Source organism: Lampetra fluviatilis, chromosome 30 (assembly GCF_964198595.1).
Source record: "Lampetra fluviatilis chromosome 30, kcLamFluv1.1, whole genome shotgun sequence".
Classification (NCBI taxonomy): domain Eukaryota; kingdom Metazoa; phylum Chordata; class Hyperoartia; order Petromyzontiformes; family Petromyzontidae; genus Lampetra; species Lampetra fluviatilis.
The window spans coordinates 2,122,624-2,193,928 of record NC_136304.1 but is presented as its reverse complement, the minus strand read 5'-3'; the positions used below and the strand labels follow the sequence as shown (position 1 = coordinate 2,193,928).

The 71,305-nt window shown below is 45.4% G+C and overlaps 1 protein-coding gene across 2 annotated transcripts; it reads right to left on the bottom strand.

Moving 5' to 3' along the window:
• Positions 1-10,970: 10,970 nt before the first annotated feature.
• FRMD6 (FERM domain containing 6) lies at positions 10,971-45,476 on the bottom strand. 2 transcript variants are annotated; one of them, XM_078870324.1, is made up of 15 exons: positions 45,297-45,476; positions 39,481-39,879; positions 32,870-32,960; positions 31,812-31,891; positions 30,581-30,657; positions 28,977-29,163; positions 27,770-27,925; positions 26,107-26,172; positions 20,968-21,039; positions 18,148-18,322; positions 16,805-17,070; positions 14,874-15,027; positions 13,908-14,045; positions 13,205-13,296; positions 10,971-12,535 (listed from the first exon to the last, which is right to left on the bottom strand). In XM_078870324.1, exons 2-15 carry the CDS (start codon positions 39,580-39,582, stop codon positions 12,356-12,358), a joined length of 1,836 nt encoding a protein of 611 aa, XP_078726450.1. In that variant the 5' UTR covers positions 39,583-39,879; positions 45,297-45,476; the 3' UTR covers positions 10,971-12,355. The 2 variants fall into 2 exon arrangements, with proteins under 2 accessions (XP_078726450.1, XP_078726449.1); XM_078870323.1 differs by lacking the exon at positions 45,297-45,476 and adding an exon at positions 45,064-45,290.
• Between the last annotated feature and the right edge of the window lie 25,829 nt (positions 45,477-71,305).

Here is a 71,305-nt window from a genome sequence, read left to right as displayed (position 1 = left end):
AAATCTGCGGGTTTCGTCTTCTCTTTATTATTTTATTCCCCCACCCAATTATATTTCAATTGTGCTCTCAGCACCGCGTCAAGAGACAAAGAACTTTCCATTCGCAACTCCTGCAATGAGCACCCAGTGACCCTTTGCCGGAGAACGGAACGTCCGCGGAAGATGACATCACATAATTTACTTGTGAAGGTCACGCCGTTTGATATCTCGCAAAGATTGTAAAACCAAAACAATACAAAAATGAGTGGACACTGCCGGATGTGGCGTATGGTTCAGAAACGAAGTCAATAGCGGAATTTTTTTAAACAAAAGCTGAACAGTCCACAGAAAAGCATTTACAGACGCATGCTTGGAAATACATTGAGGAAAAGAGGAACGCGTGGATTAGAGAGCGTACACCGGGTAACGGAATAATTTAAACTCTTAACAACAATAATTGTGCTTGGGCAGGAAACGTCATGAGAAATAACGATGGTCAAGAATAATGACTGAGGTACAGCAAAGCAAGAGGATGTCCATCTGAGAGACGGAGTGATGAATTCAGCTAGTGCGCAGGTGCCTGGTGTTTGATTGCATTATAGGATCATGAGAGATGGCGGTGGCTTGGAGAGGCCTTCATCCAGCAGTGGATTGACCATGGCTAATGACAATAATGGAAGATTATTTTTTATAGTATGTCAATAAAGGCAAAATATTTACCAGACCTAGAACAAGCCAAATTATGTTTAAAAAATGCGAATATAATTTTACGAGGGTTTTTGAGCATTGGTGACTAGAATCAGACCATCAACTCACTGCACTTGCAAATCCACTTTACTGACTGGTCATAATCGTTTTCAGCGACTTCATATCAAATTTTAACTAATACTATTGCTTTACAAAACAATGACCTACACAAATTCAGGACCGCTATACTTATTAAACAAATTAAATTAAACGTCAAATTAAACCGTTTCATATAAATTAATATGACCGGGTCATAGGAAAATAATGCCACATCTAAGTTTTCTTCTCGTTCATGAATTGTAATGTTAATAAAGGCAGTAGTACACCATTGTCATCACAAAAGGAACCATGTTTCACAGGCAGTCTGCGGTATGTTCACAGCAGGGGGCGATGTTGCAACGTGTAATCCTAAATGATTCGTAGCAGGAGAATTTTTCAATTTTGCCAAAATTTGGACCCAGTGGCCAACTCGTGTTGAATTATCTCAGGGGGCTCTCTAACGTTCAAATTCAAGCCGCGAACCTCTGCAAAAAAAAAGAAACGGCAAACACGCTCCCGCTGGGCAGTGTCAGCAATAATGTACTAATTGATTTATCCAGAAAAGTCTCACTAATGTTTTGCAAGGAGGGACCTACATTTGGACGTTTGACCAATTCAATTAAACGCGTATTTTGGCCAATCGTGAGAGAACCATAGCACCTGGATGATTCTCATCCATACGACGGGACAACACTCAATCCTCTACGCAAAAGCATCGCTGTATTTCCAACTCCTGACCAATTCGCAGCCATGTTTCACACATTCGAGCACATGCTCTAAATAGGATTGCTTCATCAAATCCTGCATGAAAAAAAACCGATGCAGTTCAGTTTGTTTTAACGCACGTGCGTGTGGTGGTTGTGCATCCTGGCATTGACAGCACAATCGCGTTGCATTTCGGATTTGCCCCCTTGCGAAGCTACGCGCGGGAGAGGTAGTTTTTACTTTTCATAGACGGAAGATATATTGCATGCGTGCATGCATTCATCCATGGCGAGCCCTGACCCTTCTCGTGGGCCCATGCATCGTTTGGAAGTGGATGATGGTGGTGTCGATGGAAGGGAACGAGGGAAGTCAGAACCTTGGGAGGGGGGAGGGTAGAATAAGCGGTTAAGAATTAAGTTGCTGTTACGATGGCTTTTGCCAAAAAAAATAATCATAATCGCTACCATGTGCAAAGTTCCTGTGCATTGTACTTTTTGTGTTTACAATGAGGCTCACACGTTGATAGATAGAAACACGTACACAAACCGGCCTCATTGCTGCATGGATTAAGATCTCCCCATGCTGTGCAAATCGTGGATGTTATTTTACCATACTTTGTGCCATGCTGGTCACTGTGGAGTGATGGTGTAGATCATATCAATTACGGTACAACAAAGGATGCTTCCGCACTGTGCGTTGCTGGCCACCAAGTACCTATGACAACCAGGTGTGCCGGGGAAGGTGCCCCCTTTTAAGCAATATCAAGGTTCGAGCCGGCTTGGCTTCCAGGATCTAATGAGATCACAGACGCATTCTGGGTAATGTAGTCATTGGAAGAAGAAACTCTCAGCCCTATAAGCAGGCAGTGCACAATAGAATAGCGTCCAAAGACATTCGACTCTATTTCCCGATACAGTTGGTGAATGGGGAACACTGACATGTGTGGAAAGCTAGATTGTGCGAGTGACGGCTGTGAAAGCAAAGCCTTGGAGCATTGGTGGCAAGAGCGATAATGATGCTTGCCGACGTACTTGACAAAGGTGATGAGATTGAGAATCTACATCCTATGTCATTGCGATCACTAATTAATGCCACCATCAACGGAGCTTGACCAGTTCACCTGAGAATTGAACTGGGAGGTTTCTCTTTATTTGCGACCGCCTGGAACGCTCTTCCTTCTGATATTAGGAAGCCACTGGAGCTATGCACTTTTAAATAATCTAGAATGAAAACTCATTTATTTAGAACTGATTTTTGTGTTCAATTTGTTGTTCTTACCCCGCACCTCCGATTAGCACGGTTGGCTAGGTACGGTGCGAAAGAAGTTCAACGTACATATATGTTGAACGAGAGACCTCCGTAGCAGTTTGGATGCCACGAAAATACTGGACGTCAACTGCGTAGGATTTCAACGGTTGTGCTGGATGGCTTTTCCCGATATATTTTTGGGCTGCGCGATGCTTCCTGGCACGTGCCGGGTGCTTTTTAATGAACTCAGAAATTGGGCCAATTCATTTCCTGACGATGTCTTCGAGCGTGTAGAGCGATTTGTCGGACACAGGCCGAACACCACGTGGTCCAACCCCAAATATTTTTAAAAAACATCCTAGAGATTTTGGATGTCAAAAATTTTACACCGCGACCAACAGGGGAGAGTGTGATTCTCAAGCCTGTAGCCAGCGGCATGGGTTCAACTCCCAGTTAGTGTCGTCATCCAGCAATTGTTGCCCTCGTCGACCTAAAGCGAAGAGTGACGACACGGTGACTGGGTGGGCCAAGGGTGAGAGCACTCAGCCAGCACCGCCTGGATCCTGGAATTAAAATCCGGGCAGCCATTCGCGATTACAGTAACCTGGTTTCTTAAGTGCGGCGAGTTTATGGTGTCAGCCCAGTCACCAATAGCTGCACAAAACAAACATTGCACTCGATTTGTTTTGTGCACCAATAGCTGCACACTTATATTCGATGCCAGCTCCGAGAATTCAACATCAAATGGTTGATTGACGTGTGAGAAACGCATGTTGACCGTGTCCCTGGGGTGGATAAAGACTTCAGACGTAGATCTGTGATGCCGCTAATCAGGGCACACTACTCGCATCCAGAGCTCCAAATGGAAATGTCTTTTATCTCTAAAATGTCACGCAGGTAGAACACTCTGGATATAGTTGTGGTGTCGGGGGTGGCGGGTTATGGCCAAACCATAGGTGAATCCCATTAATCGTTTTCAGGAGTCCTGCATTGAGATATTTGGCAAATTCCATCATGAATGAGCATGTTGCATGCTTGGAGGACACTATAGTGCCTACAGAAAGCAGAATGTAACAAAGCTCCGTACAGATAAGATTCAGTAAATCATCAATGTACTGCCATCTCGTGGTCGTGTCACGGCCACAGCAAAAGTGTGGCCCCTTTCACTGTTCGACACAACCGCCTGAGCGAATTGAGGGAATTAGTGAATAAGAGGAGACGCACAAATGGTTGAACCGTGAGAATGTTCCCCTTGACTGACCCGGTCTCACCGTGACCCAGAGGTAGGCTCAGACTGCCACCAAGCGTCTAGTTAGGGCAGGAGCAGCAGTGGGAAATATAGAGGGCAATTTTGTCCACCAGAGGGCAATGAGTGCACAGAGCAAGATAGATTTATACTTACCACCATGCGACTAAGATCCAGGTCCAGCAAGCAGGTGATGAAATAATTTCCGCAACAATGACAAACGTTGCACTGTTACACAATTACCCAGTGGCTTAATCAAAACTACGATCATTAAGCAGATACACAGGATTGCAAATGCATCAATAAAACTGGACGAGTGGTTCTTAACCTTAACTGCAGCCGTGCACCCCCCCCTCACCCCGTTGGTTCTGAATCGTAAAATAAAATGTGTTGATAAATACAGAGTAGATGTACTGCTTAATTTGTCTTTTTGGTTTTTTCGGTAAAGTCACGTAGAAGGGAAGTAATAAAATAATAAAAATAAAACATAATAATATTTTTATTATTTTATTACTTCCCTTCTACGTGACTTTACCGAAAAAACCAAGAAGATGAATCCCTGCAGTCACGAAAGCTTTAAATCGAAATTTAAATCGAAAATGCTTAGTTTGTGTTTTAGATTATTTACCTTCTAAAACATCTGGCATGTAACGCACCCCCAGAAAGGGCATCTCGCACTCGCAGGGGGTGCGTGCAGCCCGGGTTAAGAACTACTGCACTGAACTATGAAAAAACATGTTACACAAACTTACGACAATAACACGAGTGTAGAGCATTGGCCATGATCGATAACACTAAAATATTGGAATTGTGTAGTGGATGAATGGCGTCGTGGTTAATTAACTGCGCTATGAACCTGAAAAACCCGAGTCAGATTCCCGGACAAGGCTAATATTCGTGGCGAGTGATATCTGAACCAGTCCTGGGCCCCACTCTCACAAGCCTGCACTGATCAGTGTGGTGTAGTATGGTTAAACAAGCTCGATAACCGGCAGGATATTGGGAGATTTTCGTTCCACAGTGGATTGACAAAGCGATGTCGATTGTGTTTAGTAAATTATTTATATACTGTTGAACCAATAAGTTTCACAATGTTTTACAAACTTTTAATGAATTAATATAACGCTTACTGGATGAATTAGTCGTCATCATTACTAGTATATCATGCACGCTCCCATGATCTGCATTGGAAGCTTACGGAATTCACCACATGTCCATTCAACACGAGTCCATGCTATAAAAAATCACACGTTTTCACTTTGAAATAAAAGACCCATTGAACAAAAACTGACTCGTATTGAAACAATGTGTCAGGTGCTGATAAAAAGGGGGTTAATGTCAAAGAAGGGGCATTGGAAAGATGGGGGGGGGCTATGCATGTTTTCGAATATTCTCGCAGACTCTGAAATCTGTTTTTCACACGAGAAATCTGAATTTCACTAAAAGTCACATGGCCCGCCAGCTGACAGACACCGCAAACCTTTGTTGTCTTCTAGGAACACAGATTCCATTCAATACAAGGATTATATCCCCCACACCCCCAAACCAGCTCCCTTGGCTGCACATTTGTGTAGATTTGTGCAACACAAAGCCTGCCCGCTCATCCTTATCTCTGGCGACAAGAAAAAAACAAGCAACAGGAATTATCTATGCACTGCTGAATGAATGTCTGCATTAGAAGGGGGTACTCGCATTCATGTGAACGTTAACAGCCCTTACGTCAACGCCAACAAGTTCCTCCCGGCCAATTGGGTGCCATAAAAATGACACAGACCCCATCTCTGCGAACCGCGTCCAGGATCTTCCACTGCTGGATGAGGGCCGACTCACACAGTGCAGGTCTTGTGGGTTATTTGACCATAAATCACCACGCTGGTCAGTGAAGTTGAGAGAGCATTGATGTTGAACAATAGAAGTGTAGTACTGTACAACAATGGATTTTACTGCACTGCCCTCTGCTGCGAAAAAAAAAACCAAGTGTAGTCGGTGAATGTTTTACTCCCATTTTCTGCACCCTCTCTTGGAGAGCCTTAAAGCCGGGTTTAAAAACAGCATTTTATTATAGCAATGTGCAACACTCAGAGGTCAAAACACGTTCGGCATTTTAAACTCGGCCTGTGACCAATGAAGAAGGTTTATCATCAAATAACTTCACGAGTGGTTTTATATCATAGGTTTAAATTTTATTCAAAAATCTGTAATTGCAGATATATACAGTACTCTGCAGGCTGGGAAATTAATATACTGCACTGTAAATACACTTACAAATCAAAGCACTTAATTGGAGATGCACTGCATTGAATACTCAAACGAAGTTTCGCATATAAACGCGTAGAAAAATATACATTTCAGATATGACAAACAAAATGTATAAAAAAAATACTTAACATGTATATTAAAAAGGTGCTATTGTAATACTGAAAACATCGGACATACTTGCAGACAACCCCACGGCGCTCGGGAGACATTTCGTCGTTGGGAGACGTGGCACGAAAGCGGTGAATTCCCACCGTCGTGAACACGGCACACAACGCTCCCTCCAATGTCCAGCTTAGCAAGCAGGGCGGTCCGCCGCGTCTGGCATACAACAGCTGTCCCACCACACTTCAGGGCATGAATTAATAAATCAGCCAAAGGGTGATCACGAAACTATACTTTAGTTTTTGCCGACGTGGCCAACCCGAGTGTGGCTGTTACATCGGATAGCACCGTCTCTCACAGGCCGGACACAAAACCTTGCCACCTCGGGCATTGGCACCACAATAAGTGGACAAATAACCGTGGGCAGAATCTATGTGAGAATGGTGCCGTCATCTTGGAGTGCAGAGCATGCCGGGGATTTCCTCTCGTGATTTAGCCGTCAAAAAACATGTCTCTCGTGTTTATCATCATTAACTGGATATTTTTTGTGAGTTTACTAAATTGCCTGCTTCCCCTTCTCGTCCATTAGCCACTGATATTGCCCAATGACTCACGGGGCAATGATGAAGTGACACTGTTTTAAAGCAGTGTTATAGTGACCTCCCGTGAACAATACTACTCCCCCCCCAGCGGCCCAGGGTCTATACAATAGAGTTGTGATTACTGTTAGACATGTAATCGTTAACTTCTCAGAAATTTCATAAATTGTCATGGTTTAGTGTCACAACTCGATTCAAAAATCGCTTATTTATTGTATTGGTTTGACGCATGCCGTTGGCAATATTGGCTCGCTTGCATTGTGTTGTTGCATTGTTTGTGGTATACTGAGACTTATTGTAGCATTATCAGCATTTGATTTGCATGTTTCACGTAACTTAAGTGTAAGAATGTATGTTAATCGATGCGTTGTTACATGCCTACGTTTCTATGGTATTACTGCACTTAACATAATGTTTTAACTGTTGTGCTGGTAAGCAAGGAGACAATGACATCTGATACTTTGACCATGATGTAAGTATTCCAATTGCCTCTCTCCATAGTAAAGAATGTCATCGATCCTTGCAACAAACTCAGGGCATGACCATTCAACAAACTCTGCAGTGATCGTGTACAAACCAATTGCCAAATCTGGTCACAAACATTCATTGCACACTGCCAGTGCTCCGCTGTTAACTCGCTTTGTCGTCGAAATAATGCGAGTGGATATATACCGCGTCACCACAATCTAACGGGCCTATTGGGAATCAACTGAAACTCGTTCTCCCGGAGGTGAAAGCGATCAGCGTGTGACGCAATGCTGGCGTGTTGTCAGCTCCATCTCCACGCCGAGTGTGAACTTCGCACAGCGGCCAGTCCCGGGTTATCTCTGTACAGCAGTGACCGCGTGGCATCGTATGGTATACCCATTCAGACGCTGTATTTCCGACAGATCTGTTCTTCACCTGAGGACGGCTACTTGCGTTGTGGCCGGAACGTCGTGAGAATTATTTTATTGTTTTATTTCTTATTATTTTATTATTTCCCTTCTACGTGACTTTACCGAAAGAACCAAGAAGATCGTATGGTGCGTTCAAGAGATGACTTGTGACTTTCAGTATTTTCAGTGGTGTGTCATTTTTTTGTTACCGTTCCTTTTTTTTGCTCTTAAATACTTGCTACAAAATAAAGAGCAACAGCAATAATACAATTACAGCCCCTAAATGGGCATCGTGGAAATAATTGGGTTTTGTTAAGGTAAACAGATTCACCAGGGTAGCCCACCCCCTGAATGAGCCCGCTATTTCGAGGACACCCTATTGCTCAGAAACAATCGCTGCACCAGCGTCACTTCGCCCTGTACGATGAGCACCAAGTTTGACGAACACCATTTGCGACTCCCTGCTTGTTATTTATCAAAGTGACAAGAACAACAAGTAAAAATGCCAAGTTCATCATGTAAGTCACATTGTGCATAAAAATTATGGACCGCTGCGCCATGCGTCACACAAATCAAGCGAAACCAACCTTGCAAGAAGTGCAAACCGCGGTCAGGCCTGTTCGAAGTGCACCGTCTATCAGGGACGAAGCCACACTTTCCAAGTAGGGGGGTGTCCTCCAACTGGCACATTTTTTCCCTGGTGGTTATCGGTGAGATCACAGATAGGATCCACCAAGTTCATCCCCACCTCTGCGGCACAGATGAGTTCCTACTGCACAATTACTAGTTCCCGTCATCAGCATTATCAGCATGTATCACCTTGTGGACGGGAGAAATACACAGACCCCAAAAATGATCGGGTTTTCGTCGAAAACTTTGTGGGGTCTCTTTAGCTGCATCTAAAATATTTGAGGACAGCTTCCAGTTGCTCCCCCCCAGCTACCTGCAGCAGAGATCTGTTCAATGTGAAAGTTGAGCTAAAAGGGATGGTCTTTCTACCATGTGTCCAAAGTGCTCTCCCACACTCCGAACATCGCTCACTAAATCACCGCTGTTCAATTACCGTTTCACTATCCTTGTACCACATTAGAGGCCATGCGATGCACGGCTGACAGGGTGCACAAATTGGTACTGTACAAGCACTGCACGCACAAGGCAAAACCGTCCATGGGACTTGTCTAAGAATTCTGCGTCACGGTGCGCTCCGGTGCGCTGCGCTACTATAATACTGATTTAAGCCTTTTACTGAAAGAAATTCACCTCCCTCCTTTCCAGTCTTCATACAAGCAGCCGGGGCTGACTGTGCGACTGATCCATCAGCCTCAAGTCGCTCATAAACGGGGCTGCTGTGAAGATTTAAATTCCACGCGGGACCTCCCAGAGTTCATCGCCTTCCATTCCCACCGCATTTGGAATTCTACCACTCCTCCACGAGAAATCTTTGAAGCGGAGCGCACGCGCTCATCACCGCGTCACGGGCGGCAATCTGTCTCTCGTCTTCCTTCATATGCACATTGAGAGCCCTTTAAAAAAAGAAAAAGCAGCCTTTTTAAAGCTTGCACCCATGAGCAAGTATGAATAACACATCTTTACAATTTTATATATACATGACACGTACGTTACGTGTATATATATTTTTTTACAACTTTTCTGTCAACCTTCTGCTGGATGAAGGTCCCCCCATGCCTCTCTGCCATGAGTTGCTTGACCATACTTCGCCACGTTGGTCAGTGCTGGTCGGTGAACGGCGAGCCCACGACCAGTGCGGTGACCAATGCCGCTGGTGTCGACTGTGGGAATCGAACTCGGGTCACCTGGTTCATAGCGCAGTGCACCGACTGCCTACCCTTCCCTCCCACCTACATGCAATTGCACTCCATAATCTAGTACTGCGGGATATTCAATGTGTTGTTTTTTACCCCTTTCGTAAAGTTCCTTGGCGTAATGTATTTGCCGACAATATTCTTCACAAACAGCATTACGCCAAGCTTTGGGGAGATCACTACTTAATCGGGGAAAAAGAAAATCGGTCAACTTACGAAAAACCGCCGATGAAATTTACAACATAAGACTGCACTCAAGTCTCTGCTGCAGCACTGCTAAAGTTGGGAAGCCAAACCAAATAGCAAAAAGGTGCAGCCTTGCAATACATGCCACTGCTGGCGGAAGGGTCTCCCCCACTAGAGTGAGCTACAGAAAGAGCCACTCCTAACGGTATTTGGCCTACTCTTCCATGCTAGCCAGATGCTTTGGAAGAGGTAGGAGTACCCACACAACCTGCCCATCTATGAAACTGGTGTGCTGATTTACACCGCTGGCTGCACAGGGGTGAAGGAATTCAAGAACGCAAATTGAACTGGCGACTTTCGGATTGCAAATCCAGCGTGCTTACCATCATCGCACAACGGCATCGTCAAACCGAATAGCACGCAGAGGAAAAATAAGAAACACACTCACACACTTTTGCAATGATGAGACATCACAGAAACATTAATAAAAGGGGTCGATAGCAATATCCCAAAGAACAATCGTTCACTGCCACTGCCGCCCCTTGCATGACCCCTGTTGACCCCCCATGAGCCCCACTTAAAAGATTCGATGCTCCGGTGGTGCCTTCGTGCTGCCGCTGCTGCTGCCGCCCTCTGGTTAATAATTGGAGCAGTTTTTCAAAAACCGATTCGGTTTCACGCCCGCTGATGTAATTACTGAAGCCGTGGCGCAATATATAATAATAATATAGAATACGAAGAGGGCTCGCTCATGGCTATCGGTGGCATTTTCAAGTAAAAAAACATAAAAACGAATGGGACACTGTCGGGGATGCGTTGGTGCATATGTTACATCTACACAGGTTAAGTCTACACATGTTACGTCTACACATGTTACGTCTACACATGTTACGTCTACACATGTTACGTCTACACATGTTACGTCTACACATGTTACGTCTACACACGTTACGTCTACACATGTTACGTCTACACACGTTACGTCTACACATGGTACGTCTACACATGTTACGTCTACACACGTTACATCTACACATGTTACGTCTACACATGTTACGTCTACACACGTTACGTCTACACATGTTACGTCTACACACGTTACGTCTACACATGGTACGTCTACACATGTTACGTCTACACACGTTACATCTACACATGGTACGTCTACACACGTTACATCTACACATGTTACATCTACACATGTTACGTCTACACATGTTACGTCTACACATGTTACATCTACACATGGTACGTCTACACATGTTACGTCTACACATGTTACATCTACACATGTTACGTCTACACATGTTACATCTACACATATTACGTCTACGCTGCCATTAATTTTACAAATTGAGCAAGCCTCCACACAGTGGAGTGGCACATTTTAAAGGGCTGTTTTCTCTGTAGATTTTTGCAAACTATGGATGAAATAACATTTTTTTTTCATTATTAGTTTAGAGAGCTTCCTCGAAGAGCAATTATTTCCCCTTCCCTACAATCTGTCATGATTTTCTCAACAGAATACACACTTGGCATTGTTTTAGAATGGAAGCATAATTGATTGCATATGCCCTGTTATGACGCTGCCATGGAAATATGCGCGGGAGGAGGTAAATTATGCACATGGCGCGCAACATTTGACGTTTCGCCAACGCTCGGCTTGAGCACGGAAGCAGCACCGGACGTGCACGGGTTAGTCAACGGGCGCAAGATAATTTCAGAGACTCGGTCGGTCAAGCGCACAAGCATCCAAATCGTTTCCATGTACACCTCAATGCCTCTTCGCCACGTGTACGCTTTTGCGTTTGTTTGCTTTAGAAAATAATTCCCTGCCATTGCTACTGGATACACTTCACACCTGCCCAATGCCTTCGCCGCACCATAATGGATTGGTGTCCCGCCCTGTGGTTCCTGGATTAGGCGGCTCTCTTAACCCCGGTGAACTCTGCAAGAGGGACGCCCCATTGGGGGAATACCAGACAAGCGGCCGTATTTGTCGGATTACATTGCAGAACAAAGAGAGGTAAGAGCGTCAAAACAAGGGCCATGCTGACCACAAACGACTTTGACGATGAATGCTAGGCTTGACTTTCAAATGGCCTGCACTGAAGCCAACGCTGCCCACATTTGGTCTTCCTCTCATCTATGTATACCACTTTCTCATGAACCCCTTCCAACTACAACCATTGCGGGCATATTATAATACAAGTTATGTAAAAATAAGCGCCATCTGCTAACTCACATATATATATGCAAAAAGAACAACTCCTAAGGCACCCATCATATAGAAGCAGGCCATGCGGCGGTGGTGTTGGCAATCTTTTGTGGCGAAGATTTTATGGCGATTCACCGGCAATCGCAGCGATGCCGCGGTTGTCCCTTTGCGCGAGCTTGCCGGTCGCCCACCTTCGTTCTTTGACGAGGTTCGAAAAAAGTCAAGGCATTGCTTGGCGCGAGGACGACGTAATATATGTATGTATAGACGTGGAAGCCACGGTTCGAAGCCAAGGGGGCTGGGGGGAGGGGATGTAGCTCCACGGGTCAAACCACAAACTCGGGCAGAGACTCGTCGTCCAGCAAGGCCATGGCGGCAGACGACGCGGAGACTGCGGGCCAGGGTCGCCCCACTGGGAAGGAAGTCTCCGGCAGTTTTGACGTCTTCGCTCCGAACGCCGGGCGAGGGCACCGTCCCGTCTTTGGACTCTGGGCCTTCAGCGCAGCCTGGCCCGAGATCACCCCCGCCAGCCCCCCCCACGCCCGCCCGTCACGGACAGTCGAGAGAAGATTGGGTGCACAGTCAATGGGCGCACAGCAATTGTAAGGACTCGATCAAGCGCACAAACAGGTGACGTGTCGCCAAAATACAATCCGTGTCCGTCAAACCATGTAAATCTCACCTAAAATGCAAGTCTTGTGCTCCTTCGGTTTGAAAACTAAAGTTTGGTGAATATGCTTCTGGATATGCTGGCAAACTGCCCAATGCCTTCACCAGGCAACAACTGATTGGTGTGGCCACCCTGTGTTCCTTCCCATTTCAATCCCGGAGTGGTAGCAGTGTGGTCCCGGGCTTGAAAAGGCTGTCGTGACGAAGTTGGGGTGTGCGTAAGGCTCGCTGGAATGCTTGCGGCTCAGCAAGAAATGTGCAAGATTGCTTCTCAAAAAAAAAAAACCCCGTTAAGTGCAGCTCTTTTCAAACCAATAAGAAATGAGGCATGCAGAAATGTCATGCAGAAAATAATCGAATGACAAGCGAAGATGTATGGCAGGAAATGGAATTGCCGTGAAAATATACATGCGTGCACGCTCCATGCCACTGAAAAATGAGGCCACACTCGGTGTTCACGTTGCTCATTTCCGTGAGGTCTCGGTGCAGTGGAGGAGAGAACGTACCTGCCCTTTGTGCGAGGACGTTATGCCTGGGCTGCCTTGCAGTAAATCCGGAGACTCTGATAAGCCACAACTCAACATCTTTACCACCAGCCCTACAATAAAACATGATATATTAGTAATAATAAATTCTGATGTATTTTACGGTCACCAACCATGTAAAAAATAAAAACCCTATACCTACCTGACATTTCACTAGAATTCATGCTTTGCACTGGTGGAGCAGATAAAGCGGCGATGCTGAAGAGTAATAGCAAGCGCTCTGAGCCGGCCACTGCTGAGAACTGGGTTCAAATTCAGTTCTTTTCAGGGGCGCCGTGATTAAACCAAGGTTTTCGAGTGAAGTGAGTGGATGGTCTCAGCCCGGTTACAATTGTGTACAAAAAATCATTATAAAAGAAAAAACATTTTCTCAACAAGGCTAATGTTCAGTTGTGAGAAGTTAAAATAATTAAGAGAGTCATTCAGCAAACATGTCTGCGCAGCAAATGTGAAAGTGCAGCACCCCCTAAGTGTGTGCCGAACAGAGGCCACTTGAATAGATCTCAGAAGCAGTTCTATACCATCTGCTTCCACTGGCTGTTTCTCCAACGGTGGCTGATGCACAGCTGTGAGCGATTTACAAACTGATTCTTTGTCTCATGGCATGATTGGCCAATAGCGCAGTAGGAATAAACTGTGGGCGTGCATGTACATTCGTCTTTACCGGCGTGCGTGTTAACACAGGGAGTCTCCAGGTCCTCCTGGGTCACGTAGATGTAGGTGGAGGAGATGGAGTCATCCGTGCTGTCCGCTCGCTGGAGGAACACCAAGTCGCTGGGATCGTCCACCAGCATCTCCACTTCTGGACGAGCGGGAGGACAAAGGGGCAGGTCAGGGGGTCACGACAGGTCAGGGGGTCACGACAGATCAGGTGGGCCACAAAAACTCCTCGTGGAATGCCCACTCAAGAGTCGGCGAAGCAGGGGCAGACCGAGACGCACTCAAAGACGATGTCGCGTGGTGCATTGAGTAACGTCGTGAAATGACGTCACAAATAATGAAGTCACTGCGAGATGCGCCCATGGTGTGTGATGTCATCGCTTAGGCCGAAAAGACATATTTGTTGTACACAGGTGATGTCATTGTGAGGTTTGTTCCTCTTTTTCCTCACCGAGCCCTCACTCTGTATGCAAAAGTCCAAAACAGTCACTAATACTCAGCATCGCAACACCATTCTAATGATTTAGCACCTTGTCTCCTATTGAAACACATTCCCAATTTGAAAACTACCTCAAATTTGAGTGAATGCTTTCCCCACGATAACTGCCAAGCCAAAGGATCTCCAAACTTCAATGAGCATTGGACAGTGGTCAGCCCAACCGGCGGTACCCCGAGCCAGTGATAGACAATTACACATTCAGCGCCAGCGCCAGTCCCTCCACATGACACCAACCAACCGTTCACTTCCCACAAAGTGGGTGCCATTTCATAAGCCACAGAGCTGCGCAAATCGCACCGAACTGGGATTCGAAACCTACAACCCCATGTGAGACTAAATCGACCGTCGGTGCAGAGATTGAACCTTTCGGACTTTCCGTTCACGAGTCGAGTGCTCCACCACAGTTTAAGAAGAACACGTTGGGCGGGCGGGCGGGCGGGTGGGTGGCGGGGACGAAACGGAGGCCCTCACCGTGGAGAGGAGAGTCGCCCTCGGGGTGCTCTTGCCCGGCACTCCCGACGCCGGACGTGTGCGAGCTGCTGTGGCTGTCCACCGAGCTGCACGCCTGCAGGGGCCCCTTGCGCCCGGCGGAGACGCATGACATCCTCTCCGAGCCGGGACTCCGCTGAGGCGGGGCGGGGCGGGGTGGGGTGGATGGGGGGGGGAGTCAAGATCGCCAGGGCAAACAAAGTGGAAAAGGCAACAGTTAGCAGCCGCAAATGAGCTTCGATCGCGGGCAGTGGTCGCGAGGCAGGCCAAAGGCAACGGACGTGCAGCAGCCACGTCGATTTAAATATCGCTGCAGGTAATTATATAAGCACAGTTCTGATATAAGCAACAACACCTTCTATTATACTGGTGGTGGGGGAGAAGGCATAAGGCAACTTATGACGTCAGCGCACTTTGGTTATAAGCACACACGACCTTGCTCCTAAGGGGAGTGTGCCTTTATGCAGCTTCAAATGTAGTTAAAACTAATCGCCCAGTTGTGTGTTTGGTAGCATCTCGCGACGACTGTGGCCGTGCCTGCAGTTGTCGCCACAATGGATGGACGATGTCTTGTCTCACCCATGTACCTTTTGTACACCCTGAGAGTTGCTCAATGTCTCCTGCTGTGTGACTCACAGATAGCAGTGAGGCGCTGCTCGTCAATTAATCCTCAAGTCTGCCCATTTCTCTGCCTGCTCTCTCCACTATCTCTGTGACAAAACTGTGTTCACGACGATGGCACCTATGTTTTTTTTTTTAAATCGTGCTTGTAAAACAAGGCCAAAAGCAGTCCCAGGTGCGCTATTTACAACGTCAATGCAATTTGGATTACAGGCATGCCCACGTGACTGGAGATTAAGGTGTTCCCCAGTACTTAAGTATAATTCTACTGCCTCTTCACTGCTCAGCAATGGTTACAATTGCAATACAGCAATACCCCGGAATTCTAGGATGTCAAAGTTACTTGATATTGACAGCATAGGTGAAGTAGCCAGTGGCTCAGTAGACTAATACCACGTGACAGAGCCACTGCTAAGACCCTGGGTTCAAACCCGGGTTTCAGCCACCTGTGATGAAACTGCAGTTTCAAGTGTAGCGAGTTATTTGTTTTTGGAGTCAATAATTCCACGATAAAACATAGTGAAGTTGGGTTTCACTTACTTAAACATATTCCATCTCACACAGCGTTGATTTTGGTTCAATTGCCAAATGATGAACTTTGTTTTCAAGGCATACAAACGGTGTACCTACAGTATGGATGCAGTGGCGATTTAAAGTGACTTCAGAACAAGTTGTGTGAAAATAAATATTTTTATTCTCAAGAAAGAATTAAGTTGAGGGCCCAAAATTGGAGTTTCACTGGTAAAATTAATGCAGTACAGATATTTCAACAAAGCATAAGGAACAGAAGTTAAAAAGTGCGCAAATGGGCGTGGAGAGACGTATGATTACATTGAGGGACAGAAAGATGAATACAAGGATTTGAAAACGTACATAGGTTAGTGACATAATTCAAACTCCAGTCTTAAGTGGGCCTGGGCAGGATACATCTCCAGAAGGGATGATGGCCGATGAGCGGGCAAAACAATTGACTGGCAGCCAAAGGAAGGAACGCACCCAAGGGGGCGTTCACCACCAAGAGTTGAGCGACAAGATCAGGTCGTTTGCAGGTGCCGAGTGGATTGTTGAGTCACAGCACCATGATGGATGTCGCCGCTTGAAAAGGCCTTCATCCAACAGGAGACGGATCGTGCCCGACGATGACGACGACAACGCACGTAGCCTTCCATGCCAATCGGAGGCGCTCTAGAAAGCCTCGTGTCGCCTCGCGGTAATGACGACGACTTCGCGCAAAAAGTTTAGAAACGGCGAAGGAAGGTTCGCTTTCAACGAGAGATCGAAACGTCGCTCACCGGGAAACGCGAGCAGGGCTCCTTCCCCGGCTGCGTTTTGGCGTCCGACTCGATGCCCGACGTGTTGGTGCTGCCCACGCTGCTGAAGGAGCCAGCGCCGGCCCGTCCGGCCGCGATGCCGCCCGCGACGACGCTGCCGCCGCCGCTGATGGTGCCGCCGCTGCTCTCGCCGCTGCTCTCGCCGCTGCTCCTGGCCCTCGATCCCAGCCGCTCCAGCTCCATCTCCAGGGCGTCGCTGATGTAGGATTCGCGGTATCGCTTTTGCGCTGAGCGGTGAGCGCGGGCGGGGGGAGATTGAATGGGGGACAAACGAAACGTCGTTGATGCGCCCACCAGCGGTGCACGGCTGGTGTGTATATATCGGTGTTTGCATGTGTACGTATGTGTGTATAGATATAAATGTATCGTTAAGGTGCGGAAGCCCGTGTAGGTGGGGGAGGGAAGGAGGGTGAAAAAAGGTAAAAGGTGCAGCCCTGCAGTTATTCGTTCATGTCACTGCTGGCGGAAGGTCCTCCATAAGAGAGAGCCAGGCACCTATGATTAGTCACCACTGGCACCCAAAATTAATGCATTTTATATGAACTAAAGATTATTACTTTCAGACGGCGTACGAATAGCTTAAAATGTAGTGGACAAACAAGGGAGCAGAATCAAGCACATTTTAGCCTTTAAATTTTGTTTATTCGAATTCGTGGTGAATATCGGCTGAAACATATTCAACCAATATACTCCCACACCTCCGATTAGCACGGTTGGCTACGTGTGGTGCGAAATATTCATTTGAATTTTGAAAAATGTGTTACTGGTGCCAAGGTGGGGTCCAATTAAAATATTTGGAGAGTTAACAATGGTTGACAGGTTCCATCTTTGTTGCCAACCAATGGTCTACTCTTGGGCTCCATATCATAAACAGATGGTCATTGCCCGTGAGATCGGCAGTCCACGAGCATTGATTTCAAGCCAGCCTGACTCTGCTGATGAGACACTGTTGTCAAAACTGGTCCAGAGTTTGGACGTCTCAATACGATGCTGGTGAAACTATGCACTCCCAGAAGGCTGTGCGTCTGACGGATTGAGTAAGACTTTGATTTATGTAGAGAGACAGAAATATGAAGGAGACAAATTGTCTGCTTATTACTTTGTTATTTATACTCTTCACAACGATGCGAACGATTATTTTGAGTTGTAAAGTGCGTATTAATGTATGGTCATCAGCTTTCGCACCGCACGTAGCCAAACGTGCTAACTGGGGGTGCTAAGTAAGTCTATAGGCAGACCGGCCTGCCAAACATCTACGCGACGACTGGAAGCGTTCGTTTAGGGCGCGCAAACTCTGGACTCACCCTCGGAGTCCTCGAGGCGCCGCAGATGTCTGAGCAGCGGCTGCACGGTCATGAAGAGGCGGTGGCTGGTGCTGAGAAGCAGCAGGAGGTGACGCGAGCGCAGCGGCGACCCCGTGTAGAACACGAGCTTCCGGGCCGAGGGCAGTCCGTCCGGCTCCATCTCAAACTTCTTCCCCTGTGCACCAGCACGAGCACGATCGTCATTATCATCATCAATGTCAGCCATGATCCATCCACTGCTGTTGAAGGCTTCCCCCCCCCCTCCTCCAAGTTGTCGCAATCCCCATTGTACATCCTGAAATGGCACTGCCAGTAAAAAGAAACCGCTATCACCAAGCGGAGGGCCACGTCGTGTAAGGGGATGGTCATGTGATTATAAAACCACACGCTTGTTTCCGCAGTCACTTAAAAACAACTTACCCAAGTAGGAGAGAGATCACTTTTGCGTTTTTCAGAAATGATTTCTCGATGAAATTAAAATAATTTCCGGTCACTCTCAAGCGACCAAATGGATGAAGGCCTCCTGATCCCCATGTCGGTTATGGGAATTTTACTAACCATACTTAACCACGCTGATCAATGTGGGTTGGTGTAAGAAGGGAGCGAGGAGAACAGGACCGATTCGGATGTAACTTGCCACTGATGTTAGAGCCGTGGTCAGGAATTGAACTCAGGGTTGGCGACGGACTCCACCCGCGGGTTCCTCAATACCAAACATAAAACAATTAATTGATTTGGATGTAGCCCTTAGCAGTGGAGAATTGCTTATGCAAGGAAGTCAAGTGAGGCTTTAGATCTCGGACCGTAAGCCATGGCAGTAAAACTGGTTAGGACAACCGTTGTACCTTGCGGTGCCATCCAGAGATAGCATTGCTTAACCCGTTTGATCTGCGCCCACTCAAGCCAAAGCCTGTTTGTAACCTCATTGTCTCGAAGGGAAATTAAAATGACAAGGACTTCTGCTCTGATAAATTTGTTATGCATGCACAAGCAAATGCAGCGTACACAGTAATTTCAGAGTGTCATGAAAATAATAAATGGTAAGATGAACAGCCCAACTTATTTAAGGTGAAAATGTAAGTCAAAATCATTTAAGGAAAGGTGCTCACAATGGAGAGGGTATTGTTTTCATAATAAAGGTTTTTGGGTTAGATCGCGTAAGTATAAATGTGTCGAGACCCTCCACCACACGGCCAATCAGTGAGGGATTTGTCACGTAAACAAAACGCCAATTAGTTACTACTTCAGCCCACCGGTGTGTTTGAAGAGTGAATCCACAACATTCACATTTACGCTGGTAATTACATCCAGCATCATCGGGCGATTTGCCAGAATAGTGTTAAACTGAGGGTATTGTTTTGTCTGGCTTGTTATGTTTTCATTATTAAACTGGATTTATGATTTATTAATTTAAAATACATTTCAGCCAACATGTGTGCATATTTTATATATATACTGTATATGCTGCAGAAATTAACACAGGTCGAGTTATACAATTTGTGGGTATTTAGTTACCAAACGCGGTTACCCAATTCATCCACTTGGCTCCACAATATTTTATCTAAGCACAGGTCTCTCTTGAAAAGGAGACTATTTTGCGCAGTTGTTGTGTGCGCACAGCGGTGCAGGTTATTGCTTTCGGGAAGTGCGCAGTATTTCTTCGCGCGATGGTGATTGATGCCTTGGATTCAGGGGGGAGGTGGGGGGGGACTGCTCCAGTCGTACAAGGCAGCGGTGGCTGCAATTGAACGAGCACAAGGCACAATGAAAATTAGCGTGGGTATGTGGAGACCTGAGACTACTTTCAGAAAAGGGAGCCTTGAATTTGAGACAGGCCCAACTCGGGCAGGCATTAAGCGACGGGAAAGTGAAACCACTGGGTTGAATGGGGGGGGGATGGTGGGGGAACAACCCTCAATTAATATATACGGCACAAGCAATCACTCTCGAGGTCACTAATAGTTTTAAAGGAAGCACTTTTAACTACGCCGGAGAAAATATCTGCATCGTTGCCGTGGAATTATATATTGTAGTTTGGTTAAAAAAAAACACCGCTTGGCACTTTGTGGCAGAAGCCATGAGTCAGTGGAAGCACCGATCAAGATGGAAACTACTTTGCCTGGTATACACAGGAGGTCGTGGGTTCGATCCCGACCCTGACGCCTGTTGTGTATTTGGAATTTGCATGTTCTCCCCGTGGTGGCGTTCAATTTTCTCCGGGTCCTCCGGTTTTCCCCTCCACATTTAGAAACGTGCATTTAAGAGTATTCGTTCGGCTGCTATAAATTTCCACGTGATAAGCCACTTCGTTGAGCTATCATTTGTGGCCAGGTCGCTTCTGAAAAAGAGCTATATAGCTCAGTGAGCCTTACCTGGTAAAATAAAAACTGTTTTAGTTTTAGTTAACGCTGAAGGCTCCCAAGCAGCTCAAGGGCCAAATAGATATTAGACGACCTCCACCAAGGCCATGTATGTCCATGTTCTCTTACCATCTTCTATCACTCCATCTCGTAACAATCTCTCCTATCTATGCGGTCTGTTTCACTCTTCAGTCATCTATGTCCAAATTTAAGACTACATTTAGATATTTTACACCTTTCATCTACACATATCTCGTCTACATATCTTCTCTCGTTTCACTACATCACTGTTATCTACATCTCTTGTCATAACAATGTATTTTTCTTGGCTACCAACTGTCTCTCATCTCACTCGTGTTTCAAACATAAAATCTCCTTCGGGCTTCCAAGAGACCAGCACCACCACTGCTGCTATAAACGAATTAATGAATCACGCTGGCATCGACCGGTCACTCCTTACCATGAATATGAGTTTTCCAACATTTGACCACGGGAAGTCGTACAAAAGCTGCTGGCTCTCGGCACTCAGTCCCTGTGCAGACACACACACACACACGCGCGAATTACAATCCCGCACACACAGCATTATGGCATTTTGACATGTAAAAGTAAAAAAAAGTATCTCATAGGCAAAGTAAAAAGGCTGCACACAGGCACTGCCTTATCTACGATCGTTCAGGGGGAAAATTTGCAATGCAAATTTAACCAGCCATAATGCATTTTTTTTCTTAAATCGAATTCAAAACAAATGAGCTCCAGATTGTATCTGTTGTCTCATCGTATCTACTGCCGAAAGAACAAATATTTTAAAAAATCCGATGCATCATTAACGCTCCCTTATATCCAGGGATTAATTTCAGCCGGGTCTGCCCGTGGCAGCGGCCCCCTGACACACCCCATCCAGTATACAGTACCTCTGACTATGGCTGCGGCTACTAATCACGTGCCTAAAATATAAAATCAACTCAACGATTTTTATTTTACCAGGTAAGGCCCACTGAGCCATATAGCTCTTTTTCAGAAGCGAACTGGCCACAAATGATATCCCAATGGAGTGGCTGATCACGTGGACCTGGAGAAAAATCCACGCGACCATGGGGGGAGTATGCATACTCCAAATATAGAGGCTTCAGAGTTGGGATTGAACTCACGGCCTTCTGTATACAATGCAAGGTAGTTAACATGTTGACACCGTGGTGCCCCTAATATATACTGCATTAGGCTGACATTTCTGACAATGGCCTTACTTCAGAGCTAAGATAGGGAATTGAGTTGCACTGACCTTTTAGTTGGAGTTTGCATTTTACACTGAGGCCCTCAGAAAACTGGGGATTGTTGGGAAAGTTGACCAATGAGCAGCTTTGAATTCACATATGAACAGTTTACCATTTAGTAGACATTGCTTATCAAGCAAACCTGAGGAAAGTATAAATGGTAAGATTTTAATAATTAAAAACTGATTTTCCATATTGCAGTTCTTCAGTCGCATGAAATATATATTTTTTCTGATTTTCATATGTTCATATAGACCAATGTTCATGCCATTTCAAAATAGTGAATCCATCAATTCTATTATAAGTGTCCCAGTTTTTCCCAGCGTCCCACAGTATAAAGTGCAATTCTCGATTCTAAGTAGGTCAGTCTACGCCCTGGCTTTGCTGTTTTAAAGAAAGGCCATTGCCTGAAACATCGTCATCATCTATCGTTTCGATGCGAGGCAGCAACAGGGTGGTCGTGGTGGAGAATTTGTCTTATTCACGTTGGTGCACAGCTGCCCATTCTGTTCCTTAATTCACGTTTCTGTTTATTGTATGCGCATCGTTTAGCAATCCTGCCTTTCATAAGCAAGCCACAGGTTTCATATGTTGTTTTTAATAACAAAAAATGTCAAGGCATGGTTTTTGTGTACAAGCGTATTAATTAGTTCATTCATTCATTGCTGTACCCTTTTGTTCCACTTATTATTGTGCAATCTCTAGCCAGAAGGTATGATGAAAAGGGACTGTATATTTTACACCATCATTTCGAGCAACAGCAGCACCTGGTGACACGTGACTAACAGCAACAGCCAACAGCAGCCACCATTCACCACTAATGATGGTGACATCATCCCACAGCACGTCTGCCAGGCGAGGTGCACGTTGAGACCATGTGCTGTACCAAAGGCTCGCTGGCAAATAATCCCGGATGTTATGGGTTAACTGACTGAGATGACCGAGTGATGCACCACCACTCCCCAAACATGCACACACGGACAAAACAAGTACAAATGTGCCCCGTGTAGCCTTTAACAGACTGCTGGGGGAAGTTGTCAGCGAGCACCCATAATGGCCAGGATGGTGCACGAAGGGGTGGTATGGCCAACACCATGCACATAGATTGACCTGTGCCAAGCTAGGTGCATTTACAAACGAGCACTGCGAGACTCGCATGAAGGCGACAGCAGATGCGTACCCGGGGGGGGGAGAGGGAGTGGGGTCATTTGACTCCACAACTCAATTTTTTTGACAGCCATCGTAAAGCCATTGACCATTTTAGAAATCTGCAATGTTATAAATTGTAAATAAGTAATGCATCACTCTTGATGTATACGCCTTATTAGAAACATTTAACAAAATAAAAATGAAAACTTAATTGACAGGCAATCAATATCGTTTCCTGAAATTAATGACTCTGCACTGCCGTTGAAACAATTCCCCCCCTCCAAATTGTTTCGCTGGGTGCGCCAGGGGTGACACCGCCGCACAAGCGATGGGCATTTGGCAAAATAACTCATGACCAGAGCTGATGTATTTCAGGCTGCCAGGACATCATAATTGCACATGGGGGACCAATAACGTGCAGATATGGGGAAAGGTAAGATGTAACTTGCCAAGAGCGGGGAGTTTGGCCTGCAGGAATCCAATTAAATCTCTCAATTAAATCTCACTGAATTAGATTAATTCAGAATCTTTAGTTATCTTGGAGAACGTCGTACTCAGATTGTAAATGTTGTGGCTTGGCTCTGCAACACACCAGTGTGCTGTACTAGTGACGAATTGGCATGTTCTGTTTACGTGATAACCCTTACTAGTTTGCTGTGTCGGGTGGTGGCGGGTTTTATCGACACATTTATATATTTACGCGATCTAACCCAAAACAAACAAAAAACCTCTATTATGAATGATATTGGTCACGAAAGCCTCCTACCTGTTAAACAGATATCCGATTAGCTATCGAGCTCTATTAATCAAAAATATACAGAATGAAGCTGATACTTAAAATCAAATTATAAAGCAATCGTAAAAATAAGCTATAACTCTTAATGAACCAAATAGTGGATGGAGGGTTACCCATGCTGTGTAGGTGACGGGGGGTTGTCACCACGCTGGCCAGTGAAGACTGGACCAGAGGGAAAGCACTGCTCTAGTTGACCGTGGCATTTTTTGTACGCAGCATGGACGGGTTGTGCTTTTTCTGTAGGATTTTATTGTTTACGTATGTGATGTTTAGATTTGTGTACAATGAATTTTAGGTGTTTCTTGTAATGTTATTGTTTGTTGCGGTTGAACCCAAATCAAGAGCCGAATGGCTCACAGTCTAAATCCTAATAAATGAAACTAAAACTGAACGCAGGTGATCGGGTTCATTGCCTAATCGTCCTTAACCGACTGAATTACAATTAGTAAGCCTAATCCTATGGTAAGTAAAGTGTGATAAATGGGGATAATAATTTGTAGACATAACTGACAAATCCTCGAATCAGTTCGCCTGGCATTTGTTTTTCGGGTGACAGGTGCCGCTCCATAGAGATCTTCGTGATTGACTCTGCAGAGTCCAGGAACATATGGCCACGTCTCATAGCGAGGTGGCATTTCAGAAATGGATTATAGCTTCAATCTGTGCAGATCTTTTGAGCGATACCCCCTTGTGTGCGATATTTCTCTGGGTGCTCAACTGTCCTCCCACGTGCCAAACAGGCAAACATTCATGAACAGCATTGGACAAATATCCACAATGCGCAGGGCTCCTCAGAAAAATGAAAAAATACACTTTCATTGAGATTCAGTGAGATTCTCCTGGGTAAATAACAGACATTTTAATCATTATTCTTATTATGCTGCCATGGTTGCAATGGTGAGCACTGGACTAGCAATCCAGAGGTTGCCAGTTCGATCCCATCATCCGGCGCGTCAGTTGAAACAATGGGGGGGGGGGGGGGGGCGAGTTTCTCCAATCGCGCCCCGATGCCTTTGTCCATCCAGCAGTAAAAATGGGTCCTCCACAGTTGGTTGGACCGGCAGATATCTAGCCAGTGTGGAGGAGTAGGCCAAATACTCTCTAGAGGGGTTCTCTAAAGTTCCATCTATTGGAGGCCCTCCCTGTCAGCAGTGTCTTGAGAAAGCAATTGCAGGGCTGCATCTTTACTTTTTGACCTTTTATTATTGTTATAACTGAAGACTCCCGTGAAAACGCTGCTGTGATAGAAGTTGGACCAATGAACAGCAGCACGAGGTCACAATGAGCATTTCCCAAAAGGTTCGGGAGAAACGGACGAAATCCAATCCATTCGTCAAGTCGGCATTGGTTAATCTGGCATCAATCTGAACGGACTGCACTTGGCTGAGACAGCATCCTTTATAACGTGGCACACGTTGCGTTGTCAATTGGAGAGACCCAAGGTATTTCATCCCTTAAGATGAAAATAGAGCTGTTTACACCGATGCCAAGCATTATTGATGAATATCATGTTGCTCCACAAGGCAGGCGAGGAATGCCTGGCCCGAAAGAAATTCCATCGGCTCATGCCGTCGTGGCTACACGCACGCGACTCGCGTCCCAAAAATATATTCACCGACAAATTCATATTTATAGACTCGTTAATGTGGGCGCAACAAAGCAACCTTTGGTCTAAAAGAACTCTCCAGAAAGACTAAACAAAGGCCTCTGAGAACGCAGTCAGCTGTCCGTGGGGGTCCAGACATGAAAGAGTCAAACTGTAAACATAAGAATGCTGACATGCCCCAACGAAACTCTAGACTGGTGAGAACACCAGAGACGGTTTAAAACTCACAACCGTTTTGCCAAAGTGGTCGTAAACAACAGGATGTGACCAACATGTGAACGCACTGTATGTGCTGTATATATATATTTTTATGACTAACATTTCTTTTGAAATGTTATCCGGGGTTTATATAAACCGACCTTACCGCTCCAAATCTAAACCAGAAACAGCCACGAAAAATATAAATTCCACATTTTCCACGCCGCTGTTGCTAAAATCAAAGCCAGTGTCCGGTGAGCAGGCGAATGTCTGAGATAAATACATTAGCCCCCTGCACTGACCCCACTTCGTATATTTTCATTGCACATTATAGAGGTTCACTTTACATAGACTCTCGACCATCCAACCACCCTGGGCCCACACACCCTCGCACTATATAAACTACCACCATGGATTTTTAAAAAAAATATTACAAAAAACCGCCCAGGTTTATTCAATGTTTTCACTGCAGCCAAGTTCCTCACCGCAGTGTTGAAGATTTGTTGATTTTATTTTCGGGGTTCCATTGAATTGAGTGTTTGGGTAGGGGTTGAACCTGCTGTGTTAGGCACTGACCTGGTAAATCTGGAGACCTTTAAGAGTCAATCCTAACAGCAATGTGGGTTCATCGTCTTTCTTCTCCTGGTGGAATGAGACAAAGACAAAGTGTAGCCTTCAGCAGATTGTTCGGGCAAGTGCTGTTAGCGGGCACCTATGAAGGCTGGCATGGCGCACACGAGGGGGTGGGTGGCCAATGCCATGCCCGGCCACCTTTGTCTCCCAGTGGTGATGTTTTCACACCACATCAGCTGAACGATCGCTCCAGAATGAGAATACACAACACATTACAACATATGGTATTAATTAATATGACGTCACTGTATTAAAATCGACAACACATGAATGGAATCCATCTTGAAACAAAATGGAGCACCAACATCACTGAAAATCTGAACAGTGAATTAAAATGTAAAGCTTTCGTGACTGCAGAGATTCATATTCTTGGTTATTTCGGTAAAGTCACGTAGAAGTGAAATAATAAAATAATAAAATAATAAACATATAAAACAAGATATAGATATGTTTTTCACTTCTACGTGACTTTACCGAAAGAACCAAGAATAGTGAATATTTATTCACAACGCTTTAGTCTTCCGTAGTGCAAGTTTGAAAATAATTGCCGAAAAAACGCATTCAAACGTGAGGTCAACTAAGATTGTGGACATTGGGGAAGCGCAAGCATATACATGGATACGTGTGACTTGACAGGTCAACTACTGATGGCGAACAGATAGACACAAAAGACCCCCGTATAGCCTCAACAGACTGTAAGAGCAAGTGCTGTTAGCGAGCACCTATAAGAAACAGGCACACAAACTAAAGGGTAGGCAGACAAGAAGACAGGCAGGACACAAAAAAACAACACAACAGACAAACAGAAGTGGATGACACACGACAGTCAGCCGGCCAAATGCAGAGGCAAAAATATTGACCAACATTCAGACACAGGGAGACCCATACACAAACAAGCAGCTAGGCAGAAATCCCACACGCAGCAATGACAAGCAAAAAGTGCAAATATGCAAATAGAGGCAGGCAGACACATAAACAGACGAAGCACCAGAAAAACACAAACACATTTCCCCGTCTAGCCTGAATAGACTTTCGGGGCAAGTGTGGTTTAGCTAGCACCTTATGAAGGCCGGCACAGCACAAGTGTGGTTTAGCTGGCACCTTATGAAGGCCGGCACAGCACAAGTGTGGTTTAGCTAGCACCTTATGAAGGCCGGCACAGCACAAGTGTGGTTTAGCTAGCACCTTATGAAGGCCGGCACAGCACAAGTGTGGTTTAGCTAGCACCTTATGAAGGCCGGCAAAGCACAAGTGTGGTTTAGCTAGCACCTTATGAAGGCCGGAAAAGCACAAGTGTGGTTTAGCTAGCACCTTATGAAGGCTGGCACAGCACATGAGGGGGTGGGATGGCCAGAACCACGCCTGGCCTTCTTTTTCTCCCCAGTAGCGATGTTTACACACCACACCAGGCATTAATTTGAGGCTGAATTGGCCTAGGGAAGGCCCAGGACCGGTTCAGAAAATCGTCACAGGTGTTGGCCTATGAGTGGGAATAGAACTGGGGTCGCTGGGTTCGTAGCGCAGCGCGTCAACCGCTGCACTAGCACTCCTCACAACTAACACAAACAAACAAGCAGGCAGATACACAGGCACAGCAATGACCAACCTTGAAGAGGGCATAGAAGTGCACGGGCACATCCTCGAGCCTCGCCGCCTCGCGGATGTAGCAGAGCTGGCTCTCGTTGGCAGACATTCCGGCCTGGTCCTGGTGCATGGCTGGCACGTGCCTCACGATGTAGTCGCCGCCGCGCTTCTTGATGACCTACGAAAGGGAGGGTGCGGAGCCGAGTGGGTCAGTCAAGGGGACAGCACGGCACTCGCCGGCCCGAGAGGGTCAGGGGAACAGCACGGCACTCGCCTGCCCGAGAGGGTCAGGGGAACAGCACGGCACTCGCCTGCCCAAGAGGGTCAGGGGAACAGCACGGCACTCGCCTGCCCGAGAGGGTCAGGGGAACAGCACGGCACTCGCCTGCCCGAGAGGGTCAGGGGACAACACGGCACTCGCCTGCCCGAGAGGGTCAGGGGAACAGCACGGCACTTACGCCGCACCTCGAGATGAGCACGCAGATCCCGTCGTAGCACCACTTACTGTGGTGCAGCCAAAGTGGCTGCGTGGCTGAGGGGGTCACAGTGCTGAACTGGCAATGCTGACAACCTGGGTTCAAATTCGGGTTTAAGTTGAGCCTCAAAAACGCAGCTCCTAGTAAAGTCCAGGTTGCTCGTTAGGCTAAAACAAAGCGCTGAGATAGCACCACCGAGATCCAAGGTTCAAATGCAGAATCAGAATATTGATGTATCCTGGAGGGATTTAATGAGCTCTAAAGCTCTATTTCACAGAAGTCCAGTCGGGGCGGGTCAGAACATTACAACAAATACAAATTACAGCCACCTACAATGAAACCGTGTCTCAAAGTGTAGCTGAGTTTATGGGCTCAGCCCAGTCACCAATGACCCGTCACAGTAAAATGTGGTCTTCCAAATAATTTAGATCTTCGATTTGAAAATTGCAGTTTTATTCCCCTCTGTATCCCTAATGTGGATAAAGCGGTCTAATTAAGCGACTTCAGAAATAACAAAGCTTTAGATGTAAATCAGACGTCCCTGAAAACGCAGCCTGATCCATCCAGCAATATCATGACCGGTGCTCGGCTGTTTGGGTTGCATCTGAATTCCTATAAACACTTGATGAAAGGACTCCACCACAACGGTCGTAGACCTTGCCCGACACGGCAAAAACCGACCGTGTATTGTTCACAATGGGCGGAACTGACTGTGTGTGGACGCGAGCCAGCAGAAGAGCACCAAGCACCTACCCATGCTGGGAAGTAGGCCTCTGGATGGAAGTAGCGGCCCTGGTGCCTGGAAGGCCGGAAGTCCCCCAGGTCGGCCTGCAGGGCGTGCGCCGCGAGTAGGAAGTACGCCTCCTCCCGTAGGGCGCACTGCGAGCTCAGCACCTGGCTCTTCAGGTGGTTGTAGTAGTAGAAGCGTGCCACCCTGTCACTGCGCATGCACCGCCGAGCACAGCCACCCAAGCAACACGCAGACACACACACACACAGGTCGTGAGTACACAATGTGTCCGCGTGCAGCTCTGCACGCTGGCAGCTTTCTTACTCTGAAAAGAGTTCCTAAAGAAGCTTCCACCGCCTGGAGCGAAACGTCAAACGTAATTCCAAACAAGGCACAGCACAACCTGAAGACATGGCAGAGAGCTGTTCAACAGCAATAACAACAACAACCGCCATTCGTCAACAAGTGGCGATGACGTCTCCACGGCGCTTATGCCAGGCTATGTGCCTGGCATATAGCAAAGCCACGTGAAATGTCGAATGCCAGCTGGCAGATCACGGGACAGACCCAGGTGCCATTAGTTGACTGAATGAAATAACTGGCAGGTGCCCCAACTGTGCCCTCAACTGCGCCAATTTTCTGTGCTTTAGCCGCCCGGTGCTCGACTCGTTGTTGTGAGCGTTGCTTCTCTGCCCTCCATTGTTGCTGGAGGGCGACTGCCTCCAACTGCCTAGTAGCATCCCTCCTTCCTTCACAGAGGCCGATCTTAACACCAATGGTACCAGTCATTAGCAAGTCTACTCAACAACAGAAAGCGCAAACACCTCCGCAATAGTAATGTCACACAATTACACACCTCCACCTACATCGCCGCTGATAATTAAGATGCACTCCCATAAGACTACGTGCAAACATGAGGAGGCGGCATTATATATTTGATTTTTATATTTATACGTTCATATTCTCCACAAACTCGCCTAGAGATTATGTTGTATTAAATTAAGGGACAGCATTGGCAATGATACACAATCTTGATTTGAAGCTTTCGTGACTGCAGGAATCCATACTCTTTGGTTCTTTCGGTAATGTCACGTAGGTATTTATTTTATACCTACGTGACTTTACCGAAAGAACCAGAGTAATTATACACAAGCACAAGTAAATAATGCAGTCCATGTGTCAATCAGTTTACTCAAAATTGGGTGCAGTAATCATCGCACTGCACTATGAATCCAGCGACCCCCATGGCAATTTGACATAGTCACAATTCAACGTTTGCGATTACATCCTCTAAATTGTTTCATTGCAAGCACTGCATGGACGACATTTAATGGCAATTTTCAGATTCTTAGCCCTTCTAGACAACAAGAATCCTTTGTAAAGATGGCCGATTGTCTGTGTTCGAAATACGCATACAGATTGGCAAGCAAAGAGTGGGGAACATGTCCGAGAAGATGACCACGGAAGAGATGGAGCAATGAGATCAGTTCATGTCCAGCAGCAGCAGCTGGGATGAATTGTTGCATCGCAGGACCACGAGAGATGGCGACGACTTGGGGAGGCCTTTAAGGTTAGCGACGATAGACTGGACAACCTCACAGATGGAGACTCACAAAGCCAAAGTTACCTGATCAGCTTTCCGTTCTCAACGTAATATTGCACTCGGAAGTGAATGTTGAAGGGCGGCCCAAAGTGGTCAATCCCCTGCAAAGAAGAGAGGCGGTTTCAAACAGCGTGGGCAAGACAAGAGCCCCTCACCCACCACTCACTCACTCACTAACAAAGACCTCCAAATAGCCGTTATGGGTGGGGGGGGAGTGGTGGCACCGTGGTTTGCCCACTCAGCTCTGAACCTGCTTAACTTGAGTTCGATTCTCAGCCACAGCCAACATCAGAGGCAAGCAATACCTAAACCAGTTCTGGGTCCTCCCTCTTCAACTCCCACCCACCAGAGTGAAGTATGGTCAAACCATGACTGAGACAGTGTGGGGAGGGATTCATCCAACAGTGGGGCTGTACATTATTACTCATTATATTCATAGCCATGACGTACTGGCAGGGCAAGTGATTTTAACACTTAGGCTTTCGCGACCAATATCATCCATACACAGTACATAATGCAGGGAGTGTGGTCAACATCACACTCAGCCACCTTTGTCTCCCCATTGGTGATATTTTACACACTCAACCAGGTCGTCATTTAAAACAAAGATCCACCTTGTAACATTGAAAAGACTGTTGGGGCAAGTGCTGTAAGAGAGCCTCTATGAAGGCATAGCATGGCACACGAGGTGGTGAGAGGCCAACACCACACCCAGCCGCCTTTGTCTCCCCAGTTCTGATGTTTTCACACGACACCAGGCACACATTTAAGGCCGATTCAACCTCAGAGAAGCCCAGGTCCAGTTCAGATAATTGTCACTGGTGTTGGTCGTGGGTGGGAAATCAAACACAGCCCACAGGGTTCGCAACGAACTGCACTAACCACTGCACTACCACTCGCCACGCACACTCGAACACACACACACACAGCCGCTGTCACTTCCACAACGAACATCAGCATCCAATTAATCACGGCCCAAGTGTAATGCTTTTAAAACTCAATGACCAGTTGCATTTTGGTCACGCAGCAGGGATGTTTTTTAATGCTAATTTATTTTTTTATTTACCTACTTCGGCGAGGTGGGGGTGGGTGCTCATTCAGTCGGGTGCTCAAAGCTCTTTTTCTACTGTGTTTTTTTTTCTTTCCTCTGGCTGTTTCTGTTTTCTCTCTCTCTCCCTCCCTCTCTTCCCCAGCCTTTTGAAGTGAAAGCCATTGTGGCGCTGTCAGCGCGCTGGGTGGGTGAGTGTGTGCTCACCCTGCTGGCTTCTTTCTTCCACTCCTTGGGGCAGTACTTGGTCAGCTTCTGCTCAAGGTCCATGAAAATGTGTTCATTGTCTGCACAAAGAGGGTGGTGGGTGGACGGAAAGCGCCGAGTTGCCCAAACCGATAACGCGACGCAGCACGGCTTCATTCTGCACGACGGACGCTATGGGCAGCATATTGCACGCACGCGACAGCCCCGTGTGTTGACTGGACTTCCTATAATCTGTGCCCCCCCCCCAAATCAACCCGTGTAAAATCCCGTTATCCTTATGACGCGTCTTCCGAACCTTTCCACGTACAAGGAATTGACCTGAAAGTGGTGGCACATTCATAGTAGTACCCGCGTTCAACCGGTGCTTTACCGCTCGGATATTAATGCTTTGCGCGGAAATACAAGGACAATGCGACGCCACTCTCACGCTCCCCAACGCATCAAATCGTATCAGAGGCGTTTCGTTTCACAAAGCAAGTGGCCACTGTGCACACACGGTACTTCTGGTGGTAAACGCATCGCCAGAAAATTTGTTCACCAACTCACGGGCCAAGCAGGCGTTGTGCTTTACTTCGATGCTCACAAGCCCGGCTCCCCGACCTCACCGAGCTGCACTGACCAGTGCAGTGAAGTATGGTAAAATAACCTCTCCCATGCCCCCGCAAGGGATGCAAAGGCATTCATCCAGCAGTGGAGTGACGAGGTGGCTATGCACACCCATGCACGGATGAAGCTAACATGTGCAATGCGCCTATCAGTTTCGTGGTCTCTGGGCGGCCGGAGACCACAAAACCTGGAACCAGTTACCTGCAGATGTTCGCGATCCATCCTTGAGTCCGAGCCAGTGTTTCAACAGACTTTAAAAATCAGTGTTGTTTCCAAAAAAAAAAAGAGATGAATACTGTACGAGTTGAGCGCGCATTCGTGATGGACTGGACTCAGAAGAGTGTGTGATAACAAGCGCTCGGTCATCCTTTCTTACGAATACCAAGTCGGTGGTGTTCATGTTGTGGGCATGTCGTGTTCATGAGAACGAATGAACGGATTTGAGAACCTACTTGTCAGAACGCTGAGCCCAAAGAAATTGGGGTCCTTCAGCTTGAGGAGGTCGCACACCTGGGAGAAGAGCTCTCGGCAGGTCGTCTTTACCTGGTGCAAAAGACAAAGATCCCCCATATAGCCTTAACCGACTGTTGGAGCAAGTGCTGTTAGTGTGCAGCACCTATGAAGGCCAACAAGACAGATGAGGGGATGGGTGGCCAGCACCACACCCGGCCGATTTGTCTCCCTAGTTGCGATCTTACACACCGCACCAGGTACTCATTTGAGAGTGATTCGACCTATGGGAGGCCCAGGACCAGTTCAGATAATTAATCGTCACTGGTGTTGACCATGATTGGGTCGCCGGGTTTGAGTCGCCAGGTTCGCAGCGGAGCGAGATCACCACAACACAACATCACTCCCCACATACACATGTACCAACAAACTCTTCCTGACACATTTAAACAAACATCACGATAGACATATACACACGTATGTATGTAGAACTTCTTTCGCACCATGAGTAGCCAAGCGTGCTAATCGGAGGTGCGGAGGAAGGACAACAAACTGAACACAAAAAGCAGTTTCTAAAAAAATGAGTTTTCAATCTCGATAAAAAATGTATTATACAAACAGATATACACATTCAGATACACACATCCCGACTATGTGATATGCATGTCTGTGTATATCTGAATATGGTGTGCGTGTGTGTGTGGAGATTTTTTTAAATGGTCCTGGGCCTCACCGACTCAGCCTTAAATGAGAACCTGGTGCAGTGTATAAACATTGTCACTAGGGAGACAAAAGCGGACGAGAATTGTGCTGGCTACCCATCCCTTCATGTGCCATGCCGGCTTTCAGAGGTGGTCACTAACAGCACTAGCCCCAACGTCTATTTAGGCTATACGGGGAAACGCTGTCTTGTCTTGTTGTGTGTCTTTGGTGTATGTCTATAGGCACATGGTATGTCTCGGATGTGTTGGTGTATCTGAATTTGTGTTGGTGTGTATCTGGATGTTATATTATTCGTTAATTATTACCTCTATTATGGATTATATTATGTTTGTTTACCCAGAAAGCCTCACTCAGTCTCAGGATACTGCCACATTTTTTGCATCTTGACAACCATACTGAGGGACATGCATGCCCGCAAAGAGAACGCAGCTTTCATTGCGACCCACCATTATTTCCCAGCATGCAACACATTTTATTGCGTTTCTCATTACAATTGAAGTAGAGAGACAACTGGAAATGTTCCTATCGCACAAGCTATCGACGCCCCCACCAATAAACCTCACGATCTCGGGTCAATTCCCCCTCTGAGTAAGAACTGCAAGAGAATTTAAAACCAAGGTCTGGCGTTTTTACTCCCCACTACTGCCAATTCAATTGCAGGCCCTCTGGCTAAACATTAACGGAATGTATGAAAAGCACGTGTCGCACACCCACTAACCAGTGGGAAGGGGGGGGGTTAAATTTCTACAATAGACTACATAAGCAGCATGCTACCTGGGATGTGAATGGTGGAATTTCACTTCACTGCTGTAGCGCGCAAAGCCGTTGAACCAATCACGGTGTAAGAAACATGTTGCTCATCGATCTATTGTAGCAAATCAATGCCAGTCAGGCCTCCGATGCACTGGGCAGTGGCATAGCTATCCAGTGTGCAGGTGGTGCAATGACACACAGAGGGGCCCGTGAGTCAGAGGGCGGCCCAGGCACGGCTTCAAAAAGGAAGGGGGATACTGGACAGGGTCGGAGCTCATTCAATTCATTGCATCGGGGCCTACGTTGAACCACAGTAAACCACTGGAACTGGCTTATAATTAGCTTTATATAATACAAAATCAATTAACAATTTATCAAAATAACTTTAACAATTACATATTGAATGTAATATGGATGCAGGGGGTGGGGGCTCATTCGAAGATTCCAAGAATTCACCGCGACAGAGGTTATGAACCAGAGGCATGCATTTCAAATGTGGCATGCAAGACACCCAAACTCCCGAACATGCCAGTGGCCTTTTATGCAAACCGATAGGCATGTCCAAATGCATTTACGACGTGACACGTGTACTTCCACACACACAATGTGCACCCAAGCCGCATGTCATCGTTGCCTCAAAATTATGGTTGTTGATGTCGGTTTTGGAAGAGTTATCAATACATCGCACGCAAAAAAGTCGATATTATTTGCTGAACATATACGAATGTCCAATGACAGATGTAAAAGTACTGCCACGTGCGTGTCTGTCTTTGTGTCTGTTGGACGTAGCACACGAGGACTGACGACAGCTGCTGCCGACCGGTCCACGTTGGAACGTGCCGCGTGGTTTGAATGTTCGCACATGCCAGTCGGTTCAATAGTTACTAAAATTGAACTGGGTTCCACCATCAGATTGTCCGGCATTTAGAATGTATTCTAAAAACTATTATCGAAGAATCGATAAGCAATTCACAACCCGACTGCTAATTATACAATTCTACCTGTTTAATCCATTGGTCAAACATCTCTGTAAAGTTTAACATCATTAATGTAATTCTTACATGAAACTAGTGACCCTTAAGAGCTATGGGATGTATCAGTGATGTATTGAAAATCACAGTATTATAGGAACATCATCAGCTATGATTGATCCGTAGCTGGATCAAGACCTCACCAAACAGTTGGCCATCTCTAACAATCCTGCAATGTAACAATACCACCTAGCACCTGAACACGAGCTGATTTTATGGCTCCGTCACCCTCGTAATAAATAATCTGGGACAAGTTCCAGTCCTTGGCTGCCACTCTTGTCATCCCCTTAGAGACAATGTCTGTTAAGGATGCAGCATGCACTGCAGTCATTGTGAGCTGGACAAATTCCACATCGAAGTGTGAATCGATCTGTAGATGTGTGCAATGTTTATTAAAGAGTGTGGTACTAAAGGGGAAAAGTGTTGTAAGATTGATTGACATGGGGATACGGGATGTCTGTGACCCACAAAAGGCATGAGGTTTCCCCTTCTGAGGCCAACGTATTAATACGGGGGGCATGCAAAAAATTGGGCTTGCGTTTTTTAGAACGGATATTAATTTTCACCGTCCACTTTTGCACTTGGGCAAATAATTTATGAGAAAAGGTGAAGAGCGTTAAGCAGTATATCATTTCGGTTCTCCTGCTGGGAAGAAAAAAAAACCTCTCCTTCATATTATGAAGCCAATTAAAACAAAACACAACATAGCATAATAATTAAATATATTTTAATCACATGCACATTTAATCGGATTCCAAAAAGTGGACAGTGTAATTTTGGAAAGATATTTAATTTGGACGTTTCATCCGTTATACAAATTCCCCAGATATAATAGCATTCCCTGCAGAGTGGCTGATTATATTTCTGGCTGATAGGGCTCAACACTAGTGCCATTAATCCCGATTACTTTAACAAAATTCTGGCCCCCCCATCCATTCTGCATCCAGCAGATTGCACTCCTCATTTCAATCACGTTGACGATTGCCTTCAAAAGCTCGGCCAACAAAATCACGGTTTTTTTTCATGAAACTGAAAATGCCCTTGGCACCTCAGGGTTACGGGCATTTACGTCCCTGAAATATTGTGCGTGTTATAAATTGCATTGTTATTGTTATTAAACGCGCACCTATATTCCCTGATGCGCGACATTTTCCTGTCGTCCTCATTAATTACACTTTATGACCTAACCATGCTAATATTTAAGGAAAGTCATAACATTATTTATTTTTCTGGAATGTGTTACTTCACTAAAATACAGCGTTAATAACAATAGCTAATCAATATTTGTTTTGGGTTGGGTCACATGGTAGTTAGTTTAACGCCAAAATTTGTGTCACTAACCCTCCACCACCCAACAAAGATGTTATTAACACATGCCAATATATTTCTGGCATTAGACTTTTCATTACTGAATTAAAAATCCAAATATGACGTTGAGTTCAAACTGCTTTAAGCTCCATTAGGTAGTAAACTCGTAAACTGACGATGCTTAAGAACCACATTCTCCACAAAAGTCATAAGGCGGTGGGCATCACTCAATCAAAAACTATGGGGTCCACAGAGACCTGCACGACTGGGACGGTTGAAAGACGCCTCACCAGATTCATCTCTGCAGAATATAACGGTAAAAATGACCACGTGCGTGGACAGCTCTGCAGTCAATTAATTACTGGATGAGGGCCTCCCAATGCTGTGCGGGTCGTGGGAGTTCTTTAACCGTACTTCACCACGCCGGTCAGTACGGCTTGAAAGCAGGGGAGCATTTTTCGATTTAAAGCTTTCGTGACTGCAGGGATTGATCTTCTTGGTTCTTTCGGTAAAGTCACGTAGAAAAATAATAATAAAATAATAAAAAATAAAACATAATAAAATAATTCTCACGACGTTTCGGCCACAACGCAAGCAGCCGTCCTCAGGTGAAGAAAAAAAAGACGCTGTCTTTCCGACAGACCTGTTCTTCACCCGAGGACGACTGCTTGCGTTGTGGCCGAAACGTCGTGAGAATTATTTTGTCATGTTTTATTTTCATTACTTTATTATTTCCCTTCTACGTGACTTTACCGAAAGAACCAAGATGAGCAGGGGAGCACACAAGCACAGCACGACCGGAGATTCTGCCGCACTGCCCTCTGGGACGCTCGCCACGTGGCACAGCCCCGCAGCCTCCGATGACAACTTGGAGTGCACAAATAAAATATACCGCTCGTGATTGAAAGCAACCGCGACGAGGGCACCGATCATCATTGAGCAGACCTCACCGGAGTGTTCAGCCACCCGTACAAATGCACACAGCTCACTTCCCGCGAGCAAGACCTCGGCGTGCCAAGACCTGTTTGGCAACGGCGGCGCGGGGTATTGAAGGGGCAGTGGTGGGTGGCTGCCTCCGTCTTCCCCCCCCCCCCATGCACACAGTCCCAAGCCGAGCCCTGACTGGCAATTAGATCTCCGTTTTGGATGCAGCACTTTGTGAAGTAGGCTTGCTGCCGTGGAGTAACGGTTGGCACACCGCACTCGCAATCCGGAGATTGTCAGTTCGATTTAATCGCCCGGCCGTGGCAGTTTAAACAATGGGGAAAGTTTCTTAAATTCACCCCGTTCCTCCACCCAGCAGGATAAATGGCTACGTGAGTTAGTTGATGTGCAGCTTGCATGTGGTGGGGTAAAGTGTGGGTACTCCCCCATCCCCCTTTTTTCCCTCGAAGAGGTCTGGCAAGTGTGGAGTAGTAGGCCAAAATACCCTCGATAGGAGGCCCTTCTGCAAGCAGTGGAATGAGTAGCAATTGCAGGGCCGCACACTTACTTTGACCGAGTAGTCTGCTTCTACGCATGCTCGCCAAGATCTGGTACTGTTGCGTCAGTCTGAAGGTTTTTACAGCGACTGTGATACACATGTAGTGTATGTGTTGGCAGCAATTGGTGTACACATTCATGGGACATTTTAGCTGTGAATGCATGCAAATGTTGTGTTGTATGTACGTATATGTTGAATTTCTTTCGCACCGTACGTAGTCAACTGTGATCATTATTACCAAGAAAAGAGAATGGAGGAGATCGCTCAGTCTCATAGCTCGTGAAATTAGAGTTAACGCTCGATTATCTGTCGGCAGCATGTTACCCCGGTTGCAAAATAACAGCGGTTGACAAATTAAAAATATAATATACTGTATCCGAATAAATAGCTCCTCCTTATTTGTTGTTGATCAGTACACAGTACCCAGGTGATCATGGGCACGTCGGAAAGTTACCCGATTAGAGTACTTTAAAAGGTAACAATAAATAGATGACCCCTTATTTGTATTCACTCATTTACATATGCCTCGATAGATTTACGTAGCCGTGATTTTGAGCTATGTAATATTGAGACGAACACCAAGCAACATGGCACAATCCAATAAACGCACCGGTCAGCTAATTTACATATGTTATGCATTATCTGTGTTTTTGTTTAGCTGCACCACAACCCCCAGATAATGACTCTCCAAATGGGGCGTTTGGGTTGTACCGGGTAACAAATGTTTAGGACCATCGTGCCGATCCTGAATAAGCTCCGAGCACGAGGAGTGAGACATCAGAAAAGCCGTGCCAAACAGCTGGCGGCAACAACCAGAAAAGATATCGAAGAGCTAAGCAGCCCAACCGTGACAGCCTACACGGCAGTGTGACTGCACACGACAGCCCTCTCTTCCAACGCACAGGCTCACGACCATGCCGGCTCAATCTTTGCTTCATTTATATTATTTTCGATTTAAAGCTTTCGTGACTGCAGGGATTCATCTTCTTGGTTCTTTCGGTAAAGTCACGTAGAAGGGAAATAATAAAATAATGAAAATAAAACATAATAAAATACTTTACTTTACCGAAAGAACCAAGAAGATAATTTACATTCGTTTTGCATTGCGCGTGGTTTTGTTTTCTCCGGGCCACCCATTCTTTGTTCCTCCCTCCCATTACCCTGGATAACCGAGTGATGATTGTACACAACTGCCACCTATTCTGAATCCCAGGCTCGTTATCGCGCGTGCGTGCATGTGTGCATGCGTGCGCACGCGTGCCACTGGGTGTCCTGTGACGGTAACGGTGGTGGGGTGGGGGGGGGATGAGCTCACGGGGATGATGATGGAGAGATCGTCCCCGGTGGGCAGCAACACTCGGACTCTCCTCCTTTCCTGCATCCTGCGGTTGTTCTGGAAACCCAAGCGCCCACTCATGGCTCAGGGAAGACACTCGGCAAGGGGGCCCAGTGGGGGGGGGGGGGGTTGGGGAGAGGGGGTCACAGGGAGCTTTCCCAACCCCTCCCCTTGAGATTTCTAAACTCGCCTTTCACTGACCACCCCCCCTCCTCCTCCACTACCACCCCCCTTTCTCAAAAACCACTCCACGACAGACACACGCAGCTTGTCCGTCCGTCCGGGGTTTGAGATTTGCTGCCGCAGAGTGAGCAGAGTGATCGGGGCCTCAAGGTCCAACGACGTGGGGCCGCCAAGCCGTCAGCAACGCCATCGCATCTGTGGACAGAACGCATTCGCTTAACATTTGCCAAGAGCCATGATAATAATACGATGAATGATTTACAGCCTATGTCAATGAATTGCTGGATGAATAGCTTCCCAAGTCACGTTTTGTTTGATCGTACTTCACCACGTTGGTCAGCGCAGAGTTGGTGAAGGGGCAGATGGCTCACGACTGTTTCAGATATCACTGGTCACTGATGTTAGCCGTGGCCATGAATTGAACTCACCGAGCAAATAGCATGGTGCACACTATCCATATATATTAGGAGCCTTTTTTTAAATGTTAAGCAATTAATGTGAACCTGTGTAATATTTAGAGGGTTATTTTAATCCTTGTTTGAGATTTATTGATAAGCAGCTCACAGCTGATTACAGTACATTATATTATCTCTTGACAGTGGGTGCTAAGATAGCGTTTTGAATGTTTTAGCTCAGGACCGGCTTGCCTACAAGATTAGCGTAGTCTCAGAGCCATCCTTGCACAGCAGTCGTATGTTGTTGTTATTATTATTATCTTGAGCATTCACCCGTGACATTTCATTTTGCCCTCTGCATGTCGGTGATAATGGCAGTTTTGCTTCAATGAAACATATCTTCATAGGACATTTTATGTAGCCGGGGTGGGATGATTGTTATGTTTGGAGAAACATCTACAATCGTCTTTAAACACCACCTTAGGTCTAAATGCCACTAATGTAGTTCCAGAAAAAAGTCGAAAGAGAAAATGGGTTTTCATGAGGCTGCGTTGCAAACTTATATTCATGTCCACATTCTGACATTAATTTAGCATGACTTTATCCTGTGTAGAGTTATATTTACAATAATATAACTCAAATCTGCTACTTTATTCATTTTATGAGATGGAGAAGTGGTGTCGTCGTTAACGTACCATAATATGAACCTGGTGAGCCGAGTAAGATTTCCCTGCCACGGTAAACAGACGTGCCACGTGATATCTGAACCAGTCCTGGGTATATTCCACATGTACCAACTGGCAATGACCAGCCACGGTGTAGTATGGTCAAACAAATCCCGTAACCAACACAGCACGGCAAGGCTTTCATCAAGAAGCAGCGTCACAAAGGGCCTGTAGTTAATGTCGCTATTATTAAACACCAACTCTCAATTGGAATATACAACTGAGCTTCATATAGTAAGATAGTAATGCTGCATATAACTGTAATGCGTTGAATAGCGCGGTACATTCATAAGACATAGCCCGTACTGATATGTGTATCCTGCATGGTTTATATTTGCCAAATCAATCAGATTGAAAATTACAAAACAACTTTCATTCGGCAACAACAATAACAACCGCCATTCGCCACTAAGTGGCGGTGACATCACCATGGTGCTTGTGGCAGGCTGGGTGCACGTTAAGGCCATGTGAAGTGTCGAACGCCTGTTGGCAGGTCACGGGGCAGACCCAGGTGTCATGGGTTGACTGACTGAGATGACTAGCCGATGCACCACCTGTGCCCCCTACTGTGCCATTTCATTCGGCACACACACACACACTGCTGCCCCTTCTCAAAACATCTCGCCACGCTCAACCACTCAAAGCCATAATCTCACCTCCAACCTTTAATAAGATGAACTATCAGCCTCAAATATCTTTCAAAAGCATAGTATTCATATTTATTTATTTTTCTAAAGTGCATGCAGGGGGGGGCGGTGCGGGGGATTAGTCCGGACACAATGTCGACTGTATGCTCCCCCCAGCATAAAAGGAAATTCCACAAATTCTCCGAGCTGAAAGACATTGGATACTGTCTCCGCAATACAATTGCCGCTTGTTGCACGCCTTCCTGGCCGCCGCGACGTATCATCGCTGAGATCACTGCGTAAGTCACCGAAGCAATCCAGGCACACAATTAGCGGTTAAGTAGAAGCCTCGGACACGCTGGCTGGTATATAACTTTGTTGAGAAAGTTGCCCGGATCTAATTTCACAGAAGTAGATTTTGTTTTTGTTGCTGTAACGTTTTCATACCCTACTCCTTTTTGGCAGCACAGCTTTGCTTTTGTTTGGACGTTTTAGCATGGGAGTGCTCATGTCGCTTTTAGCTTGTGGAGCAATATGCCGATTTACAAAAAAAAGCATTGTTTATTTTTTTATGTACTTTATTCAGGGCCAATTTTTTTTAAGGTTAATGTAAAAGGTGCAGCCCTGAAATGACTTACACACACCACTGCTGGAGGAAGGGTCTCCTCGAGATGGAATTCAAGGGTGCCCCTCTTGAAGAAGGTGTTTGGCATACTATTCTACCATGGCCAGGCATCTTGGCAGAGGTGCGAGAACCCACCATTTACCTCGCCACACGTGACCGGCAAATCAAGGAACTGTGGTGTCACCCATTTACACTGGCGGGGAGGCGGGACGGAAGAAACGTGCACCATTGTTTCAAAAGCCACGGCGCGCCCAAGGAGATTGAACAAAACTGTCAACCTCTTGATTCCAAAGGCCAGCGTTGCTCACAATGACACTACAGCATCGTCAAATTGCGAGGGTAGAGGCACTCAAATTGAATGGATGGTTTGCAGAGAAGTGTTCTCAGCTTTTGTTTTCTGGGAATGTTGGCCAAAGGTTTTGGAAAACACAGACATTCACTTCTGATAATCCAACACAGGAAACACCCCAAGAGAATGGCCTGAACCAATGCACATCAGTGGATGGGATCACGATTTGGCTGCTGCAGGGCTTAACTGTGCTCGGCCCTTAACTAACGGGGATGCTAAAATAATAATCACAGTTCTGGGAAGGATATTTGAGTCCCACACCCCTTGTTTATCTCAAAATCTTACAATCAGATAGCAAGCAGTACCATTATAAATAGTAAACAAACTTTGAAAGGAATTTTGCAAACCACAAGCTTAATTAAAAAAGATGTCTAGGCTAGAAAAACATTCGACAGGATAGGTTGAAAAAAACTGCAATGTAAACTATTCCTAATTGCTCACACGTATAAATAACGGCTGTAATCATGGACAGTACACGAGACCAGACCAAACCTAATTCATAACAAGATGCTCAAAAGATGCCTCCTCCGTTTTGGCAACAACTTAAAACACTTAGACCCATCTTGAAAGTTCCATCTTAAATGTTTCAGGCTATTTAATTAGATTGCAATGCATCGGAGGAGTGAAGCAGTGTTTGGCACACTGCGCTCTTAAATCCGACAGCACCTTGAACAACTTGCACTGACCAGCGTGGTGACGTAAACTATAAAACTATAAACATTTTGTATTTTAATTGGTTCTTTACCCTTCTATCTGGCAACAAAACTGACACCTTTTTACAAGGAGTCATGTTTGCATAGACCGCAATACCTGCAGTCATAATACAAACAAAAGAACATAACTCTGATAATGTGCACTGTCCTTGAAGTTGATTGGTCCACACCCGAGACAGCTTTCCTTAGAGCCTAGTCTCATATGGGTTGGACCAGATGACGCCAAAAGGCGCGTGCGCCTTTTGGCGTCATCTGGTCCAACCCATATGAGACTAGGCTCTAAGGAAAGCTGTCTCGGGTGTGGACCAATCAACTTCAAGGACAGTGCACATTATCAGAGTTATGTTCTTTTGTTTGTATTATGACTGCAGGTATTGCGGTCTATGCAAACATGACTCCTTGTAAAAAGGTGTCAGTTTTGTTGCCAGATAGAAGGGTAAAGAACCAATTATCATATTTTTACTGGCAAATGAGGTTCCCATAGTGTAGATTTTGTATTTTACCAGGTGAGGCCCACTGAGCAATATATAGCTCTTTTTCAGAAGCGACCTGGCCACAAATGATAGCTCAACGAAGTGGCTTATCACGTGGACATTTATAGCAGCCAAATACTGTAAACCCATGTTTCTAAATGTGGAGGGAAAAACCGGAGGAGAGAGACAAATCCACGCGACCACAGGCGTCAGGGTCGGGATCAAACCGACGACCTCCCGTATACCAGGCGAGATAGTTAACATTTCGCCACCGTGACACCCAGAAGTACGATCAAATAGTCCTCGTGGCCGACATGGCATCTCGGAGACCTTCATTCAACAGTGGATTTAGAAAACTGTAAATGATTATCATGATAACAATAAGAGAAGATATGACTTTAAACATATAAATCATTATGATTTTGCACGTAATTTAGGATATCTATAAATCATTTGATAATCCTCCGTAGACAGTAACAGTGCTGATACAATCACAGCACTCTTCTCACGAACAACGCTGCCGTGTTTATCATCCGTTTGCAAGTTGACGCCACGGATTCTAATACAGCAGATGGGCCCCTGAGCTGTGGAACTCCTCACAGGAAATTGCTGGAATGTTTCCCAAATCACAGAGAACAGAGCCTCAGCACAACCACCACAGCCAATACGAAACTTTTTTTTTTCCACTCTCTCCATTTTTAATACCCGAGTGGAGACCTACAAAAAAACCACAGATTTCAGCAACACTGTGCTGAAGCCACGTCGAACATATTAACGAATTGCGGGTGCCCTTAAAAATCGGGGATTATCGGGAAACAAGGGTTGATGCTGATTGAATGTGATGCCCGTTAGAGCAGCAAATCCTGGCTTTGGGGCTGCACACAAAACCGCCCCGTGGAGTTACACAGATGGCTAAATATCTCGGCGTGAGACACGGGGATAGTCTCTACGGCAGGGGAGCCAGTTTTTAATCCCACCCCCTCCCCCCCACAATGTTCGTTCTCAAATTAAAAAACCAAAGGGGGCAAATTTTAAAAATAAAAAGTAGAAATGTACACACAAAAGATAAAGATCCCCCCTCTATAGCCTCAACCGACGTTTCGGGCAAGTGCTGTTAGCGAATAGCACCCATAAAGCTAAAGCACGATACACGAGGGTGGTGGGCTGTCCAGGACCACTCCCGGCCGCCTTTGTCTTCCCAGTGGCCGTGAGACGGGAATCTAACTCAGGTTCGCCGGGTACAGAGTGCGAAACGCGCCAACCACGACAGACACGGCCGTTCGCACGCACAAAACAACGCCGACGTCTGGTCAAATAAGCTGTTCGTCGCGTCATTAACACTCACGACCGAGATCTGTCTCTGTCTCGCTCGCTGCATAGCACTCGGATCGTGTCGTGACATTTGAATAAAAGAGCAACATTCGTAACAAACAAAAACAATCGCAGCCGAAACGCGCCGAGACCGCTACCCACCGCCCCAACGCTTTCATTCCGTTTGCTTCATTTTCCTTTCAAAAGTCGCCTCGCTCTCTCTCTCTCGCTCTCTCTTCACTTCGTCCTTCTTGTATCTGCACAACTTGCGAACAACACTTTTCCTTCACGGCGTGACAATGAACCAGCGAACCGCGGCCACCACCGCCGTCACCACCGCCCCGTTACACGCGGCAGAGTTTTGTGTGCGCGCGATACAAAAAAAAACCACTCACGGGTCGCGAAGAACGAAGACGACGTTTCCGCTCGTCTGCAAGGATACTGGAGATGGGGGGGGGCAGCCTCCTTACACTTCTCGTCATCACCCCCCCCCCCTGTCACGCCGCCATCCTCGTGGTAGAACCCGAGCCACTCGGGAGCCGCGCTCTGGCGCTGCACTCCGCGTCTCTGGAACGGTCCATTCTCGACCGCAGATGGGGAAAGGGGGTGTTTGTGCGCTCATGCCAAAGGGGTTCATCGTTCACGTGCCAGGAACACGACGAAAGTGTCCAAAAAAAGCCGAAGCTTTTACTTGGGAATTTATTTCATGTTGGCGATGATAAAAAAAAAATTGAATCGTACGAATTGTTAGTTGTGTAAACGGAAGGCTACAGAGGTTACTAAAACTCAGAGTGTGTGTGTGTGTTTTTCCTTCCCCGTGCATTCGGTGTTTATGAACACATGGTACGGTCTTGGGAAGAAGAAGAAACCCAGAGCATAACACTGGCGACGCGCGTGTGTGTGCGTGTGCGAGTCTCAGGGAATAAAGCGAATAACGTTCCTGTGAACTTAAGGTGTTTTTTTTACAACCAACATAAGCGATTAAAACATGCTCAGGTTAAAGGGAAATATCTCGGCGTCTTTATGTGCCAATAAACACCCAGGTACCACGGGCAGGAGGGAAGTAAAACATGACAAGGCTCAGCCGATGGAGTCCCTTTTAATGAACGGGCTTTGCGAGTGAGATTGAGCCCAGAGTGTGGCTCCGGTGATGTAACAGAGCAGGCCACACTGTGATGCTGCTGCTACTCATCAGAAGCCAGGAGGGGGGCTTCAGGAATTGTCACCAATGTGGAATCTTGAGCAGTGGCGAAGCGTTTTGATTTTGATGGCGTTTTAGTTTGATGTGCTCGGTTTTTTTCCCGCCCTCGCTTGTAATTTTTTCCACTCATGGTTATTTATTCGTTTGTATTCATGATTTGTCCCTTTGTGCTGCAAAAATTTTAGCTAAATGTTTTACCTATATATTTACGTTTAATTGTTTGGCCCCGTTATTCCAAAGTTTAAAACTTTTTTTTATTATCGTAACATTCACTTTTTGATTTGTATAGCTTTCTAATTGTTATTCTCATTCACAATATTGTTGACAATTGTGAAATGTTTAAGATACCTTATTCGTTACGAGTCTACCTTTGTAAGAAAAAAGGTGGTGTACAAAAACGGTGTATCCCTTCGTCAATCCACCATTGGTTAAAGGCCTACCCTTGCTACATCATTCAAAGGGATTGTTTTACCATACTTTACCACACTTTGTTGGTGATGGGAAGGCCCCTACACTGGTTCATATAATCGCTCGTGAATGATGCAAGCCGTGGTGAGGAATCGAACTCGGGACACCGGTTTCAGAGCGCAGTATACAAACTCAACGTGAGCAAAGCAAGTGATGAAACAAAAGAAAAAACACATTCCGTCTCTCTTTAAATAATTGTTATATTAGCAGCACCACAGCCGCCACCGTTATAATTGTCACGTATTACAGAGGGGTCAAAGTACTTCAGATAATTTCCCTCGGTTTTCTTCACAGCCTAGAAAATTTGTTTCAAGGAAAGCTGCGGTTAAAAGTATCAAAAATGTTGAGAGGGAAATATTTTAAATGAACGATGCAATGACCTGTTAGTGCTCTTCTCTCTGCTGGAATTTATCCGGCTCGCATCCCAAAAAAGGTTGTGGAAAAGAACAACTTTTCAGGCTCAATCTCGCGCCCAACCACCACCCATTGCCTCTACTTGTTCCTTTCATTATCTTATTTTAAAACTGCATTTGGAATAAAATATCAAACGGCAAAAAACTACTACCAAAGAAGAACGCCGAAACAAATGCTAAACGATCGAGTGTCATTTCATATTGGAAGAGGAGCTTCAATGTGTGACGGATGGCGAGAAGATTTGACACCCTGGTCACTCTGCCCTCAAGCCATATTCGCTGCCGCGAATATGGCTTGAGGGCAGAGTGACCATTTCCTCACGACTTCCACGCAAGAATACACACCACTCACCACTCATGCCCGTCACTGCAATACCTCCCTCCGAAGTGACTGAGTGCACTAAAATTATAAAGTGTGTTTCTGGTCGATTATAGGCCACTCTAGAACACTGTTAGTTTGGTTAAGATGCTTCCAGCGATGGATAAATATCATTTGCGGGCAGTGTCAAAGTGGTAGACCGTATGTGGCCATATGAAATTAAGTCATGGACCAGATATGGCCCATGGGCTAAAAGTTCCCTCATGCCTATTACATAAATTAGGTTTCATATAAACATGGTGGGTAGTGGTCGTGAAGTGGTTAGCGTACTGTGCTACGATACCCGTCAACTTTTGTTCGATTACCGGTTATAGCGAATATCAGTCATGAGAGATATAAACAGATTCTGGGCCTCTCCCTTCACTAATCCACACTGACCTGTATGATGAAGCACGGTCAAACAACCACCATCATGCCATGGGGAGCCTTTCATCCAGCAGTAAATTGACAAGCTACACGCATGTTATATTTAGTAGTCAGTAAGTACATTTATAATTGTGAAAATCTTTAATCCGAGGTTATCTAGAGTGCACAATGCTCGTGCATTGTGAGCCCTATTTTAAAGTTCAGTCTTGGATATTCTGCAGAATATCTTGAACGTGTGGCGGTAGTGAGTTCCCGATTGATGGAACCGCAGACAGAGAAGCTGCACGGTCCAAATGTGGAGTAGCAATGATGAATATTTTTTTTTTATAGGAAGACACCCGTGTCGTGTTCCGAAACCCAGCTTTCAATTTAAATTGTTAATCTTAAAGTAAATAAATATTTCACCTCAATTCTACAAAAAACATGAATTCTTCCAAATACTAGACTGTCCTCGTGTATTTAATTATATTTCTGCACTTTTCAATAAACAAAAAACATCATAGTATTCCTCTTCTTGGTTCTTTCGGTAAAGTCACGTAGAAGGGAAGTAATAAAATAATAAAAATAAAACATAATAAAACAATTCTCACGACGTTTCGGCCACAACGCAAGCAGCCATCCTCAGGCGAAGAATGAAACACCCCAAGCTTGGAGCGTATATTTAAGCTGGGTTAGAGGGGGGGGAGGTGGGAAGAAGAGCGCCTAAACAAAATAATTTGCATATCAAGAGGAATTCAGCATATGGAAAATGCGTAGGAGGTGGGCGGGGGGGGTTCCAAATCAATACTATGCCCGTGCATTATGCAGGATTAGCAGCATCAAAGGGGGGGGGGGAAGGGGGGGAGCATTAATAAAGGAAAGGAATGTTAATAGTATGTAGCTGTAGTTACTAAACAACCACGTAAAAAACTACAGTATAAACTGCATGACAAACTAAAGTATAAACTACATAGCATCATCAGTAAACTTACTATACTCTACAATAAGCTGAGTTACTAACAGTAAGTAATACATGAAAAATTCTACGTTGTAAAAAATTATATAATATGCTTCCATCTAAACTTTATTCTCTTACATCACACGCGTCTATACCGTACTATATACTTCCATAGTAGTATACGGTATAGACGCGTGTGATGTAAGAGAATAAAGTTTAGATGGAAGCATATTATATAATTTTTTACAACGTAGAATTTTTCATGTATTACTTACTGTTAGTAACTCAGCTTATTGTAGAGTATAGTAAGTTTACTGATGATGCTATGTAGTTTATACTTTAGTTTGTCATGCAGTTTATACTGTAGTTTTTTACGTGGTTGTTTAGTAACTACAGCTACATACTATTAACATTCCTTTCCTTTATTAATGCTCCCCCCCTTCCCCCCCCCCCCTTTGATGCTGCTAATCCTGCATAATGCACGGGCATAGTATTGATTTGGAACCCCCCCCGCCCACCTCCTACGCATTTTCCATATGCTGAATTCCTCTTGATATGCAAATTATTTTGTTTAGGCGCTCTTCTTCCCACCTCCCCCCCCTCTAACCCAGCTTAAATATACGCTCCAAGCTTGGGGTGTTTCATTCTTCGCCTGAGGATGGCTGCTTGCGTTGTGGCCGAAACGTCGTGAGAATTGTTTTATTATGTTTTATTTTTATTATTTTATTACTTCCCTTCTACGTGACTTTACCGAAAGAACCAAGAAGATGAATCCCTGCAGTCACGAAAGCTTTAAATCGAAATCATAGTATTCCGTTTCATAAATAATTGAGCAAAATAAATTAAAAGTCTCTAGGTTGCGAAATAAATGCTGCGCACTCGTTGGTAACTGTGCTGGAGACCATAAACCCCGTTGCTCACAAAAATACTCCACAAAGAGGAGGAAATATCCATTTCCTTTTCCATTTCTTCCACTCTCGTAAAGACCCAAACCCCTTGGCTCTTCTGCCTTATTTCCACAGACACTGGAAACTGTGCTGGAACAGTGCTCGATTGAGGCCAGACTTCACGAGCCCGCATTTCCATGACAATCCTCTCGTGCCGAAACCGATCTCATGTGAACCGGGGACCTTAGTCCTCGTGGCACCGTTCGTACACCGTGCCACAAGCCGATAGCCACGATTGGCTCCAGGCCGACCTCAGACCCACGGCGTCACTGGGTCAACTCAGAAGCAAAAGCGCCCACATGTGATGGCACGTGCTTGGCTCAACTTCCCTTCCCAACCATGCTTGTGTTATTATAGCATGCAAGGAAATTTTAAAATTCAGCGGTAGATTTTACTTTGTAAATCGTGTAATTTAATCAATGTTTATATTACAACTTTGTTAAATGCAAAAAAACGATTTGCAAACCCTACTCCAAACTCTGGAGCCACTTCTTGGGGGAGGCCTTCATCCAGCAGTGGAATGACCATGGCTGATAATGATGACGACGACCTCAACCCCGTTAAGGGCAGGGAGTGGGGCATAGGGGAGCAGCCAAGCATAGGGAGCTCCAGGACTCATGGAACACGGGGACCTCGACTTGTGCCTGAAGGAGTTCCTGCATCAGAACTGGGTCATCCATGGGCCAGTGGAGCCTGATTTGTGGAAACGATGCATCAGAGATACCAGCTCATCACCTAGAGATGTATACAGGCCCACCAAGTCACACGGCCTCCTCCAGGCAGACTGTTTAAGCTCCCGAGAAAATTAGATTGCAGCACATACCAAACATGACTCTCAACTCAGACATTTCCTACAAATTCCAGTGACCTGCAGCCACTTAACCCTGTCTGCTGCTAACAAAAGGGCCTTGGATCTGTTGGTGGGATTGATGTGCCAGAGAAGGTGATGGTGCGTTGAGGTGGGCCAACCCTTTCGTGACCCTCCCAAAGTTATCCTTTCCAAATAGCCCTCCCTATCTGCAACATGCGTGTGGGTGTCTGGAACTTTGCACGGAAAGCCAGCAGTGACAGCTTCACAAACTTCACAAACAGCAGCCTTCAGCCCCACGCACACCCACCCACCGTCTCATCATCCATCCCTCTTCTCCCCCCTCCTCCCCCAACCACAGACCCCCGTGTGTCCCTTGTCCAGTGATAGACATCTGCATTCAATCTCGCATCCCACTTCGCAAGTCGAAAGGAATGCTGCATACAATAATTATTATTAGTTTGTATTTAAAAAAAAGGCTGCAACACGCAATTATAATAAAATATAGTACCAACAATAAATGCAACAGAGGTAACAATAATCGTGATGTTTTTAATCTGTAATAAATAAAAGTAAAGTTTTGGATGAGGAATTACAATGTGGCCTTGTGGGCCTCTGCAAAATAAAAAAAATAACTCGAAAAATGTGCTCATTTCAGGGAACAGCAAATGACTGCTGTCTGCAAGCAATGAAATTATTGCCGGTGTTGGCACAAAAGTAGACTTTTCAAGACTCCTCAAAGAGGCGGGGGGGAGGCGGCTCAGCACTGACCACGCAAGAAACACCTAAAAAGGGACAATTAAAGAGTGGAAATAGTTGTTTTTTTGCTAACGAGTTCACTTGTGACTTGCAATATCAAGGCCATCAAAGCACATCAGCAGTGGCAAGTGTCCTTTACGCCTTCCTCGTGAGTTTCAACTTAAGTTCGAGAATTTTAGCGACAACGCAATTTATTTGACACTTGAGACTTTCATCTCATTAACTTTCCCTTTCCACCCATTCCACCAAATAATAAAAAAAAGTCTGCATTGTTTTACGCGTCCAGTGCCCTTCCTGTGGCGAGCAACAGTGTGAGGTGTGTGGTTTGAGCCACTTCACCGTTTGAAAATGGTTTTGAGAAAAAAACAAAGCCACGAAAATAGGTTCCAGATGCTGCCTAGTTTCACGGTGAGCGGTGGAGGAGGTATCAGGGAATGAACCTCGGCCCGAATGGAGGAAGCGATGTCAACGTAACCCAAAAGCACGCATGCATTAGCGCTGCCAGAGTTAATGTAACGCTCGTAAAAGCTCGCTTTTAATATATATTCAGAGAGAGAGGGAGCTAAAGCGGCTAAAAAAATTTACACCAAAAAAGGGGAGATGGGGGTGGGGCGCAAGAATGCATATTATGTTTCTCAAAAAATAGTTGTGGTTACAGGAAGAAGAAGTTAATAATCTACATGTCTGAGATAAAATATTTATACAGCCTCGCATTGCTCATGCCTATTAGTGGTAGGCCAGAAAAGTAATTTTAAAATTTAAAATGTGTGTGGTTTGCTGAGGAAACTGTGGAGCATTAACCAATGTGGGTTAATAGTTAATAGGGAGGAATAGTTAAAAGGACAGGAAACTTCGAACAGGTTTTCTCTCTACCCAAACTAATTAGTTGCAAGGAAATTACTGAACAGCATTCAACATAGCGTAACCATTGAGAAATTCGTATCCTTGTGAGAGAAGAACAAACCACTCGCAAGGAAAACATTAAGCATATGCTTAAAAAAACGTAGAAAAATAATAATCAAATGTGTGTACGTGCGTGTCTGTTGTTGCTCTTTACCCAAGTCACCCTTGTACGAGGGCCTGCAGTCTCGATGGGATTTAACGCGACACAAAAAGTAACCACATTTTTCCAGAATCAGAAGTTAACAACAGCAAAAACAAAACTCTGGATAATGGCCCATAGATATTGAACTGTCTCGAGCAATGAACTCAGCAAAGAGATGAAAGCCTGGAGTTGAAATACAACAGAAATAAAATATGCTCAAAGTCAGCTGACGTATCTTCATCACCACTGGAGATGTATACACCATTCGGCCATTCATCCAAACAGGAATGTTACGGACCACTAATTTTATTAGATGCTTGTGTTGGATCTCTACTGAAGCTTCCTTTGCTTGACTGTGTGTTGCTTACACAGTGCCGTGTTTACGATCTCGGTGGGCGAAGGAAAGGTAGGGGGGGGCTAGAGGATGTTTAAAAATTGCTAGATGTATCGTCACCATTCATTTCAAGCTCTCCACAACCATCCGGCCAGACTCAAAGACACCATCCCAAACCAGAAATAGGACAGTGGACTCGTCCCCTCTCCTCTCCCCACTGCCCCCAAACCCCACCGCTTCTCTACCTGCATAGCAACCCCCCCCCCTCGTCTTCCCGATACTTAAATTTCTAGAAAAAAAGTATCATGACCAGCACGTCAGCAGCGATGAACACCCACACCTCCGATTAGCACGGTTGGCTATGTACGGTGCGAAAGAAGTTCAACAAACACACACCCCAGTCACTGCACTACATACAAACTGACAAACGTCGACAAAGTTTACACAAAGCATGGGTATTGTTAATTGTAATAAGATTTTATTTATCTATTTCCCAACCCCTAGATAATTATGGCAAAAAAAAAATCCACAAAAAGTTCACACCAAAAAAAGTTGAAATCTCTGCCTTGAGGCAAGTTACATAGGCAACTCTGTTGACGAATGTTAATTAAAAATAATGGGCAAGAGCCTCGGCCAAACGGCCCTGAAGTGGGCCCACATGGTAACTGTGCAACCCGGGATAAGTGTAAACAGACCTCAGCATAAACTCCGGGCAACGCTTGCAGGGATTCGGAGGCGTGCGCGTGCCGCAGAGCCTCAATTCCCCGCAGCACCAGGGTTGAACATAAGTCAACAAGGCCGCTATTTAAAATGACACAGTAATGATGTAAGCAGTGGTGTGTGCCTGCATGCACAAGCTCGCTTGCTGTAACTATTAGCCTGCATGCATTGTGTGGTGTAGTTGTGTGTACATGCAGTAAATATGTAAAAACTTTGAGTTCATGCTGGCAAAATCGTGCCAATTGTCTCCACCACAAACTGCCGAGGCGAAGAGTGAATTTGCTCCTAATTGAATTATATTCGTTTAGAAATCGGACAAAGTCGAGAAAATTACACTTCTAAAATATAGAAAGAGCTACATGGACAGGAGTGTATGAGAAGAAGTCCTGCTTGCTATTCAACATAATCTATGCCACAACGCAAGCAGCCGTCCTCAGGTGAAGACCAGGGCTGCTTGCGTTGTGGCCGAAACGTCGTGAGAATTATCTTATGTTTTATTTTATTATTTTATTATTTCCATTCTACGTGACTTTACCGAAAGAACCAAGAAGATGAATCCCTGCAGTCACGAAAGCTTTAAATCGAAATATAATCTCTGCCGTGAGTTTCTGACTGGCTGCTGGCTGGACTTCCTTTCACCCCAACAACTGAAACTCGCTGGGTAACTCTTATCAAAGATAGCGCCACCAACGGATGTGGGAGTAACGAATGGGGTTGACCGACACGGGTTAGTTTAAAATTACTTTAACTTTTAAGTTTGTGCTTTCTATTCATGGAATTGTTTTGCCACGATATTATTTAAACAATAGAAAATATACAAAAACCCTCACAATACATGTTATCTTGGCATTTGATTCCGTAAAAAAAGCAATGACTTTTGTGCTCCGATTACAGGATTGAGAGAAGAGTGTATGACAAAGATAGCTTTCTCTTCCATGAGGTTATCTCCGAGTATAAATAAAATAAATAACCACATTTGACCATCAAACATATTTTTGCCCCTTATTTTAAGTTCTGTGACAGGAGATCAATCGAGGAGACACCTCCGGATTGCAACTTCAATGTCCTAACCATGGCAGCAGGGCCGTATTATCCAATAGGCGCAGTAGGCCCTCTGCCTAAATAATATAATATCGTAGGCACTGACGCCGTCTGTCCAGCGGCTGGACGAAGCGCCGCGTGACAAGCGGAGTGACAGCGGCGGTAGTAGTGACACGGGGCAGCAGCAGTAGCAACTGTTTGCAAGTTATCACTGAAGGCCGACGAAACAGAAGTGCCTAGGGCCTACAAGGACATTAATCCGCCCCTGCATGGCTGCACCTCCTTATAGAATGTGCAGCACTGTGCTAACATTCTTTTGCAAACAATAACCTCCCGTCCAGCTCGTCACAGCGGTTCCACAACAAATTGCGAGATGCCATTTGCACGAACGACGGACGCTTTTCATTGTCATCTCGAAACGCCACAAAAATGCCTAAGAAAGGCAGTGGGGCGTCATTTCGAGATATTGGCCCGCCCAACACGAGCGCCAATGGGCCCCGCGCAATGCCATCGCAAAATTAGAACGCGGGGGGATTTCCTTTTTTTATATATCCAGGCCACTTTGTTTTCACAACTGTTCTGAACGCGAGCGAAGAATCTCACCCGATTTCCCATCTAAGGCAGCGTCCCCAAAGAGAGAAGCCGTGCGGTGATGGCGTAGGGTAACATAGGCTCTGTGGCTTTGCCAACGCTGCTGCGTGGGTTACATAAACAGGATGGAGCCTCCACGTCCACCACCCCCCCCCCCACTGGGCTCCAATCCCTCGCCCCAAAGGGCTTGTGGGGGTTCCCCCCCACACTTCGTGTTGTTGTAAAATGCGAAGTCGTGATTTCGCGAGAAGCCCGGGCACAAGGAGTGGTTTGGCCTCAAGCGGATGTCCTGTGCTGTAGCGGCTCACGACTCCCCACGTTGGGAGAGGGGAGCACAACACGGGGCGTGCTCAAACGGTCCATTTGGCCCCTTTGGCCCGTCAAGATTGTTCAGCGGGCAGCAATTCACAGCAGCTGCTGCATGTCGCAGCTGTAAATCTGATCGGGAAGAAAAAAAAGAGAGAATGCTACGACGTCAGTTTGGCTTCGCGTGAAAGATGAGCGGCATGGTGAAAACTCAAGAAATGTTGTGAACAGATTGCGCTCATTCACTGTATCTTACTCCCAACTGGTTAACGGAAACGTTGACTCGACATGTGACACTGCACTGCGATGATGCTGGTTGTAATTACTGGCGAAACGTCAGATTGTAAGTGTTGTGGATTTACTCTACAACACTGTGTGCTGTACAGTAACGAATTTACATGTTTTGTTAACGTAACATACGTTACTAATTGGCTGTGTCGGGTGGTGGCGGGTTTGATGACATTCATATTTACGCGATCTAACTTTAAAAAAAATCTCTTATGGATAATTTTGGTCACGAAAGCCTACGTGTTAAACTTACACTGCACTGTATTAACATTATTTATGAATCTAAACAACTTCCACCCAGTAAACATATAACGTTAGACCAATGTTGGCCCAACATGCCGTGTTTACTGGGCAGTAGTTGATGACTTGTCTATATTAGTCATGGGGCGGCATCTCACGTTCTGGGTTCCAGACAGCGGTAAAAAAGAAAACAATCTCTAATACAAGAAGAGTGGAGCGGTGAAACAGTGATCATCACACTGCACTATGAACCCAGTGACCAGAGTTTGATACCTGGCCAGAACTCACATCAGTGGCGAGTGCTATGTGAACTGGCCTTGCACCCCCCCCCCGTCACCAACCCACATTGACCAGCGTGGTGAAGTAAGATCCCAGTGTGAAGGCGGTACAACTGCATCAGGGACTCAATGGCAAGCTATGAATAGGGGGAGAAATTGGACATGGCAGGACCCCCATCATTTCACTCCTTGCATCGGGGCCCGTGGCCAACCCTGTGACCGCAACCAACACCACATGAGGAGGCCTTCATCCAGCAGGGGATTGACAAAAGTAAATATTGTTCTCCATCAAATTACGAGCAGGGTGGCGCAGTGCATTGCACTATCAACCCTTTGACCAGAGTTTGTGGAAACATTTTTTTTTACAAACATATTTGCGACAGCTACAAGGAAACTTCGATGTTCAAAATATATATGTTGTGGGGGGAGGGGTGGGGGAGAAGCACAATAAAGTGAACAAATCAAAACATTAGCGAACAATCCCCAATGACTGACGTGGTAAGTGGTGTGGAAGAGACCTTCATCCAATCATGGACTCACAAAGGGCGACACAAAAAAAATACAAAGCAGCACTGGGATAAAATTTGATATTTTTCGACCGGTTAAATAAAACGTTTGTGCCCTTGAGTCAATTGTTCCGATCCTTGTGGGTTACAGATCGGTTGACCGCTCCGAATATGAAATGCATTCGATCGATCAACGAGCAACGGATGACCCAGGATGCTGAGTTCAGTAGTTTGAGTCGCAGGAACAGGTGGACGGTGTCAAATGCATGGGCGCCATCTGCGCCGTAACCCTTCTCCACAGCCGCACAAGTAACCGAGACGAACAAATATTAAGATTATGTTCTTAAGCAAGCTATCATCATACCACAACACTGTGAACGCGTGACTGTAGACCACGTCACTGCCTTGTGCAGCGGTGGTGAGATGTCATCTTCATCGCCTAGTATACATGAGGTCGTGGGTTCGAGCCTGACCCTGACGCCTGCTGTATATTTGGAGTTTGCATGTCCTCCCCGTGGTCGTGTGGATTTTTATCCGGGTCGTCCGGATTTTCCCTCCACTTTAAATTTCCGCGTGATAAACCACTTCGTTGAGCTATCATATGTGGGCAGGTCGCTTCTGAAAAAAAGCTCCTGTATATAGCTCAGTGGACCTTACCTAGAAAACGTAAATAGTTAAATTTTAGTTTTAAATAACTGAAGCATTCCGCACAATCGGAGTGACCTCCCGGGGACTCTCTCCGATCTCGACACGAGGTGCACCGCCAACGTCATGGTGGACACGTGGCGGTTCAGAGGAAGTGCGCGCGTGTCTGGGGGTGTTATTGACCCAGCTCAAGCTGCTGCCGAATTATTAAATGTTAAATTATGGATGATACACCCTCTTGACGAAAGAAAATCCCAAAATAAGTAAATATTTCACTGCTTTGCTTCCATAACTTGAACTAGGCACATCACAATTAGCCCTTATAATTGGATGATTTCTCACAATTTAGTTCCAGAGTACGTTTTATTGTCTCTTCTTTCTACCGGCTGCCACATTGCTGGGCGGCACACCTGTGATCCAGTGCTGTGGAGGCGACGGTTCGCGGATCACCCGAATGTTATCAAACTCCATTCCCGCGGGCATCAAGGTGCCATGTTCTGGCTTGCCGGAAGAGACAAAAACAGCCAATGTGGGCTGTCATCCGTTTTATTTTGTATGGGACAGAGTGTTTCCTCCCCTTTGAATGCGTGGGTTTTCTCCGAGTGCTCCAGTTTCCATCCACACTCATAATTAATTGACTGACAACTTCTTAATATAAAAATATTGTAATTGTATACAATGCAGAAAAGAGAGTACTTGGACTGAATTTGGTCTCTTGGATAAATACGTAAAGGTTATAACTAGTTGTGCCATCGGTCATTACATTAGTCAAAATGTAAATTGGCACAAATTGTATTTTTTGGTTTTATAAATTCTAACATACATGTTTGACATGTACTGTGAGCATACGATTCTATTTAAATCGACGAGTCGCTGCATTGTTCCATGCCCGATCCCATCGTCTTAACAGGTGCTGGCTCAGTGCATATGCACAGCGCATGTCTGCGATAATTCATGCTTCCACACTTGCCGGTCTTTTTAAACACCAGAATGTCCTTGTAATGGAAAGAATGTTCGGCCGCTTGGCTTTCGCGATGGGGCTGCGGGTGTAAGGTTGGCGTTGGAATCCCATGACCCAAAAGGGAGCAGGGCCCGGAGAGACCCAGAATGCCACGCAAGTCACACGCACGCACCACCGTTAGGAAACACCCTTTTGACGCTTGACATTTCAAACCTCAACTGTGGCAGCGACCAGATTATATCGAGCAACCTTCAAATCGCACAAGTCAAACGAATAATAATAATAATACACGCGTATGTCATCAACCATGCCGTTGAAATATTTGCAACATGTTCCTGATATCATCAGCCATGATCAATACAGTTGGAGTAAGTCCTCCCTAAGCCGCCGCCGCTGCCAAATCTTACAATCGTGCGACTTAACGATCCACCTGGTAACCGCACACGAACGGATTTCATCGCTCCATCTCCTTGCTGGGAATTATCTCGGGCGAGTTGCATTCATGGCCGTCACGTATTTATTATTCTTGACCATCGTCCATCATCTTTTCAAGTGGCATCTCCTGCCCAAGCCAGCTTACATTTCTTAACACAGCAATTTGAACGGGCACATTAACCTCCATACGTGTCATAGTCCCCGTGTTGCTCTGCCCGTCTGTTAAATCACGAATTGTTTAGCTACACTGCATTGGAAGTGGTGCACATGCACAAATACATGAAAACTCAATACATTCGTCAATAACAGTGGCCTTAAAAGTATACAATCGGCGACGTTTCAGGCAACAGCCCTTCTTAGCACGTGACAATGGACAGTAGAGTTCCAAGCATGCAGCTCTCCATATGCTTATTTGCACACCTTACCTATATTTTGTTGTTCGCGTTCAAAAGTTTTAATGAACTACAACAGCACGTAACAAACATAAACAATTTCTAAATGACACCCAGTTGTTGGAGAACACCTGGGATTCTCTGAAATCTCACAATCAATTGCGATATGTGGCGGCAAACAGTTCGCTTTGCCTTAGAGACCTTACGTCAACTCTGTTGTCTCATCCTCCTCCACGTTTCTCAACTGCAGAGGTTCAATGTTCTTAGAGGATTGCTCATTGGACAAGAGGAACTGGAAACAATCATGTCAGCTGAAAATGTACACATCTCTTTGAACGGCATTTGTGCACTAAATTTGCTGGGAAATGGTGCGTTTTTATTGGAAAGTAAAATCACTTCAACGGTTAAATAACGTGGCGATACTGTGTTGGCACTGGTGCACAAGCACAAATAATAATACCACTGCCTTAAAAAAAGGATATTTAGATTTTAGGCTCTAACTTTCTGTGCTGTGATAAAGGGACATTTCCCTTACCATCACCAATTATATATATTTTTTAACAGCGGTCAAGTCATTCCCATTAATATTAATATTCAAATTTTAAAACAAAAAAATAATTATTACAAACCAACCGAAAATTTAATGCATTGTGCAAATTGGGAGAACTAAGGCTACTACTGCATTGGATTTCTCCACCGTTTCGTTGCGGCCTTCCGACGCGTTTGAGTGGTCGTACCGCGTGTCCTTGGCCACCATGTCCAACGTTCAACTCCTCGTGTCCTGGCAGCTTCTTTAAGAAACTGAAATCTTTGCATTGAAGTCCTCGTTATAACCGTTCTGCTTTTTCGCATCCTAACCTACTTTCCCGCAACCTCTCCCTCCAAAATGGGACACTAACCAAACGCGGCTTGTTTAAAGGGCCTGATTAAAATTCTATGGAGAGGGCTCATTCCCAGGGGAGCAATTCATTATTTCTCTGGATTGTCTCTGTGGACAAAACAGAGCTGAACCTGCGCATATCGGGTTCCTGGGCCAGGCGGCCACACCGACAACGTGACGCGACCAACTCCAAATAAAAAGCCCAATCCAGCCGCCTCTCCATCTTTAGACAAAGCAGCTATGAATACCCTTGGCACCTGTCTCCCATCGCGTCCCAGGAATTCTGGGTACAGAATTCTGGTTGCAAAATTGCGTGTGTGTGTGTGTGTGCTTGCTGTGCGTTCGTGCGTGTGTGCGCATCTCGTGTATCTCTGTGCACGTATCTCCGCATCTCTATCTCTGTGCGTGCGTGTGCGTGTATCTCCAATGTGGGGAGCGGCAACGTAGCGGTTAGCGCGCTGCGCTACGAACCCAGTGACCCAAGTTCGATTTCTGCTCACAGTCAACACCAGTGATGATTTAACACGTAGGCTTTTGCGACCAAAATTATCCATAACAGGTTTATTTTGGTTAAATCGCGTAAATGTGTCGTTAAACCCGCCACCACCCGACACAGCCAATTAGTAAGGATTGTCACGTTAACAAACCTTACTAAATGGCTGTGTCGGGTGGTGGCGGGTTTACGCGATCGAACCCAAAAATAACCCTGTATCACGGGCCAGTGATGATTATCTGAACCGGTTCTGGACCTCCCCAAGGTTGACTCAACCTCATATAAGTAGCCGGTGCGATGCGTAAACATCGCCACCCGGGAGACAAAGGTGACCGGGTGCGGTGATGGCCACCCACCGCCTCTTGTGCACCGTCGGCCTTCACAGTTGCTCGCTAACAGCACTTGCCCCAACAGTCTGTTAAAGGCTGTAGGCGGGGTGGGGAGGGTGGGGAGGGGGTGTCTTTGTCTTTTGCGTCTCCGCGGTCTCTCTGCATCTCCAAGTGTCGCCACCTTGAGGATCGGGTAGACCCCGGGGGCACAGGGGAAGAGAAGTGGTTCGAACGGCGGCGAGCGAGCGAGCGATCGAACGAGCCTAGCACGCGTCAGCTGGAGCAACACGCGCAGAATTCCAAACGTTGCACGGCCACGTCACGTGGAAAGCAGCACTTTGTTCGGTTCGTGGGCAAGCTGCGCCTTCACACCAGCGGGCACAGCCACGGTTGGGGTTTGCATGCGCGTACGTATGTTGAACTTCTTTCGCACCGTACGTAGCCAACCATGCTGATCGGAGGCGCTGGGGAAGGACAACAAATTAAAACACAAAAAGTAGTTCTAAAGGGTGTCATGGATGTCAAGATACCCCTGACATTTTTTTTTTAATATGGCCACGAGTCACATTTCTGGATGAAAGTAACGGTGTTTTTTTCCATTCTGCGTTTTTCTTTCTTTGACAAGGCAAATGCCTTGAATACACAGTAGCAGCACGAACACTCGGCTCACTACAGAGTCAGTAATTGCAGAGATTTAATACCATTGTCGTAGACTAATTCAGTTTAACAGTTGTTCAATAGGTGTGTGTCGGTCCTAAACATGGTGTCGCAACAGTAATTCATGGTAGCATTATTATTATTATAACATAATAGGTCAATGTGCATATGTAATCTCAGTAATAACCGCCGGCAAACATTCGCTCGTAGAAGAACCACAACCTTGAAAAGTGTGGGAGCCTCCCCTTCTCCACACCCTGACAAGCACTGTTGATGATAACCTGTGTGTGTGTGTGCAAGTGTGCTTGCACAGCCCTTGTGTTGAGGGTTGGACGGTTTTCCAGGTTTAATGTTTGCCAGGGGTAAGTGAAACATACCAGGGACACGTAAAAAAATCAGCCATTGTCAATCCACTGCTGGATGAGGGCCTCCCCATGCAGTGCAGGTCATGGACCATATTTCGTCACAATGGACAGTGCGGGTTGGCGACTGAGGGCGCATAACATGTTCCTTTCCTCGATGTAGTTAATAAAATATGTTTTGAACTTTCAACTATTTTTCATAATGTAAACGTATTTATTGTTACTGGGCGATGTATTCGTTCCCACGTTGATTTGTGTGACAGCGTGTCTCCGGTTAGCTTACATTGACACAGCATGGCTCTGTGGAGACCTCAAAATCCACGCTTCCCTTAAAAGAAATACATCTTTAGTCTCGATGGGTTCTTACCCGGTTTATTTTGAAACGTGTATTGCAATCTCTCAGGCCATTTCCTTCCCATCGTTCTTAAAAAATCTTCGAGAGGGGAAATACTCGTTGTTCAATGTGCTTTCGGGTTGTGCACGATTCAATCCCTGAAGAAGCTCCCACGAAAATTGGGCAAAATCGTCGGACATCAAAGGCTGGACACCACACGCTACAAACACAGACGCACAGCGGCGGGCAATGCAGTAAACAACCGCGAAAAACGACTCGATGGCAAAGGAAATAAAAATGTCAGCATCCAACACGGCATGGCACATCTTGCGGGCTTCGATCAACGTGCCCAACGTCAAAACATCGGATCGGAGACCCCAACCACCACAATCATCGGAACGGTGGATAGCGCTTCATCGGGATCTGCACAAACGACGGAGTATGTGGATACCCAATGCAGAAAGTGACTGCAGCTATGAACTCAAAACCCATAGAGACATAGAAATTCTGACTGCCTGAATATAAACATGAAGGTGGTGGGTGGATTGGTATATCTGCAACTACCCAACTCTCAGGACAAAGCAATCCAATGGCTAAATCACTTCTGAGCCTCTAATAGTTTATTTTTATAACAATATTTATTTTTTTGGTTTAGATCTCGTAAATATAAATATATTGTTAAACCTGCCACCACCCGACACAGCTAATTAGTAAGGTTTGTCACGTAAACAAAACATGCCAATTGTGTACATGTTGTGGGTTTGCTCTCCAACACATCGGGGTGCTGAACAATAACTAATTGGCATTAACGACACATTTATATTTACGCGATCTAAGCCCATAAAAAAAACCTCTCATGAATAAGCCGACGTGTTAAAGCTGCTTTTCAAATCAGCCATAGGAAAGTAGAAGGGAAATCACAACCACACCAACAACTACGTAAACGTGTACCAATTAGGACTTTATTTCAAAATAACTCCGGGGGATTATAGCAACAACAAAAAAAACCTTAGCCCACAGCTTGCCACCGTTCGTGTGGCCGCTGTGGCAGACAACCTGAGCAAGGCCTTGTGGAGGGGGGGGGGGCAATACTAAATGAGCACCAGTTGTCATGGAGATCCTAAAACCCCATGGGCCACCGCTGCGACAGAACGCCGTGTGGACGGGCAATCTTCCAACCCCCCCCCCCCCCCCCCATACAAGAGGCAGCCGCAGGCAAACACACGGGGTAAAGAACAGCCACTTTGTTTGGGCCACCGGCAGCAAAAGAAATGTTCCCGGGCTCCCAACTCTCCCAACACGGCTTTTTGCTGAAACGAAGCCTTATTCGAAATTACAGGTGTAACGATCGGACCCCCTTTGGGCGACGTGGCGTTACAATTCCACTCAGAAAATGGCATTGTAATTTAGTTTTACATCGCAGGGAATTGTAGTGACCACTGGTGCCTGTATGGGTCACACAAACTCACGAAAAACGATCATGTACATTATTCTGCTACTATGAATATAAAAAAAATGCCTCGAGTTTCTTGGCTGGTTCCTATCTGGGCTCCTCCTGCACCCAACAACAACTCTGAGTCGTGGCTGCGGGCCGTTGCCGTCGGAACTAGCTGGGTAACTGGACAAAGGGGAGTGTCTGCACAATAAATAAACATCGAGTTGAAACTGCGGAAGACGTTTGGAAGACGTTTCATAAATAGTGCGAACGAAGAGGTGGGAGTAACGTATGCAGAAGACCGACACGGTTCAGTTAAAAATGCTGTCACTTTTTAATTTGTGATCCTGTTAATGTAATTATTTCACCAGAATAGTGTTTATATCTTGGATAAAATAAACCCAGCGTCACGTAACATATCACCTTGGCATTTTATTTCGTAAAAATCAGATTGTTTTTAGTGCTCCGAGTAAAGGATTGCGAGATGAGAATGACAGCCGTCTCTTATTTTCCATTTCAGAGCAATGGGTTCTTCACTGGTGCACAATAAAACGATTAATTATCACTTCTTACACACGATTTGATGCATGTAATGTGAGCTTAAGCTACGACATTAAATCAGTGAATTGATGCGTTATTACACACCTAATAAAGTAACACTAAACTTACATCATCATCTATGATCGATCTACTGCTGGATGAAGACCTTCCTAAGCCACAATCTCACGATCATGCAACACAATAATATACCTCGCAAATACAGTGAGTATAAATATTATATTGCAATTAACGAATGTTTGTTTCCTAAATTTTCATTGTTTTTTTTACACTACAAAATGTCCTGGATTGACGATTGCCACTTTAACATAAATGCTAAAAATGCAAGAGAAACCACATAAAACAAAAGGCCAATTTTTTTTCCACCAAGCGGACATGTGTGAAGCGAGTAGCTATCAAGCTGTCATAAGGACAGAGTCCTTGAGGTATACTTGGGTCCAGATGCTTGGTCGTCTCGCTCCGATGCTATCGTGGAAAGGTCGAGTGATTTCCTTCATAGAAGATAACTGATAACCACTTTCCTCAATGTTTTTCGAATGGGAGTACCACAATAATAGGGGGTTTCACCTTTTTTCTGGCAACAAAACTGAAACCTTTTTTACAAGAATTCATGTCTAAAGAAAGCCGTCCCTTGGTGTGGACCAATCAGTTTCAAGGACAATGCATAGATTATCATAGTTGTTTTTTGTTTGCATTTTGACTGCAAGTATTGTGGTTAATGCAGACATGAATCCTTGTAAAAAGGTTTCAGTTTTGTTGCCAGAAAAAGGGGAAAAACCCTATTATAATATTTTGGTACTGGCAAAGGAGGCCTAATGATGGGGGTACCACAATTAGTGTGATTCAGGGAGGGGTAAATGTAGCCGATGTGAGCTCACCTGTGATTCATCACACGTATAATAATTGTGCACTCTGCTAGTTGCTACGGGGAACCAGATGAGTTTTCTTTTTTTAAATTAACATTTCAGTGAATGCAACGGTGATGAGAGATTGGACCCCGAGCCTCACGTGCACAGTAGTGCCCCGATAAGCAACCCACCGTAACTCTTCAATTCAGTTTCAGTTAGGGTTGCCGCAATGATCATTTTGCACAATACAACGAATTTCGCGATATTATTTCCCCTCCCCCCCCTATAACTTTATACTTTACTTATATTTCACATTTTTTTTTGACTGTATTGATGCTTCTATTCGCTTGCAGGATTAACGTTTACTTAATAGGTTTATTAACTGCAGTTCAATCAACATACGCTTGCCGTGAGACTTAAAATCATTACAGCTATACAATCGATAATGCTTATAAACCCGCACGCCCTCAGTTACGCAATACACAATTCCATGGATGACTACAAGAGTCTAAGATTGTAATTGTGATACAGGAAAACTATGAAATTAATGCATGTTATTCAAATGTATTTTAAGAAAACAAGACACAAAAAAAATGTTAAAGATATTCCAGTTTTTGTCGTGCAATATATTAGAATCTAAGTGTCACCATATTGTGGCAAAATTTCTTTAAAATGAAAAAAATGCTTTTAATGGGAATCTTTTCACTGAAGTTTATGTACTTTTTTTTCCTTGGAACACTCCAAATCTTGTTAAGGACGCTCCTCCAGCTGAGGCCTTATGGGTGAGGTCAAAGGTCACAGAGACGCTGCACTTTAATTGATTGTTTGGGGGCCAAGGGTGAATTTCAGCGCTTGTTTCAAAATTCCTCAACTCATGTGGCCCTACCCTAAGCACTAAACAAGGTGCCTTGGAGAGCTGCCTGGCACAAATTGATCCATTTGGTTTGACATGGGGATGAAATTAGGCTTAGTTTAGTCATCTTTATTTTGTCTTAAAGCGCACCGAAATGTTTTTACAGGTCATCCTTATATTAGATTGTTTTTAAAGGTTTTTTCGGAAGCTTGTGTTGCCTCCGAAACGTCGTGATTTTTATTAGATTTTTTATTTTACTTTTATTAATTAAATTTTTTTACCTACGTGACTTTACCGAAAAAACCTAAGAATATGAATCCTTGCAGTCACGAAAGCTTCAAATCTAGAATTAGATTGTTTTTTCATATTTTGTTTGTAATACGCTCACACTCGACTTTTTTTAATTTAGTTTACCTTATCTGCCCTGTGTTTAACCGGGAAAGTTCTTACGTTCTCGAGACCTTTTTTCCTTTTTACAGAACGGTCCTGCATTGAAATTGTTCAGCCTATTCCATTTCGAGTGCCTAGAATTCATTTGTGTTATTAAGTGGATTTTTTTTCTACTTCATCAGATACGGTCAATCAACTGCTGAATGCCTCCCTCATATATATTTAAATATGGTGCATTATAAAAAAAAAAATTGTGCAGTAGGTTCATGTGATTATGTACATATATTAGATGGTATTGCCCTTCGCTGGCCTTGCAGTCGATGCATTTGTTTAACCTTGTTAAGTACGTGGATCTTTTACGGCACACGCGTGTATGTTTTTTTTTTACAAAAATTGTACAATCAAGACCCCCTGTTCACTGCACAATTATTGCACAAATACAAATGATAACAGTCAACATAAAAATTGGGCAACGTGTATATATATATTTTTTACTAAAATATATTAACTGAATGTAACCTTTAAGATGAACTGTGAGACAGAGTTACTGCCAGAATGTCCTGGCTACACTGAGTTGCGTATACAGTACAGTGGTGGGGGCGGCAGGCAAACGATTCATGATGGCAGGAGCAGAGTATGCAGTGTCAGAAGTAAAAAAAAAACACAGATTTATTTGCTAAAATATATTCATACCTCTTATAACTGCAAAACCAACATCACTAAGATGACGAGCAAGACAGCAAACATCAATAAAATTTTGTTCCGTCCGTCCGAAAAATAAACTGTCTAATTCGAGAGGGGTTATGGACCGAGCTGGAGAGGGCAGATATTTCATTTGTTCCGGTGATTGGGTTTGCTTTCGATTGCTCGTCTAGAGACACCTACCGACGGATGTCTGAATTGCAACATTGTCTTCTGCATCACGATCTGTCTGTTCATTGAAAACGAATGGTCGTTTTCATCGCCATCATCACCACGCGACCATGTACGTGATAAATAATGTTTCGTCCATTTTTATTTACTTTCAACTCAAGAACCCCAAAAGCATCAACAAGGATGAGGCGACGCTGTTGCATGCCTGTCAACCCCTTATCAGTGCCTACCTTATTCAAGACCAATTCACACTTTATTGATCACCCCGTGCCCTTATAAAATCTCAAGGTTCATCCTACAAAGTCCCATCAAAAGGGAGAAACACAAAGACATTTTTTCGTAACTCAATTTCCCTCTACATTAATACGGGTAATTCGTATGGGTTGACTGGGATGCTGTCGTACATTGCCACCTTTGCTCTTTGCACAGCCATTGGTGTCAAAGGCTAAGGTCACAAGGTCACACGGTCAAGGTGCAAGCCCAGCAATTGCTTGCTCACTCCACCGTTGGTGGAAGAGCCCTCCACGAGGGAGCTCGATAGAGCCCCTCTAGAGGATATTATGGCCTGCTCCTCCACTGGCCAGATGTATAGACATAGGTCAGAGAATCCACATCTAACCAGATCACACGCTACTTACTTGTGGTCTAACCAATTATCGTCAGAGATAGGGGGATTTTTTTAAATAAAGTTTCCCACTTCTTTCAACCGCCACTCCGAGCGATCAAACCAGGGATGTCTGGATCGCAAGTCCAGTGTGTTAGACATTACCCCGTGACAGCGTCTTCCGCTCAAAGCTTGCCGGATAAACCGAGACTCTGCAACGCAATACGTTAGGCGAGGTGGCATCAGTGAAGCCACCCAGCCCCAATTAAGAACGGGACACCCCGTCAAGCGATACAGCACTGGGTCATCCCTGCAACGTGGATTGGCATTCCAATGCATTGTCCGTTTAAACGCGTAGCATGCTTTTGCGACCAATGTTGTCCATACTTTTTTGTGGGTTGGGGGGGGGTTAGAGCGCATAAATATAAGTATGTCGTTAAACCCGCCACCACCCGACACAGCCAGCGAGTAAGGTTTGTCACGTAAACAAAATATGTCACTTCGTTACGAGTACAGCTCTAACCGGCGGGCTGGAAAGTAAACCCACAACATTCGCAATTGGAGAACGCCGTTTCGCCGGTAATTCATTACATACAGCCTCGTCAAGCGACATCTTCCCCCTGTGATCGGTCTGAAATAGAGGGGATACATGTGGTGTCGTCACTCGGGAGGCAACCAACGTGCGTGCTTGATCAACAAACAAACAACAATCACGCATGCGGCAACACCTCTCACCCGGCGCATCTGCGATTTTAATAAAAAGAAGTCCTACATTTAAACAGAGACCCGCGCACGGCACCGAAAGGAGAGCGCATCCCACCCCCCCAGCGCAAAACGGCCTCCCTCGTCTCAACGCGAACTGTGCACAGGGCTCCTGATTTATGAAAGGAACCCAGACGCGCCCCGCTCAGCGAGATGAGGCACGCGGGCGCCTTGCAATTAACTTGTGCGAGCCAAACCCCCCCCATCCCTCCTTCGTCCGCCGAATATATCATCCTCAAAAGCCGTAAAAGCTGGGGGGGGGAATGGGGTTCGTTCGACTATGTAAAAAAAAACGTTGGCACAAAGATCACAATGTATTATTTAAGAACATCAAATCATGACAGGAAGGAATGTAGCCGTTTCATTATGAGTCAGGCAAGAAGCCCTTTGCGAGGTGCGAAGCAAGGGGTGCCACATTGGCTGCGTTTGCTAAAACACGGGCCCCTAATTAGATTCCTCAGCCGACTGCGGCGAGATCATATGACTGCGGTATATATTTTTTTGTTCAACCAGCGGTCGTTAGGGCAACGTCAAACAGAGGAGAGAGAGAGGAAAAATCGCTTTACCAGGGAAAAAAAGAAGAGAAATAACAACCGGGGAACGTTTTCAACACCGCGCAAAGTGTGCGTGGTGGGAGCGTGGAGATTTCACGGCGAATTCTCGATTCCGTGCCGTCTGGGTGCAACAGTGGGCTTCTTGTTTGGGTTTTCCGAAAGTCTTCGCATAAAGAACGCCCCCCCCCTCCACTCCACATTTGATTTTCTCTTGTGAAGTGGGCCCATTGTGAGTTTTGTTTATCAGATTAGTGTTGCCCACTGCTGGTCAAACTGCATCACAGCAATTTTTTGGGGGGTAAAGAAAGTACATGTCGCTATTATGCACATCCGTTGTATTGCTCCTGTACAGTCGTCCATTACTTATTACAGTATATATACGCCAATAATAGGCTTCCTATATTCATTGAATTGCGGTCGTTAAGCCACTGATTAAATTGTCGCACTGTAGCAAAAATCTTATATGAAACATAAATCCAACTTCCCTATCCAATCCTCCAGCACGTACCTGCAGTGATGGAAATGCAAAAAATAAACTACTGATCAACGCAATGTATGTTAAAATTCGTGATATTTTGGAATTTCACGTAAAGCAATGCTAATACTTTTTTTCTTGGATTGCATATTTGAAGTGGTGCCATTGTGGTTCGCGCACTACCTTAGGAGTTCAGTCACCCGAGTTCGATTCCCCGCCACAGCTCACATCAATGCTCAGAGATAGCTGAACCAGTACGTACTGGGCACCCCCCCCCTTCACCAACCCACACTAACCAGGTATGGTGAACGATGTTCAAACAACCAAGGGCATGGCGTAAAAGAGGCCTCCATCAATTGACAACGGGCTATAAATTATTACACATCGCATATATACTGCCACTGTTCCTGCACCCATATTGAATACGACAAGACGACGATTAAGCATATGTAAGTTAACCTCTATCTCAGATGTTTCGCCGGCGTGGAAGAGTAGGCCAAAACACCCTCTGGAGATGCTGTCTAAATCTGTCTCTAGTGGAGGCCCTTCCGCCAGCAGTGTAGCGAGTGAGCAATTGCAGATCTGCACCTTGACCAGTTTATCGCATCACGTGCATTAATAGCGTGAAAAAGCAGCACCTTATCAAACGTAACAAAATATATACAGATATATTTTACACGTATTTTATTATTAAGTTAAAACATATATCTTTTTTTTTATAATGCAACTGTATGCCCCAAGCGTCTGCCAAGCAACCAAAACATGCCGTACAAAAACAGCCAACAATACCAAAAATCTTTGCGCAAAGGCAATGTCAGGATGAATCTGTCCTTATATGGTCAAAGTGCTTCACGGTGAGCAGAGTGGACACAAATTGTTCTGCCGAGAGTGGTGCGAGAGCCTTTTATTATGTTTCTTGAAGCATGGAATGGTGCTTGCAGAAGTTAGTATCGTGCAAGGGAGACGTGGTAAATGTCAGCACCGAGGCGGATTCTGTGGAATTGTCCAACTTTTGTTGTTTATTACAAAACGTCGACATTATCCGTGAGCAAGCGATCAATGTGCGTTACGTATGAAGATGCGCAGTGCTAGGTTCTCATCAGTGTTTTGTGTTCAACTTTCCCCGGCCCCCCCTCTAAACAGCTAAATAGGCACTCACTTCCATTATGTCATTACCATTATTCCATTAAGGTAAAGGACCTCATCATTCACACTTATGCCACCACTCCCCTGTTTACCCGGCTTGGCCTAGGGCAGCACTTCTCTTCTCCCAAAACGCATGAGCCCACCCACAACGCAACTTTGCTTCCCTACATTCCCACTTTGTCTATCGACGCACACACCAGAGAACTTATAATTTGCTGAACACCCATGTAACAAACAAAAAAATCCATTCTGTGCGACCACGTAAAACATATATTTGTCAGTCCATCTGCCTATTGGCTCTTTGGGCTCGGCCTGGAAAGGCAACAGGCTGATAGACTAAAACAAATACAAACGAAACTATTTTATTTGCCGTAAAAAAAATCACCCTGAGCTTTTGGTTATTTTTCAGAAGCGACGTGGCCGCACGTGATAGCTGATCGAAGTGACTGATATCATCATCATAAGTGGGAATGTGTAGTGGCAGCCAAATAATCGAAACGCTTGTTTCTAAATGTGGAGGGTAAAACCAGAAGACCCGGAGAAAATTCCACACAACCACCAGAGATAGAGAGAGAGAATACGCAAACTTCAAATTATACAGGCATCAGGGTCGGGATCAAACCCACAACCTCCTGCACTGTGGTGGCGAGATGTTACATCTGACCACCACAGTGCCCCATCTATTTACATACAAGTGTAATAAAGGTCGTTGAGGCGACTTCTGGAATCCGGTCTTTAATTCAACTTGCATTACAGCTTTCCTTCACGCTGCTGACAGGCAGCGTGAGAGG

What these genes read in the sequence shown, in the direction of transcription:
- FRMD6 (XM_078870324.1), bottom strand. Translation starts at nt 39,582, where the DNA reads ATGAGTGGGCGCTTGGGTTTCCAGAACAACCGCAGGATGCAGGAAAGG. An exon ending in TTGGAAAACTCATATTCATG is followed by an intron (nt 18,323 to 20,967) that starts GTAAGGAGTGAC and finishes GCTGGTGCACAG; the next exon opens with GGGAAGAAGTTTGAGATGGA. An exon ending in CTGTGTTAACACGCACGCCG is followed by an intron (nt 13,297 to 13,907) that starts GTAAAGACGAAT and finishes GTTTTATTGTAG; the next exon opens with GGCTGGTGGTAAAGATGTTG.